Source organism: Brachyistius frenatus, unplaced genomic scaffold (genome assembly GCF_029030835.1).
Source record: "Brachyistius frenatus isolate BFR_SWC_R1_liver_20210118 unplaced genomic scaffold, ASM2903083v1 Contig_201, whole genome shotgun sequence".
Classification (NCBI taxonomy): domain Eukaryota; kingdom Metazoa; phylum Chordata; class Actinopteri; family Embiotocidae; genus Brachyistius; species Brachyistius frenatus.
In genome coordinates, this window is record NW_027210800.1 from 153862 (window position 1) to 214809 (window position 60948).

Consider the following 60948-nt stretch of genomic DNA (forward strand, 5'->3'; position numbering starts at 1 on the left):
TTGGACTTTTTATTGTAATTTTTGCCTGTTTTTGTTTTTTGTTTGGCAGTTTTTTCCAATTGCCGTCTCCCTCAGCGGAAAGTAATTCCAGCAAATGGCCGTAACTTCCTTTTCGACACTGTCAAGGAAAATATTCAGTGTTTTAAAGCTCTGGTTTTTCCACCTCACAGATACAGCACCTTTTGGTCGAGTAACTTTGGTTTTATCTCAGGAAGTAGCTTTTGAACAGGCTGACTCCATTTTTATATCGTGATTTTTAAAATGATCCTCCCATGGCAATCTTCAAAATTCATGCTCAGGTGATCATATTGGACATAATAATCAGAATGAGGGGGAGCACTGCATAACTAGATGGCTCAGCTCGGCCTTGGTGCTTGGGGACTCTCTGGCTTTCCAAAATGCTCGGTGCGTGAGTCGCTTTAAGAGTTTCTACAGATGTGTGAGATATATAATCCGCTGCTGGCTTTGGGCATCATGTCACTTCCCTCCTATCAAAACACCCCGCGCACCTCAACACCGTTCAGCCAACAGTCAAACCTGATCCTAACCAGAGGAGAGCATACCGATCTCCCCTGACCGTTTTCACACATTTTCATCCGGGCTGAGATCACTCGGACCGTGCAGCTCTGCAGACACGCAGGAGGCCGTGGGTAAAAACACTCCCCGGTAGATTTCCGTCATGCTGCTGAGCGGACGATGTGGGAAATCTACATTCTTAAAGGAAATGTGTAAGTTTAGATAAAAAACACTTTGTCAACAACTCAGCTCCGTCTGTAAGTTTTCCATGTTTTAAAGAAGTTAAGAGTCATTGGTTGCAAGAACAAATAAAAGGGAAGAATAATGTTTTCAACAGATTTTCATGTGGACAGTTAAAGCTTGCAGATGTTCTCTGCTCCTTTTCTTTTTTTCCTGTTTGGCTGTCTATCCCTATTTGTGTGTGTATTAAAGACGTGTGTGCGTCTGAGTGTATCGAACATGTGTGTCTGAATGGGGAGTTCAGGGAGCATGATGGGAAATGAAGCAGTGATTTGTCAGCTTTCCTGTTCATCCTTACTCACAGATTTAACAGATAATGCTCAGCAGAACTTCTTCCATTAGTTGAGCATACTTGTGGTGATTCAGGCGGTGAGATGTTACGTTGTTCTGCTCACAGATTCAGACACAAACATAACAACCAGTAATGAACAGAGAGAAAGACGGCTGCTGCTCTGAGACTTGATATCTGCTGCCCACCGAATAAGTCAACATACTGCAGGAATGGAAGACATTTCTACTTCATACCAAAGACAGCTTGAAATATTTTTCAGTGATCGTAAACTCCAGATTCATTTTTTTATTTGAAGAAGTTCACCACTGAACACAACTTCAGTGTTTTTTTGGTCCTTTGGAATTTGAATAAATTAGACACACATTTCATCTGAGCGTTTCTTTAAGAATAAATTACAACATACTGAGTAACAATGAATCTTTGAGCTTTTCCTGAAACATTATAAGGATTAACCCTCCCGGGGGCCTCGGGCCATTAAGGAAGGCCCCTACTGAGGTCTCACACTAATGTTTCCACGAGCCCATTATGTGCTGAGTCCCAGACTCCAGTAGTTTACCTGGAGGTCATTCAGTAATTGAAGCAAAATTCATTCCTACTTAGCAAATGCTAAAAATATCAGATGGTAACCATAACGACAGCTAAGCATCAGCTATTAGCATGTCATTGAGAGCATGTTGCCATGTTGGTGTTAACCTTTAGGTCAAAGCACCGCCGGGCCTTATTACAACCTCACAAAGCTGCTAGAACGGTTGTTGACTTTTTGTCTCCTTAATTGTGCTTTTGTGTTGCAGCTCGGGGCCTCCGGGTGCCCACAGATCCGGGAGCTGTTGGTAACCCAGCTTCAGTGATTTTAATTTGAACAGGCGGATTCCACAGAACTTCATGAAAAGTTGTATTTAACCTGTCGTCAGTTCCTGGGAAAAAAAAAAAAAACAGTAAATGACATTAAAATGGTTTTCATTTGCAGCAATAGCTTGTCCTACCAAACTTTAACAGCTACCACTGAGAGGAATTCTGCAATTAAAACCCCGGTGGTATTTTAGGCAGTAAGTCTGACACGCAACACCCTCAAAAGAAAGAGGGGAGTTGTTTTCATCTCTACTCTGCAGATGTGGCCGGTATAAAACCCATCTTTTAATTTGTTTTCCAGTCGTGTGCCCGATAACATCTTTTACAGCCTCTGCAGGAGGTTCGAAGTAATGCATACACACTTAGAGAAAGGTTGAGAAGTGCAGTAGAGGTGCTTCCAGAGAGGGGATTCCCTCCATCTTAATGCCGACATGTGTTACCGTTTCACAACCTCTGGAAGTCCTGGCGCCGAGCCCAGATACCACTGAAAGGTCACAGACAGTCAACGCCAAGATGGAGGAATGTGAAGGCAGCCAGTCTTACTGCTCATTTCTTTGCATGTCAGCGATTTCTGCGACGTAGTTTGATAAAAGTCTGGTGGCAAGCTGGAAGGGGGGACGTTTTACTGTGAGGGAACATGTCGCTGGTTGAGAGTGCAGATCAGGACACGTGCAGTGATGTCATGTTTGAAGTGGACTGTGCCGGTGTAACATGTCCGCTCTCTGGCAGGTGCACTCTGTGGATGGTCGTGAAAATAAACAGAACTCCAAATTAAAGCCTGAAATGTAATTATTGTTTTTTGGCCTTGCTTTTAATTTTCAGATGCTTATCGTGCGGTGGGCTTTCCAGCGAAACCTTCCGTTTGTTTTTCCTTCAGCTGCGCTTGACGCTTTTATTTTTGGCATCCGTTGCCAGAAACGTCCCTTGGCTTTCTCTGATTGCTGGCTGTCAATCATTTTGTGAGCGTAACGGCTTGTCCACATGAGGATGTGGAGCCACCACAACAAAGGCCGCTGTGCAGCCGAGACGCATGAGGGAAGGAGCTGGGAGTCACCGAGACATGATTTCTGTGATGTTTGCTGATTACAGTGTAAAGAACTCGTGTACAACAACTTGGCCCGCACAGTTGATTACAAGTCCTCCACCTTATCTTTTATTCTCTTAAACTTAAAAATATGCAAGCGCAATTTAAGCAGAAATATTTCTACAAACTGAGGGCAACATCTCTTTACAGGAGAGAAATAAGAATTTATCGAATTTTAAGCTTTTTTGCAGCAACAACCATCTTTGAAGCGTTAACGTCACAACTACTACATTGTGTTTTTTGGTTTCTGTCTGATTTTACTCACTCACAGCACAGATATACAGCAGTACAAAAACAGCAAAGCTTCACAAAGTCAAGCCAAATTTATTTCATTTATATATCACTGAAAATATATTATTTCAAATCATTTGAATCTGAACCAACATGGATGTAAACTGAAACTTGACTTGTTGGCAGTAATGCTCGGTACAAGTTCCAGGTTCTATAGGTGGAAGATATATCTTTGACAAAGCCCAAACAAGAAAGACAACACAACATGACCAATATATTCACATCATATATGTAAAAAAAAAAAATCCTTGGACACTAATCTTGACAGGTTTTGGACATTACAGTCTCTCTGGCATCAGATCATCACTGTCAGCTGCAGTCAAGCAATGGCATGAAAGAAATGGTCCTTTAACACAAAGGAAATATAAAAATATATCAAACCCATATGCAATACAGGATATTTGTTCCAGACCTGTGATCCTTGAATAATAATGAGTAGCAACAATACAATCTTTAATAAAACAGTGTGAAATAATTTGGAAAAAATAAAAGCATGTTAAAACTTCTGTCAGGCAAAGATGATTTAAACCTCCTGCGAGTTGTTTTCTGGTTTAAAGAGATGAAATTTAAAGCTGCATTCTAAATGAAGCTCAACTTTACTGCCAATTTGTGACATTTTGTTTGGTGAAACACGTGCTTCATATCATTTTATGAAAAAGTGAACTAAACTATGCAGATCTGCAGATTTCACATCTGTGTTTTAGTTTACCAAAAGAAATCCATAACTGTAGACATACTGGATGATTTGCCACCCATCTACTCATGCGCTGCACAAGTCAACTTTTATTTATTGCTCCAAAGAGGATCCTGGAAATGGCATAAAGCAACAGGCAGGTCATAGTTTGGTCCTTTCACTAGATTTTGTAGATTCTGTCAAGTGGAAAATTCTGCAGAGATGTACTGTCACTCAAACAAAGTATGATAGCAGCTGGTAACGACTGTTGCTTCATCTATGAAACGCTGGTAATTATAGCAGCGCAGGACCGCCTCTCGTGATCTATCGCCCAGACAGATCTGGAGGTGAGAAGTCTTATGTTAAAAAGTCATGAGGGCCCAAGAAATGAAAACGATTTTTCCTCACTATGACAGGGTTCATTACTATCCAAACAACTCTCACATAATATTTGTCCAACACAAGCCGCCATAAATTATTTTAGATGGCACTGTTATGTCATCAAAACTCCCTTATTTTCTGTCTGGTCTGGAATAACTCGATGACTGTGATGCAATGACACTAAGATAGGCTCCAACCTTCTGGCTGTATAACGCTTTCAGCAGCACACTTGGTACCGTTTTTTTTTTTTTTTCCAGGCAACACAGATCTTTCTTTAAGATAATGTGTCGTTCTTCTTTAGAGCCCAGCCAACAGCTTTCCTCATCTGATGCACATCACAGACCAAGTAATGGCAGATTTGAGGAAAAATAAAGACTTCCCTTGCACTGATATGTTTTCTTAGCCGTCACGGAGAATTATAAAATAACCTTTACTTGTAGTTTAAGTGGGAAATTAGCTAAGTTACACTGAATGGATATTAAACTTTCTTCTTCAAAGGATAAGGCTGGCGTAATTCTGTGTTTGTCTTACTGTCACTTAATCTCACAAAAAGACCAAAAACAACAACGTACTAATTCGTCTCAGTTCTCTGACTTTCCAACCCTGTCGCTGCCACGAGCCAATTCGTTCCCACTGAAGACAGAAAGCTTTGAAAACAGGGCACAAATATACTGACTCATTTCAAAAGGGATTCACTATAATAAGTAATTGTACATTTGAAGTAACTGAGCAAATATTATTCAAACTGGAATAATTAATAACGAATGTATTTGCGAGTGATTGTTTTCATCCGCAGATTAATACACATTTGGCATTAAAGTGAATTTTTACAGCACAGTGAGGTTGAGTGTCAGGTTTACTTAAAGTAAACTGCATACATTGAGTGTAATGAAAATGTAACTGATTGACGTGTTAATAGATTTTGTACAACAATGGAGGTCTATGGTATCGGCAAATGCAATATATGAGGCTTCGGCTGAACACAGTCCTTCAAAAGACACCAACTGCTGTAGATAACAATAATATGGAAGTACTTACTGTACCTCTCCAGTCAAGGACTTGCATTCAAACAAAAGAGCACAGCAGCACACACTTCCATTGAGAAGTTCTTCCAGGTATTAATGACTCCATAAATCTACGTTGTGCAGTCAGTGTGACCGCTCTGCCATGAAGATTCATGGCTGGACTTGGTGTTTGCTTTTCTTTGGTATAGTTATAGATTGATTAATGGGTTACCCACTGGCTTTAAAAGGGCCACTAAATTTCAGCTTTAAAATTATAACAGGAAGTAGGATGGCAGAGGAGTTTTTCTATCCTGGTGACAACACGCAACCAATATAAAGACCTTTATAAAGATAATATATATGTATATATTTAATATAATATTAGAAGAACCTTAAAATGCAAAGTCACTATTACAGAAGTGTTGACTACCGACTACAAATACAAAGCCGGCATGAGCCAATATGGTCTTAGTCAATAAATCTGGTCAGTCTAATGAGTGGCCGTTTTTGAAATCATGTAATGAAAAAACAATCATAAAATTTAAAGGCTTTCATGTCTGCTAAGCTGCCGCTTATTGACGTGTGTTTGACAGCCGAGTCGGACAGCAGCTCTACTGTGTTTGTGGTCCGGAAGTTAACAGGAGGTCAGGCAATATTTTGGTGGCCTAAGTTTAATTAGTGTACTTAATTATGACATCTGTCTTGTTGGCACACTAACTTCAGCCCATTTATGGATTAGTCGTGATGTTTTTGGTTTCTGATAGCTGTATTTCAAAAGTGTGAAAGGCAACAAGCTTAGACTCCTTGTTTGGACTTTCCACGAGGGTTTGCATGGATAAAGGCTCCAGTTCAAACCAATAGGTGTCACGCTTCGTCTATTTTCAGATACAGTCCGTGTCATCGCTCTTCTGTTTTTAAGGGAAATGTGACACCAAAGCTTTTTCAATTCATCTTGTTAAAAGGACAAAAAACACTTTAGGACGGGGATGAACTTACATCTGGGTCAGTGCAGGAACAATAAAGAATGAATAATTGATTATTCCATGAGTTGCATGAGAAGAGCATCTGGAGTTTTTTAAGGTTTGTTCTATCTAGAAAGTCTCCGTGGGCTGAATTAAAACACTGCCAAAGTTCACATATAGTACAATCTTTCAACAGTGTGATTTCAGGAACCAACAACTTACTAAATGTACCTTTTGTTTAATTTATCCAGCAAAAGTAATATTTCAAAAGGCCAATAATTCAATAAAAAGCCATGTTGCGTTAAATGGATGGTTCTGCATCTGTTCCCGTGTTGCAGACCTCCATGGTTATTATTTCAGCACGACAATAGACAGAAAGGTCGAGTACCTGCACTTCCTGAACGGAATTCACTGAATGGACAAGATGATGTGGACCTCAGTCCAGATGGGTTTTAAACAGTTGCATCTGGACTGTTAAAAATACAGCGTACACTACATCCTTACAGCTGCAGCAAACAGAGGAAAGGAGACATGTAACATCGATTACTGGAGCGTTTGTTCGCTAGATAAATGGAACTAATTACTCACAATTACAATATCACATTGTCAGTAATAAAATGACAGACCCAGTGTTGTGAAAACTGCCAATAATGAACAAAAAATTATCCTATTTTCATGAGCTGACCATCATTCATTTTCTACAGAAGGCAGTTTAGATTTGATGGAATATAATCTCCCCTCTTGTCAGTGTAATTAGATGCAGACGAAAACGTCTATTCTTGAGCATTTTTCAGCCAAGTCTGCATTTTAAAATTTTCCGAGTATAATGACAACTGACGGTCACAATATCTTGGCAGAAGCAAAACACTGGAGGACGGCAAAGTTTGTGTTTCCTCCTTTATGATTAACAACAACCTGCTCTGAATTTATAACGGAGGAACGGGCTCACAAGCTGAGGTCAGACAGAAGCAGAGCTGCAATGTGGGAAAGCTCAGATGCTGTGAAACCCGCTGGATTTATGATAAACATGTTATGCATTAATGCAAGATGCCTGTTGTTGTTTCTGTGTTTCACTGACAAACATGCAAAGAACCAAAGATCACATCAGGAAGTGACCGATAGTCTGGAAATAGAAGCAGCTGAAACAACAGGATTGTGCCGACTGGGCAGGTGGTCGACCGCATGTGCAGTCAAGTGATTTTGCACTGTTGACATCAGCGTAGATAAGAAGAGTCCCGATCCAAACAGCCCACCAACGAGGCTGAAGTGGAACCATGTTTCTCACATAATCCCATCCAACATCCGCTGGCTGTATTTTGTTTTGGTGACCATCAACTGTAGACACCTGAGACGGCATGTTTGTGGAGATGTTGTGTTTTCTTTGCCGTGATGTCACGAGTGCTCGCAGTGTAAATGGTTCCTGTGAGGAATGTGGTGTCGAGCTTATCGTGTAACGCGATCAGGAAACCGCATTTTATTACGAAAGACAAAACAAACACACGGTGCGCAAAACAAAAGTGGTTCTTGGGCAGAAATTTGTTTGGGGAATATTAATACCCGCCGACTGCCAGGTGTAACTGTTGAGTCGCTATTTTTTCGAAGTTATGTTGCAGCTTGTGATGCTGGAAGGATCTCCTGCGAATATCATTCTTCAACTCAGCAGGCTCCGGTCCTCAGTAATCACTAGCTCGTGTCAAACTAAAAACTTCAAAAGGACTTAACTAAAACTTATTTTTTGTCATTTTTACAAATAGCTTTTGCAACCTAATCTGTTGTTTCCATTCTGGTTACCAGGAAATGTTCAAAGCAATATTTGTCTTTTCTGCCTCAACTGATCTGACTTGAAATGTTTAAAGAACGTCGCATTTTATTTGATTAAAAATAATACCAAGTGGATTACTCACTGCTGCTCCCGTAACAGTAGATTCACGTTGTTTACTCTACATGTCAAAGAGGAAGACGTGATGTCGGGCAGAGTATTTAAATCCTTTGTGTTAATTGGCAAAGCAGGCTGCAGAGGAGATTGAAGCGTTTTGACATGCTGGATTTAGTGAATGCTGAACACGCTGAAATAGTTTTTATAAAGTTACACGTGTCTTTAAAATTTCACTCATGATGGTTTTTGTGCAAAAAGTTCTGAATTTTCTCTGATCTGGGTTTTAAAACAAGAAACAGGCTTGTTTCTTTGTTCAGAAATCCCTTAACAGCTGTAAATATCTGAAAGTAAATTAGGGGTGAAAAGCAGCAGAGAAATCTGAGCTGACAATTAATGTATCATCTTCCCACAAAGACTCTCAAATGACTCTTTTCCTTGAAACCCAAATAGTTTGTGTCACACAATAAAAGATGTACAAATGCTTCACATCTGGTCTCCAAAATGGCCTCTTCCCGCCGGGGTTTGTGCTGCGTCTACCAAGAATAAAGAAGGAACCAATGAGTCATTTAGAAGGACATCAGTTTCATAAGTTGCTTACTTAAGGTTAAAGGTTGTATTTGAAATTCAAAACACATTCATCCTTAAAATGAAGATTGCATTTAATCACATATTAAGGATGTCATGGCACACGTACAAGTGCTCATCACATGATTGATTTGGTCTGCCGTTGAAACCTCTCCTGTTCCTCATGGATGGAAGATGAGTTAGACGACAACAGCTCCAAACATTTGGTGTGTTTCAGCCTCGGAGATTAGAAATCAAACCTCTCAATATCTCGGATTACAACATGGCAGTCGTATCATCAGATGAGTGATTGTGCTTCATCCACTCGTTTTGCTTTTATTCCTGCAGCTGACTTTTAGCCACTCGCGTTCCCAGATGTGACCAATTAGAATAAATACTGTTTATTGTTCTTAAGTGATCAGCTGAATTTGTTTGTCAATATAGCAAATCAGCTTTCAGAATGTTTTATTTGCAGTAAACAAGGTCTCTCCATGCCATTGTCCTCAGCTGTGATGGATTACGATATTCATTAAAACCTCACTGATAAATGACAACAAGCTTCAGTCATTAAAAGGCCTGCCAGAGACAGCTATATATCTTATCGTTGAGAAACAGTGATTGTAATTGAATAACACAAGACCTTTGACTCTTGTTCACAATGAACCACCACCACAATATCTAGTTTATCTTAAGTTATTAATCCTGTTTGATGTGCAGCAGTATTTCTGAAGACCTTGAGAAACACTTTCCTATAATGGGAGCGCTGCGGGTATCCGCCCATCCAGTCACAACGTTAGCTGCATTGTGTTACAAGAACAAGACATCTTATCATTTAAAGAAGCCAACGAGATGGAAAGCTGAAAGTCAGTGAATCATAAATCTTAAACATGACGCACCCTAAGCCCTGACTGATGATGTTTAAATGAACAAGGGGAGCACTGCGGACGGTTGTTGATGAATCCCACTTTAAGAGCTGATGGCGTCACTAGATTGTGTTTAAAAGTCTGTTTAAAATCAGCAGCATGAATCTTACTGACATCAAAGGACATCATGTTGATACAAGACTATGTTTCTAAAATCCTGTCAAACAAACTGCCAGTGAAGTGATTTCTACTCGAGTCTGAATGGAGGGAGTTCGACTCCCACCGCTGCTCTACGGTTGGAGGATCAAACCTCGAGTCAGTCCGGGTCGTTTGGAGATGGTTCATCATTTGACTTTCGCTGCTTACACTGATAAGGCGCAGAGCAAGTAGCACATTATTGGTTTATATCAAAGCGTTCTTTCTAAAACAGAAAAAAAAGAACCATCACAGCACCGACACCTCAAACAGCAAAGAAGTGAACCCGAGAAGTAAAATAAGCTGCAAGATGCTGTAAACGCTCGGTGGAGTGACACGATAAGTATTTGTGGTTCTGGCGATGCATGTAGTGATGAGAAGCATTCACAACAGGAAATTAATGATTATAGCTGCTGTAAAGAATAATATTGATCCAAGTAATTGATTTATCAGTTAACTCATTTTAAAAGTCAGTTCTGAGAGTAGAGCTTTAATAATTTTGGTAATTATGTGAAAACCTCCCTTAATCATTAAACTACAGATAACGACCGGCGCACACAGCATCTATTGTTCTATTAAACACTTAATTATCTTTAAATAGAGCGAGCAGCTAAATTTAGACCTTGAGGTTCGCCTTGGCATTATAAAGTGACCCCAAATAAAACATTTGATTGTGACTGTGAAACTCCAGGCGATGCATGATTTTGTGAAAATGAGCTCTGCTTTTATGTGGGGAGGTGCTGTCCTATAGGAAGAAGGCGAAGGAGCAGCTGGACCCGCCGTGTCCAGAGGAACGGAAAATCTCTTTCGACAAGCCAAACCTCATGTATGGCCCGGATCCCCCGACTCCAGCGAGAGGCTCTCTTTCTTCGATACTGAGGATCAGCTTACGTCTGCTCGAGCCAAAACGCAATTCTGATGAATGAACATGCAAAAAAAAAAGGGATCCAAGATCAGTCTAAAAGGAACTACTTCTCTCGATTCTATAAATTGACAGAACATAAAGGGTGTTATTTTGGACCCGGCCGACTGCAGGCAACATGGATTCTGGTCCGCTGCCCTTCAAGCATCTGCAACAGTTAACAAAATTGCTAGGCAGACAGAGAGGCATACATGGTGCAAATTTCAGGGTTTGTCTTTTCTCCGTGGATGCGGGTTCCATTAAAACTTCTTCCACTGCCACAACTAAGAGCCGGGTGGCCACAGATCCCCTTTGGTTTGGTTGCTTCTATGGATTGATGTCCCCCATATAGAAGCCAGTAAAGAGTGAACATAGAGAGAGGGGGGGGGGGGGTTCCCTTTGCTCATTATTACAGAGTTTGGTAAATACAACATTGTTGAACTGGTGTTTGGTTTCTGCTATTATAACTCGACATTGGAAGAGCGTTGTGGCTTCAAAGAGTTTCACGTGACTAAACAGCAGGCTGACCTTGGAAATGGTACAAAAACCCGTTTTAACTTGGGTTTGACATGTTTCAGGAAAATCATCCGGTACAAACGGTTCCTTTTTTCCTCAGTACACTTCTGGAAAATGTTAAAACATCAGACATTGGAATATTTAATTACCTTTTAACCGCCTATTTGCTCCTTTTCTCTGCCTCAGGATTGTTTAATTCGACTTTTATCATCTTGTTTACCACCCAAAGACCAGTGAAAAGAATCAGAGCACTGTAATGATAGTATCAGAAGTAAACTCAATGGATTGGCTGCTGCAGCTGCATACAAGCATGAACTAATCCATCAGTTTCCATTCATGTTCAGCCATGCTATCTTGAAACTTGATGACATGCCTCTGGCGTACCCTGTTCTCAAAGAGATGGACAATTAAGAGCCATTGGAGCTCATTAACTAATCACGGGACTATTTGGGGGAGGGGTTTAACCCAGCTCAAGTCACAGTGAGCCTGTAGGTATGTTGGGAATCCGGCTTGAAGGATATCACTCTCCTCTGGCAGATTTAAACAGGTCTGCATCCCAAAGTTTGTCAAATTAATGGCTCTACTGGAATGTTTTCAGAAATATTAATGCAAATCATGGAAGTATGTATGAGGTAGAGAGGAAGGCATCCCTGTGGTATGTTCATGTACGAGCATCTGTAATTGTAGGTCTGAAGCGCTGTCTGTGCATGAATGCGTGAGTGTATCCTACAACCTCCAGATGCCCCAGATGTGCTTCAGAGTCACAAAGCTTTGTGCAGCCTGCGGTTTTGGGGTGTGTATTGATGAAGATGAGAGACACTCGAGTGTCCACCCACATTTTCACAACATGGAGAGCAGTGGCCATGAATTTACAGAAAGAAACCCTCGCAGACGAGAGGATTAGGAAAATGTTTGATGGGGGGGGGGGGGGGGAACGACGCATAGTTACGACAAAAAAAATGATAAAAGGCACATTTTTCCATTTTAACTTGAGACATACTGTTGGACAACAATGGATCACTGCATGGCAGCAACAGCAGATCAAAAGATTATGTGCGACTGGAACTTTTTGCATATAAACAGTCCAAAATGCTCCTCACTGGGGGTACAAATAAGGGTGGAAATGATTCATCCAAATGCCAGGTGATCACATCTGGAAGCAAGTCTGCTCCAGAACAACAGTCTTTCTGAATTAAGCCGCAATCATCATTTAGGATGTAATGGTTTCATAATGCACAAAAAAAAGTCTGTGAGCATTTGTGTGAACTTTGTGTCAGCAGTTAACTATTGAAGAGGCGTTCCCTGGTGTTTCAATGATCTATCATTTGGATAACCGTCCTCATCCAGTTTGCAGGCAGTGCACAGTGGAGGAGAGTTAAAACCAGGAAACCTTATTCTCTTTCATACTTCTCTTTTTCCAGAGTTTAATTTCTGCTGTAATAAAATTAACACCTTAAATGGTCTATTGTTATCTCCAGTGTGGTATTTATATATGTCACCAGCCAGGAATTTAGTTGCATTTCATTGTAATTTTTACAATGGCGTTTTAAAAGGGGGTACGCAGCAGTTGGTAGAAGAGCCCTGAATACACTTTGTTTTATCGTGTCTAATAAAATGCAGTCAAGTTGAATTCAAACTAAACTAATGACATAACTGCCTCAGAAATGTTGGGAAGACTGAATCAGTCGCTGCTGGGAGTGTTTACAACCCGGTATTTCCAGGAACACTCAGATTTTAACAGGAATAAATTGGTAAAAACAAAATAAAAAAAAAAAATGTTTAAAAAAAAAAAAAAAGAAGCTGCTCTCATTCATCTCTGTCTGTGTGCATCCTTTGAATTTTTTAATAAGTTGAACTGTTTCAGCTTTAAAAACAGTAGAAAAGCATCTGACTAGAGGACAAGACCGTAGTGAACTTGTTGTTCAGTCGGAGGAATGAGCATCTTTCATCTCCAAAGACATGTTTAGTTAGATTTATGTTCATCTGCTCTCAAGAAGAGGCGTCAAAGTCTGTGTGCGTCTGTGTCCTTTCAATCACCACATACCATTAAATTTTAAATAATTTGGGATTGTGAGAAGGGTGAGTCTGCTGGACGGCCTCTTCTTCCAACCCACCTCCAGACTGGAACACAGCCTTTCTCTTCTCACCCGTTTTCTGTAGTTACATAGAGATGATATTCAGACATATGCTGATTAAACTAGAAAAATGTAAAGAACACCAACATTTTGTTTGCACGTTTCAAACAGGCAGCAGAACAGAAAGATGTCTGCCGTCTGTAAGGAACCAGTTTCAGAGACATGATATTTTATCATACTATCTTCCGGGATATTTTTTTTACCCACTGCCACTCAGTAAAGGTGCTGCAGATGAACAGTGACACCTGCTGGCTAAATGTTCACCCCCCCCCTACAACCCCACTCCCACAGGACTCAGCATGTGCCCTCCTGTTCTAAATTTCACATTTCTGGTCACACAACTGTACTCATGAGGGTTTTGATGCACATTAACCCTGTAGTAGGATTGTGCAACAAGATGCATAAGGAGAGCTTTTTAAGTACAAGACGAGTAACAGATTTGTGGACGTGAAGTATGAACGTGAGAAACAAATTTCCCTTAAGTGATAACACAGGAAGTGCTTTCTTTGTTCACAAATCACCGCATGTCAGCAGTCGTCCTCGCCCACTAACATTTTGGGTGAAATTAAAAAGCAGAATATTTTAGTGATATCTGCCACACCTCCATTTGCATGCTTTTATTTACAGATTTCATCCAAATGTTGGGATGAAAGACATTTATCAAACAGGATTAAACCTACAACTGACTGTTAGTCAATGAAACGTGATCAAATGTTGAGTTAGTGTTGTATTTCTGCTCCATGAATGCGTCCTCACTACGACTGGCCTGGCTGCCTGCCTGTCTTTCCTCATGACATCAGCCCTCACCACTCTGGATCCCGTTACCATGATTCTGGTCCTCCCCTCCTCACCTCTCCATCTCTCTGGGCTCAGCTGCTACTGCTACCACGCTCTTTACTTCATGCCTCCCCGGGCAGTCACTTTGACCCATGACCCCTTTTAAGGTTTAAGAAGACAAGAATAACAGAACGAGCCCTGTTGAGCACTGCGTTAGTGACTGTGGCTTCCTGTTCTGCTTCTCGGTGTAAGTGAAACCCAACAGATGGGAAGCAGTCAGACAAAGTCGCTGTTCTTTTGGCCGGCTCCACTGCACACATAGTGGCTCCTTAAAATACTAAAGAGAGAATGAATTTGTGTTTCCTGAAGCACTTCGCGTCAAGTGTGAGGTTTATGCTGCAAGTAATACTTGACAAATTGCACTTCTGCACTGGCCTGTGATTCTCCAACCCATATACATAGTTTTGCATAATTTGATCTTCAACTCCAGTTCTCTCTCTGCTCTCAGCACATTCAACATCTGTGTGTTGAACATAAGAGCCTCCATAAAGTGCCTCCGAGCAGTTCCTCTGTCTGACTTGACCAGAAGTTTCAGTGAGTTTATTGACATCCTGCCTGAAGAAAGAAGAAAAGACTTAGCAGCTACAATCTCTGCATGATGGCAGACAGACTGCAGACAGCCTCTGGTTACAGCTTACAAGTAATCCTCCACAGCTGAAAGTATGGCGAACACACATTCTGACTCACTGATGCTGATTTCTTTTCTGTTTGCAAATCTATAACAAATTGGTTTGACTTCAGACGTGACTGTTGAACTTCAAGAGCTTTGTTGAAGCTGTACTGTGCTCCAGTTCCAGGTCCGGACACTCGTATCAGTTTTTGGATACTGATAAACTGAAATCTACAATCAAAATCAAAAATATAGATACAACTCAGACAAAAAGTGATAAAAATGCTTCCAAAACTCTAATATTAAAACACAGTGCATTTCATGAGAAACTCCAGATGTCTGATAGAGAGAACAGACCTTCATTGTCCAACCAGAGATGGTGATTTGTCCTCAGAGCCACATTATTAAATTACATGACTAAAAACAGAAAACAACAGTACAATTCAATAATTCACAAAATGTGTAACAATATATAAACCAGACAGCCTGTTTACTGCTTTTTATTTCTCCATATCTGCCTGTCTGCACTTAGTGCTACAGTTTCTGAATCATAAACAGATGTGAAAAAACGAAGTTAATTTTTGTCCACTATTGTCAGTGAAGCACGAGACCTACAGCAGAGCTCCAAAACAAAGCCCCGATTACTTGTGAGTGCCTGTGGCTCAGATAGTTCAGTTGCCCACCAATTACAATGTTAGTGGTTCAATTATTGGATCATCTTGTCCAAGGAAGTGTCCTTGGACAACACACTGGACACAGAGTGGGTCTGGATGGGAGAAGGAACAAGGTTTGAAAACTGCTGCGGTAAAAAGGTATACAGATTAGTGTAATTCATTCATGACTGTCTGTAGTGGCCTTCATGACTCCGACAGTACCATGCCATCCTGAACACATTTCCTCTTCTAAGACTTCAGACCTTGCAGCCAGGTAACTTGGCGAACTCCGAATGTAACAAAAAGTACAGAGCAGCAACTTTAAAGAAGGTTAAAAAAATAAAAAAATAAAATGATGAGCCCTTTTCTAATGGGAAGTTATGTAATCTTGAGTTTTGGGGTCACGTCAATGGTTGAGACTCCCAGAAGTCTCCAGGAAGACCTCCTACAGGGAGAGATGGTACATAACTGGACAGTTTATGGAACTATAAAACAACTTCTGTGCCAGCTTGAACTACTGTGATGCTTCAGGTTTCCACCAATGTTCTTATCTCTTGGTAAAAAAAAGAGACTTTACCAAACTATTCCTTTAACAATGACCAAGGACCACTGGGAGAGCATCGATGCCGAGTGGATCTTCCTCCCCAGTGATGGTCACGAAGAAATGGGGCACTGGGTGAAGTGTCTGTGGGACAAATTCCTGGGGCATTTTTTTTTTTTTCAAACATTTCAACATTCACTGCTTCAGGCCACAAATAACCCATAAAATGCTTTTTATGATCTCATGATGGCGACTTCAGCTTTATTCCAGTGAGGTAGTTCTACACTGACTGGCCACAGTCAAATGAGGTCATGGCTTTAAGTAATGATCAGACCCTTTTCAGGCGACACCATTTCCTGCTGGAAGGTGATTATGTCTACACACAAAGTCACTGGTGTCCCTCCATAACATCAGTCTCACACCCCCACCGAGTCCTGCAGCACGTTTTCAGTTCACCACGACTGAGAAATGAAGCTGAAAATACAAAAGTGGAGGAGAGGTCTTGATGAGGGCAACACCAGGTAACTCGATCTCCCCAGTCGAGAGCAAAAAACGTGATGTGATATATATTTCAGTATGTGTGCATGAATCACCACCTGCAGCAACACACACCTCTCACCCGTCTCTCCAGCAGTCAATAAAACGTCCCTGCCCGAGAAGCAGGCCTCCCCCTGCAACCAACGTGGGAAGGGGAGGAAGTGCTGAGTCGACACTCTGTTGTATTGTTTTAGTGGAGAAATGTGATGACCGGAGAGATTTGTCGCGCTGCACCGGAGTTTGAGGGCCTGTTTTTAATGAGCGGAAAATAAAGCCTGGGAGCTGAATTTGCATGAAAAGCTTGGAAAGTAATCATGGAGGCCGGCGGGCGCTGGAAAAGACCAAATCCCCGTCCTGTCTGTTCGTCGGCAGAGGCTCAAATTCCCCAGATTAACTGCTTTCAACACACGTTTTTGCACATGTACAAAGAAATGGTGACATGACTTCATTGAGTGGAATCAATTCATCACTTTGCCTCGGAAAACATACTTCGGTAATTTTATCGTTCACACTGTTGCTATCAGCACCTTCCACAGAGGTTTGCTCACCATGTGCTAAATTAAGTATGAGGTCATTCTTTAGGCAGACGGCTTGTGTCAGAAGCAAAGACTGTTAATGGGGTAGACTCCGTCGAGATGAACTGATGGCATGACTTCACTTTTTTTTCCTTCTACATTTTGCAGTGAAACGAAAATAAGACAACGGCAGCCTGTTAATCTCATTATCACATTAGAATCATTGGGCCCCATTTGGAGATAAGCAGCAGCTGTTACTCGGTAAATTTAACCCAGAAACAGTTGGACTGTTGTGTCATTGCTGAACAGTTTGGCACAGCTCAAAGGGTATGGAGCTAAACAAAATAATAAATACTTATAACATTAATAATAAAGCGATTGGACAGTGGAAAATATAAATGAAAGTTTAGTATCTCTTAATAAATTATTGAAACTCCAATTATAAAATCACATTCCTTATTTTCACAAGAGCTTTATAGTGTATAACACTTAAGTAAAGTTAATAAGTTGTAGTAGTACTTTTGGTTTATATTTCATATGTTGATGCTCCATAACTGGTGAAGGACAATCCAAATATACTTACTTCATGTTTATTTGATTTATAATATATACAAACCTCAATGAAAAACTAACATCTGTGTTTATGGGCAGATGGTAAACTACACTCAGGATTCTCTGGTCTGGAAAGTGAAAAATTAATGGACCATTTACAGATCTAGGTTTGGAGTTTGCACAACAAGTCTGGTGTATGGATTAAAAATATTGTTATCCCCAACAACATGCAACATTTGATGTTTAAAACCTGATATCAGACAATATTTCCTGTTGTGTAAAGGATTTTGTTCTATTGACAGTAAAACCAAACCTGCCAGCGATGATCAGAAAACTCTGAACTGAACAAGGTTCAAAATCAATTAAATCACAAACTTTTGGTTTGGAGCAAGTCTGGAATTTAATATAATTTAGTGTATTGAGATGTGTACCAGGTACTTCTGTCATGCCATCACATCCTGCCGCTTTATGCTCTGCTACATAACTACATAAACAGTGGAGGGAATTGTCAAGTTTTAGATCTACACTCTTATCTGTACTAAACTAACCCACTGATTAAAATGTTTAATTGCAAAAGGCAGAAAACAAAATGAAACCATTTATCTTTATCTTGTCATTGACTTCATTTATCTGTCCACCCACCTACATTCCAGGAAGTGAGTTGTTGTTTTCCAAGCATACTTGAAGGAAAGTAATTTACACAATGTTCAAGTGTGCCATTTATCTTTGACGCTAACTTCTTTGTTTAGTCTGGCTTCTAGAACACAAATAATAAAATTAGCTTTTTATTCCCCTGTAAAAATCAATGCAAGATCATCCTCAAGCTTTTTATTTTGTCAAAGATTTTATTTGGCGAGTTTAGTCTGCAGACTTGGTCGATGCCGATAGCTTTGTCACCTTGATTCCCAGAAGAGATGTTAATTTGTCCGCAGTGAAAATGACATCATTTTTACTGTGGAAACATTGGAAATGCATCATGACACTTTTATACCAAAAATCATGTTTTCTTGGCTTTTATGCTGAGACAAAGTTCTCACTTTTACAATCTGCAGCATGACCACATTGAACGTGTCATTACCTACTTGAAGTCCAAAGGCTTATTATCACCGTCCTGTTGGACGACTTCGTGAGTAATTGTGATTTTTCTACTTCTTTGAGTTATCAAGGTTCATCCAACAGTTACACAGTCCTGCTCTTTTAATGAAACGGGTCAGTTAACGTAATTTGCTGGTGAAATATGTTAAAACGCATACAAATCTCAAACAATAACATCGAGGGAAGCTGCAGTGAAGTCAAGACCACAGTGAAAGCAAACAAAAATGTTTTTCTGTGAAATCAAGTCATACATGCTTGGTCAGGCCTGCACTCTGTCTGCAGCAGGTTTTTCAATCTGTTGTTGAAATCTTTACACAATTATGACATCAGCACCGACGCGTGTCATAACTCTGCGTACCGACAGGGACGGTGGAAATTTAGGACAAGAGGAAATCCTTTGAATCTGTCTGCATCTGTTTAACAGCTCAGATCCTGAGCTCAGTAGATGGATGAGTGTGTTGTTGTGATTTCAGACAGCCGAGAACTTCTAAGTGTGATGGAACCAGCAGAGACGACCACTACAGGCTGTTTATTATCTAGATAAATAAATGAGAACCATCAGGAGTGAAAACCCTTCATACATGAACACTTTCTATACAAAGAATTCATCTTTCTTCAGGCATTACTACATTCAGAGAAGACTGATCTGAAAACCGTTCCTCTTGGCAAGCCTCGTTCATTCAGAACAAGTCATCTTATATCATGAAATCTCAGGACAATAAAACTTGAAAAGATCTTTCTGTTCTGTTCTGCGGGGTCACGGTGGCCCTCACGTCAGCCCTCTGGGGCCGCCGGCATTCACAGCAACTCGCTGCTCAAACGGCAGAACGACCTTGCTTAGAAGGACGTTCACGTGGGTTCTCCCAGAAAAGCAAGCGTTGGATGTCTAACGGTAATATGGGCCACGTTTAACTCTTCATAGATGGTGAATATTGTATAAAAAAGTACTACAGAATGGTAATTTGACAGGTTCACTGGGAAATGTTTGTAGAATATTTTGCCCCCGACACGTGAAATCTCTGCTACTGAGGACCAATTGAAATGAAAGTCGTCCGATCGCTTTCTTTGCACATTAAAACCCATGTTTCACTTTTACTGCTCGTCAGTAGGCGGAGAAGCTGACAGTCCGACTCCCCAAGGACAACACACAAATCACCCCCCCCCCGCTCCCCACACACAAAAAACACACACTTGCCGGCATCCCCCCCTCCCAGCTGTATCCTCCGTGACCAGCGCACCAGTATGCGAGCTCTGTGGTTTAAAGTGGAAAAATGGCTCTAAATCAGAGAACCACAAGTCACAAGCAGGCTCCAGTTCAGTTCCAACATTCACCCCGAGGACGCACGTGCAGGCACACGTACGCATACCCACCTCCAACAGAGCTTTCTGGTTTATGTTCTCATCCATGCTTGTCGCTAGAGAGGGAAAGAAAGCCCAGTGAAATATTTGAGGGAGTGAGGCTATCCAATTAAGCAATTACAAGCTTTGGGGCCCAGACTTTCCATGACCTAATGCCAGCAGCTTCTGGTGTTCACCATGGAGGCTCCGCAGCGTCTCCTGGAAAGAGGCCTAAGACGGGGAAGACGGTGGTTTCTGATACAGATGGATGTGCACCCCCCTGTTCCCCCAGGACTCGGTGGTCCAGGCTTACATCAAACATCAGAGGAAGTCTAGACAATAGAAAGGCTCCTGCTATGGAGAAATAGTGCTCAATCAATTTTCACTATCTTTTGGGCTCTCTCCCTCACATCCTCAAATCGACCTTCTTTTCCCTTTTCTTCTGCAGCAGTAATCTACCGTCTCCAAGAAACTCCAGAGGTTACCTGGATCAAACCAGGCGGGGCTTTAAGTTTCTCCGGGCTGGAGTACAATCTGTTTAGGGAGGATCAACTAAAACTTGGCATGACCGGCTTTTACAGCACCCACCTTCTCTGCACAGGCTGCAGCCTGCTTTGACATTAAGCTTAAAGCAACGATATTTCATGCCAGACTATGTAAAGGAAGAAGAAAGATAACGCCTGCTGCTGGTCACCTCTGCTCGATAGCTTTTGCATTATGTTTGCTCCTGAAGCTCAGAAGGAGCGCCTGCAGAATCTATTTAGGTCAAAGCTATTACATTTCAACGCTTGTTCCCTGTCTCAGCAACTTCAGGGGTTCAGAGTACCTTGACTCCATTTGTCTCCATCCAGTAGATTTTTCTGCCTCATGTATGATACATAGTTTAGAGGAAACAAGGAGGACAATGATACAACACAGAAAAGAAACTGGAAACTTTTTTTCAAGCATGAAGTATTCAAGAGGTTAGCTGAGCATGCATGCTCTTTTTTCTTCTTTAAGGAGACAAGACACCGCGGTGACGTTTTTTAAGAGAAGCTCCAACAATGATCAACGGGATAAGAAAACGTTGAGAGAATAGTTTGACCTGAGCATTTGTTTTGGCTTTGAAACTTTAAGAACAACCGACACAACGTAGATACAAACTACAGGATTTTTTTGCCCTCCGAGTTTAGACATTAACAACAATAACCAAAGTCCTAAAATAATCTGTGCAATGTTGTAGCTATGGCCTCAGTTTCACTGGTCAAACTGGGAAAACGCAAGTTGCATCATTACCTTAACGGCAACCACAAAAGCATAAACCAACAACACTAAAACACACACAGGCTTTACACGTGACACAACGGCAAGAGGAAGCATCATTAGATTTTTTTTTTTTTTAGATTTTATACACTTTATTAATCCCCGAGGGGAAATTTCTTCACTACAGCAGGGGGGCTCTCAGGGGGGAGATGCTGCAGCAGGCTGCCACTAGTGCGGCGCCAGGTAACCTGACCTGAGGTGCATGTTTTTGGATGATGGGAGGAAGCCGGAGAACCCGGAGAGAACCCACGCAAGCACAGGGAGAACATGCAAACTCCGCACAGAAAGGCCCAGGACCGGATTCGAACCCGGAACCTTTTTTTGCTGTGAGGTGACAGTGCTAACCACTGCACCACCGTGCCGCCCTTAAAGGTTTTACGTTTGCTTGGTATAAAAACAGAAAAGGTAAGTTTTGCCCCAGAAGTCAGAAAGTTTGTTTTTCTGATGAGCAGGAGACGTGGTTCCATTACAAACAATTAGTCTTTATTATGACAAAATTAATATTCAACACAGTGGGTCAATAAAATATAAATTCAAGCAGTAACTACTCATAAAAGATAGAGTTATTTAAAGAGAAGTTCAAGGCTGCAGCTTACCAGTGGAGAGGTGGACCGTTAAAGGTGAGGATCCCAACAAGAGGAAGGACCCCAATCACACACACATGAGGGTTGAGAACCAGGGGTGCACCTAACCACACAGCACACGAAGGGAGGCACCAACACCAGGAGGCACCAACCCACCACCTGAGGCCCTGCAGCTCCTACAGAGACAGGAAACACAATTAATGAGGCTCCACTTCACAGAAAGAAAGAAGAAAAGACACCAAGAAGACCGTCCAGCACACACTCTGCTGTTAAAGGGTGAACTGCAGGTCTGCAACTTAATATAAACCACAAAATAAAATACACAGAGCAATATTAACTCAATTAAACAAAATATTCTGTGACAGAAAAGTGTTTTCTTAATCAGCCAAATAAACTTCCAATCAGAACAAAGAACAAACTGAAAGGAAATAAACCTGTTAAATCAGGAACAAAAGAGAAAACAAACCAAACAATTGACATCAGCTGATCATCCAGGTGGGAAGATCAGATCCTCAGTTTACTTCAACAAAGTGACCACGAGGCCGAAACCTCCCTGGTCAGAGTTCACAGGTCAAACGGATCAAGTTGAAAGGAGTTTTCTACATTAAACAAACAGCACAATGAAACCGGATGAAGCACGCAGCATGTCGCTGCTACCGGCAGCTACGGACACAAAACACGGTTAACCAACACAAGAATATCATAAAACCAGAGGAGACCAACGACGGAGAGATCATATACAAAACCACAGAAAGACCATTTAACAAAAGCAACTCACGACTGACAAACAATATGCAGCGCTCGTGCTTACCTGCAACAGTGGCGGAAGTCAGGTAGACCGGAAGTGGGACATGACGTCAGGGGAGAGGGGAGGGACTCCTCACCGGTATTTATATGGTGCCGGCTCAGTGATTGGCTCGTTAAGGGATCAAACAAAGGTCCAATGGGAGAAGCTCCTTTGTGCTACATCAGTTCTGATAAGTGGAGTTTTATGGCATCTTCAGCTCAATTTGACTGAATCAACTCCAGTCCCAATAAACTCAGCTGGTACAAACAGGTGATGTAAGACCACCGGGGCTGCTGGGAGATGGGAATGTTCCCATTTGGGAAGACATGAAAGTAGTATTGATCCTTTCAACTAACTTTGCAAGAAAGTGGAAAAGCATATTTCCCAAAATGTCAAACTATTCCATTAAATGTATGTTTTACTTTCCTTCCAATAAATAAATTACATTATAAACATAACACTACCTTTTCTATGATAAATCATTTATATTGACAGACAAATTTATAATGCATCACACAAGAAATCATCACCTGCTGTAATTTGCCACGATACTAAAATCCCGTCATGGATACCTTGTGCCCAAGCACTGGACTGTAATGATTTCCATCTCACTTATTCCAAGTGAAATATTCTTTCAATGTGTTCGTGTGTGTGTGTGTGTGTGTGTGTGTGTGTGTGTGTGTGTGTGTGTGTGTGTGTGTGTGTGTGTGTGTGTGTGTGTGTGTATCTATATACAGTTTCCATGAATCAAATGTGTATGCATGAGTGTGCTGGACTGGATGTGTTTCCAGGTACATGGGCAGCCACACAAAACCGGCTCTGGAGAAGGTCCACAGCAGCAGATGACTGACTGGCCTCATGTGGACTTCAGATGTTTTGAAGCTGCTAGAAAAGGAAAATTCCACAGAGTACAAACAATAATTCAACAGCAGCAGACGGTGGACGGTGTATAGTACGGTATGGGCAGATCAGAAGGAGTCAATAGGGAACAGGTACAACATGGGTGACGGTGTAAGCGAAGACTTCAGCAGCTTTACATGTGGAGGATGAGGGCAAAGAGAGATCAGAGTCCTGTGGTAAACTCTAGACCATCCGTCCTGGGACAGAGAGATAGATGGTGTTGGTATACGTGCAGGGTCTCCCAATCAACACGGCAGGGCTTCAGATTGAGAGTTTTAGCACAGCATGCATGTCGGCACGGTGACAATAATATCATCAAGATGTCCACAAAGAAAGATTTGCTGAGCCCATTTCTTTATTTTTTTCAATGTAGAAAACTGTTTTCTGCCCTTTTTTTTTTTTTTTTAATCAACCAGCATGTGCATCAGATGAAGATATTGTAACACTTATAGCAACCTGATGTTCACTGCAGTCGATCATACATACGCAGCAAAACTGATTAAACAGATTAAAAGATTATTGTTCTGGACAGTTGGCCTCTGTTTAGTTTCCTTCCAGTCGGTCCCATCCTGACATTCCTGGTCTGTCTGTCACAGCGAGACCTCAGCTCGTCTCCAGGCACCACAACATGGACACCAGGGGATTTACAGTTAGGACTCAAACATCAGGAGCAGACTGGCTGTGTTTCCCTGAGGTGTTTGATGTGTCAGCAGTGTGCAGAGGGGTGGAGTGCTTGTTCACTCACTCAGACAGTACATGTCCATACAGATGCTGTCTGGGGAAATATAAAATAGATGTCCTGAAGCACACCTTGATAGAATTAAATAATGAGATTTGGCAATTGCTATATGACTGATTGTATGACTACAGCGTTTACCCAGCAGAGATTTCCAAATAGTGTCTCACATTGAATTACCAGTAAAACAATGGAATACACATTATCCTCACAGTAGCTATCAGATATTACTAAAACAGCATATTTGGCACTCATGTTCAGCCCGAATCGGTTTATTGTCAAAAATAAATACATTTTTAAGAGGAAATAAGAGGAGAGATGAGAAAAGTTATGTGAAAGTCATTACAAGCTCCATTAAGATTGTACAGGAAGAACTGGATGCACTTTTTTGTTCACATTGCCAAAGGTTGTCTCATAATGTGTTTTGGAGAAACGTCCTTTCTTTCTGCTGCTCCTTGATGTCCACATAAGTAAAGTTGCAGTTCATCCTCTCAGGCCAAAGTCCAGGCTGTAAAGTTTACAAGCGGTTCACTGTGAACGTAGAAAACTCCAGCTCGAAGAAAACGTAGGTAAATTCATTTTAAGCCATCTGAACACCTTCAAATATATCTGCATGCTCTTTATGATCTGGATTTATGGCCTGCTGACAGTATCACACGTCTGAATGCCACTCCTGAGTGTAGACCTAGTAAAATGTACATGCAAGTACATCTATGCTCATTAATGGTAATGGGGTGGCAACATGTTATACCTGGAAAAGTCAGCATTGGTTATCTTGCCTGTCTTCCCAGGGTGCATATAACTGTGTCACTCACCATTTTATAGTAGACCTTCATGCTTCTGAGTTTTATACCATCTGCCCTCCTGTAAAACTCCTTAAACTGTGACAGGAAATATTTAGACAACAAGATCAGCTCTGTTTAAATCACAAGCCAGATGGGACCATACCGAGCTGTGGACAGAGAAAGAATAAAGAGACTGTTGCACAGTAGCATTTGGACTTTCTCAATATGAAATTGTAAGAATGTTTTCCTTCGTATTGGCCAACCAAGTCTGCAAAAGATACTTCAGTTTTAAATGATTTATTTTCTGGGGTGTTTTTTTTTGTCATAAAGAACAATAGCAATTTGGTTTAACATTCGTTTGAAAAAAGTGCAGCAGAAGTCTTGATATCCTGGATGCTGCATTTCCCAGAATGCAATTTTAAACATCTTGTTTGCCTGGTAAATGGCAGCTTTTCCATAATGATTTTTTAGTGTTGGGTCCCAGGCTAAGGGGAAATGATCATTGATGACCTCACCAATATAGTTTATTTCAAGACTTTAGAAAGCTCTTCAGAAGAAATTATACATTTCACTTCACGAGTCAAGTGCACAGCAAAAAAAAAGGATTGTGGCTTTTGGGAAAAAATAAAAAAAATACTCTCGATTATGTGGTGGAAGAAGTATTCAGATGATTTGTCAACATTTCCATCTGAAATGTAGTAAAATAGATGGAAACAGTTAAAGACTATAATCAATATATTTATAATAACAATATTTCAAATGAAAAAATGAAAATAATGTGGCAATGTGAAAGTGGCCAATCACAGGGATGCAGCTACAGAAAATCATCACCTAAATCTGCAGCTGATTTATGACACTTTATGGTGAATTTCAACTCTTTGTTTAACTTTCAGGCCTTCAACTTCAATGTTTTGAATCATCCTCACAGCTCTCATAGCAGCTGGCCAGAAAATCTATTATTGCAGGTTAAAGTACAGTACAAGTACCTCAAAACTATAAAGTTTCACATAAATATTCTGAAATCAGTGGTTTACAATACAATGTGGGGTTGCATCATTTGATAAAACGTATTTAATCGAAGATAACAAAACACAGAAGCTCAGATCTGATTCAGGACCTCAGCGGTGACTCAAAGACTTCCAGCAGAATTCACATCCACCGTCTCAAGTGCTCATTATCATCGAGCCATACGTCATTGGCATAACAGAGCGGGAGTGTTTATTTTCTCAGCTCCCTCCATTCATCAATCCTGTGATCCCTGCTACTGCGTGAACCCTCCAGTCACATACGTTTATCATGAGTAACGCACAGCCTGCGTGTTTCCTCTTATAGCCAACTAATCAAAGCATTTGATCGCACATATCCAGACGACTCCAACAGTGTTTGGGTCCTAATCAGACTGCAGGACTTCCCGCTCTGTCTGTGGTTTGGACACATAATGATCCCATGTCAGTCAAATATATCTGTGCAAACACACGTGCTGCTTTCATAACGCTTTCACACACATAAACAATCTCACTTTGATTTTGTCTCCTCTTCTTGTCTGTCCAGCTCTGCCGAATGTCCGCATACACACTCAGAGGAGCAGCGGTGTAAACCTGCGTCACCTGTTTCTGATTACTCTAATTGGCCAGTGAGGCTGAGGCGATGTGTGACAGCTGAATCTGGGGGAGCAAAACTGACCCGGGTGAAAAATGAGTGGAAAAAGGCGAGTACCTCAGGGAGAGGTCGTACCAGCAGGAGTCAGGTTTTCTTTTGCCTGTGTGTATGAGACTGGGCAAGTTTAGTCTGTCCTTTATTGTGAATTGTTCATTCTCTTAATCTCTCTAACACACACACACACACACACACACACACACACACACACACACACACACACACACACACACACACACACACACACACACACACACACACACACACACACACACACACACACACACACACACACACACACACACACACACACACACACACAGATTTGAATAGAACCCCAGACTGACTAACAGAGTGATGCTAAGGAGTGTCAGGCTGGATAAATGGAGCACAGAGGGGATGAGTCATGAAGCCATCGTGAGCCAGACTGAATCTATCCATCATACTCCAGGAGCTTTTCCCAACGATGCCCTTTCACCACCATGAAAACAGCTTCATCCTGAAAGGCGCTGAAGAGGTCATTCATTCACACAAGGAAATATACAGCGTCAGCTATACATGTAGCGGTGAAAGAAAGCCAACAGAATCAAGTGGATGTTTAGATATTTCACAGGATAAGTTCATTTTATCCCACGAGTGGCATATTAGGATTCATCACCTGTGCATCATGAATATCTGTGCAAAATGTCACGGCAATCCTTCCAGTACATTTTAGTTTGGACCATACTTGTCGACCGACTGACTAACAGACCGACACTGTCATCCCCAAATCAGCACCAGCTATGATGGCTTAAACCAGTAAGCTCATTCATACATCTTGTGCACGGCCACCAGTGACAGCTTTGCAGTGTGTGGGGAAGAACGCCATATTTAAATTGACATCGTTTACATAGACTTGGATGGAGGAGACCTTTTTCCTTCACAATAAATCTGCGTGATGCTGTTTTTGTTCTCAGCTGTCTACCATCCTGTCAGTTGTACTTGACATTTTTTATGTCAAATTTTAAACGAGTATCTATGACTGCGATGTCCAAGTTCCAGAAGAAAGACATGCAGGACCATGATTGTGGATCAGGCCTGTGGTTGTATGTGTCACTGGGCTTTTAGCAGCTCTTACTTGTTCGAAGTAACCCGAACCCTCGCGACGCAGACACAAACACATGAAGCTGAACGCCAAGAGACGGTGACTCACCTCAGCTTTCACCTGTACATGTACACACACACCCAAACCTGATGTTTGGTAGTGACGAAGCACGAACCAGACTGTGGTATCATGTCTACCTGAGAGGATCATACCATAGTAATAAGGTCACGGCTGAGTGGACCTTCCTCTGTCTGGGATGCATTCGTCTGCCTGCTCGGGGTCACATGAGGGTTGTGTAAATATAGCTTCGTTCTGGGTGGGATGGAAGCTCAAAGGGATTTTCCATGACTCGCCCCGGTGAATGGAGCGCGCGTTGCCAAACAAAAGCATCATGCTCCTCCTAAACGACACAGGCAGTCGTTTAGGTAGCATCACCGGGGAGTTGGAAGTTTTCCCTCCGATTCATCTTTGTTGTTTCTGCCACCCCCGATTTCTGTTATGACACTGAGAGCAGTAGGTTTCCATATGATGTGGTTGTTTGTTGTTATGGTGATTCTTTCCTCCTGATGTCATCTGGAGCAGGGCCACGGGGAGCAAGTTTCTTTCTGTTTTTGGAATTAATGTTTTTGTAAAACATCAGACTTACCAGAAGCAAATCCTACACCGAATACCTGCGGTCACGAAAGCAGTCGTTATAATGCAATATATTATTATAATATCATAATAATTCATTTAATAGTCATTACCATGTATACAAAGGCACTGCACTTAAATAAGCATTGCTGTCATCTAACTTTGCTTTTTGATGAATGTTTTTGAATCAACATATTTGATACATGACAGATTTCTATCAGCTATGCGATTCAACCCAATTCAAAAGATCAATATACAAAACTTGCTGTCAATGTGAATTGCATATTTGAACCAAACATGTACTCCATCTTGCCTTCTGTCACAGCGATTCCAACAACAATATTGCATGTCTCTCTAATGGCTCCCGTCAGATGAAGCTCATAAATAATCATCTCCTTCACTTTGTTTACCCCATCTGCGTCTCCTTGGTGACAGGCGTGTTGCCAACATTATTCCTCTCATAGACATCTTGACAGAAGTGAATATTAATAAATATCATCAGACTCAATTGAGCTGATTTATGAGTTTAGACCTCAGTGATGCGACCAAACCACAAGCTCCACAAACTTTCTGAAGGAATAGAAAGGAGCTTCACTTGGGCAGAAATGTCATTTTATTCTTTTTTAATCTCATGTTGATCTTCACAACAAGATGACAAAGTGGTGAAAGAGAGATGCTCTGTAGAGCCATATGTCTTCTCATCTCTCCACATCTTTTAAGAAATGCTTTCTTCAACTCATCTTAAACTCTTAATACTTTAACTGCACTTAACCTAAGCTGTCAGCCATCAGGACCCGTCTACGCCCTTCATTGATTGTCTGTTTTTATAACCTGACCCACAACAAGGCGTTGCTTAGTAAAGGTCACTTGTTATGACCTTTAGTTCTTTGGGGCTTTACCACTCGGATACATCTCCAGATCCACGTCACCGATAAGAAGCACACATTCATTACAGGCAACAGATAATATATCTGCATACACGTTGAAACTGAACAATAATGCTGTGCAGGAGAAAGAAGAAATGACTGTGACTCTGCCCAAATGCTCTGAGGATATTATCCCTCATGTCATCCTAACATGAAAAGCACTTGTATTTATTAGTAACAGCCAAATTATTATTAAATCAAAAACATGTCAAATGTGTAGGCCAGCAGTTTTTATGGGCTTCAGGTTTCGCCTTCGCTTCAGCACCATAATGATACCAAGATTGCCATCTAGTGTTTGTGAGTTTAGTACTGCAGCTTTGGAGCTTTTTGTGGACACTGTGTAGAAAAAGTTCGGGGGCTCTGTGATGATAATTGGAAAAGTTAAAGGCTAAACCCTGTAAAATACAGTTGTGCATTTACATTTAGAGCAACATGCTTATAGAAGGTAACGGCTTCAAACAATAACATATGTGAACACCGTGGGGAGTCGCAGGGAGATAAAGCACAAGCTAGTGAAGTCATATATGGTCATGTCTGGGGATATTCCAGCATATTCACAGTGACTTCTCTGTATCTACAGAAGCTGGAATCACAAATAGTCTTTTTCATGTAATCGCATGTTCTGTATTACGATTAAAAACTCCTTCATAGAGAGATTTTGAAACAGAATGAATGAGCTTTACTTCATTTTAAAGTAAGATCTAAATCAAGGGAAGCAATTCTGGGATCTTCTCGTATGCTCTAAACCTTTATATATTTAACAAATGCCAAAAGTTGGAGGTCCAGATGAATTAGCATTTTGTGTAACATGTAATATTCTCTGTTCCATGTCTGCTTTTACTTACAAACAAAAAGGTTTTATTGTCCCTAGAAGGAAACTGCTTTGCCAATGAGCCCCATAAAACATCCGAACCATAAAAAACAAACATGCTTTTCCATTAAAATACCAAAGTTGTGGCTGGCCTCCAAAGAGGTTAGAGGTCATGTTCAGTTGGAGTACAAATCCCCTGCAACTAGTGGGGATTAACTATGTTGGACACGTTTAACTTTGGCAAAACGTTTATTTGTCTTGAGGATTTTGTGGCTTCAAGAAAAGTAAGTGACTAATGTTCTCATTTACAGCAGGTACAACAGAAACCAAATAAAAAATGAGCATCGTAGCGCTCATCGTCATGTTGGTCTGTGGTTCAAAGGGAAATTCTGCCTGTATGAAATTATTGATTAGTGGAAGAAAAAAATGGAATAACGTTCTGGTGAACATGATGTAAAACACTTATGTTGTACTCCAATAAATTCGCCACACAATGAGCAAAGTCTTGTACAATAACATTCATATTTCATGAGAACCTCTGTGATGTCAAACATTATTCCTCTCTGGGGAGGACTTTCATGTGTGCGTATTCTGCATACTTCTGCAGGTCAGTCTGCATTCCTCTGACGGGGCAACGCAGGCTTGATCTCACTCCAAACTATCTGCAAGGGCCGATTCCCCCTTCATGTTATATTAGCACAATAACTCTGGTTCACTCATGCAGGATTATTGTATATCAACAGGAGTGAAAACACATCAAACGCAAGTCATTTTTCACAAAGTGCAGAACTGGATTAATCCTTTATTTAGCCTTTATATAACTATAGGCAACTTCACAGGCAATTGTTTGTGTTTTCTGCCAAAATTCTCACGTGGAACTGACTATATTTCTCTCTGGAGTTCTTTATTTCATACTTTATCCTGGTCAACACATGGAGTCTTATGAACAATGGCAGCTTTAAAGAATTAAGAGGAAATATATATTTATTTGTTTTATAATGAATCAAACCAAAGAAAATAGGCCGGTTGCATGAATGAAATTTAACAGAAACAATATTTGCAAAGAAGACAGTCATTTTAGACTCTTGTCAAAAACAATACAAAACTAAATTTGAAACAGTAGATGGCAAAAGTGTACAGCATGAAAACAGTCCACTAAATATTTCAATCATTTCTCAAGAAATATTGACCTGTGAAAAAAATGAAACATGTGTCCAGTGCACATTAATGTGTGTTTATAGTTACTAAAACAATGTCTCTCAATATATATGCATTGCTTTAAATTCCATCTAATCACAGTATAATAAGAAGAGCAGCGACTCCAAGAAATAGGCAACTTAAGCTGTAGGTGGCGCTGCTAATGGAGTGAGATTTGAAAGGGGAGGACATTGTGATGGTGATTCCTGGCCAACAGTCATCACAGTCGACACCACAGAAGAAGCACGAGTCCAAGTTGCGAAGAACATCCGAGTTGTATGTGCTCGTTGCTTTTCTCGCTGAAAATGATCAAATGAAATTATGACCACTGGTTTCTGTCACTCTGTGTTTATCACTGTGAAATTAGCAGCATCACAGCCGTAACAGCAAACTGCAGGTTCAGGTTTTTAACCAGATGCAGACGTTACAATGAAGCTACAGCAAAATTGTTTGCAATTGTACTCACTCGGTTCATAGTAGTCGTAAACCTGCACCACAGCATCCTGTACATGGGCCACTCTGTAAACTCTCATCAGGGGAAGTGTGATGCAAACCTCTGACTTCGTAAGCTGCAAAGAATCCCAGAAAAATAGTAAGTGATGAAAAACTGCTGTCTGTGTACACAACATACAGTTTAACAGTTATCTATTGTTTAGTATATGGTGAGCATGGTGTATATGAATCTATTGAAGTCACTGTTACTGTTAACTTAGGGCCTTCAAATGTAGACTGAAGATGTAGTACCTGTAGAAGATGAGTGAAGGTCAATAACATGACATGTTTTTGAACCTGGACTGTGAATTATACTCGAGGTTTGCAGCTTGCAGGTGGTTTGGTTGTTTTTTGTTTTGTTTTTTTTCTTTTAAACTATCATAGTGAACACACATATTTAGTCCATAGGGTTTCTGTGGGATTCCAATGACCTGACTACTGTTAAAATTACACACAAACTACACATTGCGGGTTTAGGGAGCTGATGTCGACCATTTTCAAACAGCTGTAACTGTTTTACAACCTGACCACGAAACACTCACTGCATCCAGGTACAGGATGATTTTCTCGGGCGTTGTGTCCATCTTCCTGATGAAGTCTGGTGGAGCAGCAGCTCCGAGGGAGAGAGAGAAACCGCTGAGCATGCCCACATCCACTATGACCATACCTGTTTGAGGTATCACCTGATTGTCCTTTAATCTTAAGCGGAAAAAGGAACAGGTCAAAGGATTTCACAGCATAACCTAAAAAATATATATTTCTTTTTATATAAATACTTAAAATGATATTAACTTCACATGCACTTGGTTTCAGTACTTACCTGGTGCATATCGACAACATCATGTGATTGTGGTCGTCCTCATCAGTCATCTTGACATTCAATGAGAAGGCCTCCTCCTCCTCCTCCTCCTCCTCCTCCTCCTCCTCCTCCTCCTCCTCCTCCAACTGGAGGTTTGGTGGAAACGTTTTGCTCTCCAGGTTGTAAAACACATTCAACTGGATGATTCATGGAAGTGGTCAAACATTTAAAAAACCTTACGTTTTAGAGATAAAAGGCATTTTCTTCAGGCTTGAGAAATCTCTCTATTCCATCAAGCCAAAAACAAACTCAATATTTGCATTTATTTATTTGTCACATAAGATAATCAAATTACACAAATGAAAACATTCCTGCTGAGTCAGGTGTAGTTATGGTTTTGCAAATCCCACGCAAGTAATTGATGCAATGTCATATAATCACAGAAATACAGATTAAACACAGTAAAGAAGGGACTTCGTTAAACTGTACCTGAAACGTGGCGAATCCTTTTCCTTCTATGTATATATTTAGATGTAGATCTTTGTTAGCATTAATCTGAGAAACAAGAATGTAAAAGTAGGAAATAAAGACATTTCAGCTTTGCAGGTTTTAACTTTGTGGGCAAGGTCATACAGTAAGTACAACACCTATAATTGATCTAATTTAATCATTAATAAATGCATTACAACAAGTGTGAGATTGCAGCTAAGTTTATCCTCATACTACCTCTTGGCTTTGATACATCTGATAGTTGGTGGAGTTGATTTGAAACTGTGACTCAAACGAGGACGTTGGGGAAGATATATTCATTCGGAGGTTGATGGCTTTGGCACCGCTGAATGCAGAAAAGAAAGACAGAACCTGGAGGGCGAGTATCGTGTCCTGAGGAAGAAATATGTCAAATATGTGCATTTGGATGATATCACCATATTCAGTGTTCAGGATTTGGATTAGAACTACAGCATCTTTTTGCATGAAGGTACCACAGCTGGTTTGAGGTAAGATAGTTAGCTAATTTACAGTGAATTAACATCCTTCTCACATTTTTTCAGTGTCTTTAGGACTGAACCAAACAGTTGTAACTTTATTTCCAGCTGCATAGTTACGAATCAGTTTCTCAAGTAACAAAATGTAAAAAAAAAAAAAAGAAGGTATTTTAGCATCACCTGTGTCGTCCCATAGCCCCCCAGATGGTTCCTCTGCATGCTTAACCACTTCATAAGCTCAAAGGCATTAATGAAGTCGCCATGCCTGATTAGAACCAGCAGCACATAAGAGGCCATCTCGATCTGTGCTGAGTGTGGCTGCCGGTCATGTGACCTCAGGCCAGCAGAGGATCTCCACATCATGACTCCATCTTAGGAAACAAATGACAATGTGAACAATCAGTAAGCATGTGCAGATATTGCTGGTTCAGCAGCATTACGATGCACTGAAACAACTCGACACCGAACTGAGATTTGACAAAAGGATATTAATTTGAAGCATGACATGTGACCATCAAACCTCAGCATATTGAATATCTATTAAATTATAAAATAATAATCCAATTCTTATGGCTATAACAACATAATAATTTCAAAAAATCCACCCAAACTTGCTCAGGATGTTACCACAATTGCAGTTACATGTCTCCTTTGTTTAACCCCCCCCAGCATAAAGCCTTTGAAATCACCTCTGTAGTCAGCTCTCCTCCTGAGCTCAGCGAGGGCTGTGCCGGCCACGGGACTGTTGGCCAGAGTCAAAGCATAAGCCACCAGACACAGGCTGTAGTTACTGATCACACTGCTGGACACTGTGTTCTCCAGGTACGTCTGGGCCAGAGACACATTATCTGGGTACATTCCCTTCACACAAGAACAGGACAAAAGATCATTACTGTTTTATAGGACAGCAATTAAGATATAATGTTCTGAAAAGCTAAAGGTTCATTTTCAGTGTTGACACAACCACTAAATGGTATTTAGGTCTGTTGTAAAAAATAATCAAAGCTTCTGAAATACATACGTTCCACCAATTCACCGCAAGGTCCCTGTCCTCCAGGAGTGCCACCAGTACGTAAGCAGTGAGTGCCACCGGGCCGTCATTGAGCCCCCCCTGCATCTCTGTGTGGATCACCCTGCCCACCTCAGGGAACTCCCCACGGGGCCCCTGCTGCTTCAAGAGCCAAGTCATGGCTCTGACCAGGACGCTGCGGTCTATCTGCATGAAGGTCCGAGCCTGGAGGAAGGAACGCAGCACAAAGGCTGTCAGCCTAAAGATCACAGAGAGAGAGAGGAAGGGAGAGTGGCCGTCAGAGGAATTCAATTCATACTGAAGATTTATGGACGTGTGTCACATTGGTGACCTACCATGTGCTACCAGAGTGGTCGCTGTCTCCAAACGCACTGAAGGAACCATCCTCTCGTTGGTAGGACAGCTGTTTATGATATCCTTACAGCAGAAAATACATCACAAAGCCACAATAACAATGCAGCAACACAGAATTTATATCGATCCACACATTCCTAAATAGAATGTTTTTTTTTTTTTTTTTACAAAAACTTACATACAAAATAGCACTCAGAATAATCCTGATATAATGAACATGTGACTCGGGGGTGTTGTAAAGGCAGCTTACCTTCCATCATGTAGCCCAGAGCCCTGCTACTGATCTCTTTGTTGTCCTGGTCTGAGATTTCCAGGTACTGGAGAACATAAACACTTGGAACAAAGTGGATCATGTTCTGCTCCCCACATCCAAGAGGCAACTGAACCAGTGAATCCAAGTTGTTGATGGACAAAGCCAAGCTGTCACCTGCGTAAAACAATACATGAGGGAAGCAGGAAAGATTTAAGTGTTGCACAACATAATTACATAATAAAACCCTCAAATGTATGCTTCATCAAACAGCAGTTCAATTGTGGAAACTTTTGACCTTTACATGAAAGAGAAGAACCTTTTTCGCAATGGCCACTTGCGAAAACTAGCGGTTTAAATTACAAGGAATGGAAGAATGCTGAAGAAACTATAAACAAACACAAAGTTACAGCGCTGCAGGCACAAAGCCTTTATCCTGCAATATTTCCTTAATGTTTAATAAAGCTGACTATCACAACAAGCACAGAAACCACAATCTTGGCTCCAACCGAGGACAATCTTCAAGCTTGCCTCTCTAGCATGACCATCGCCAAACATCCTTCAACCTGAATGGAGCAAAGCCAAACAGCTTGACAGCTGTTCAAAATCTGCTCGCCATAAACATTCCTGTTTGATGTCCATCCTTTTCATTTCACAACTTTTTGTACCTTAAATGCTTTCAAGAGTTTGATACGCATATATCCGAGCTCACAAAGGAAAAACACAAAGGAAAATGAATGCAAAGGCATATTAACACATGCCTAATTGACTAAAAGTCAACAAAAACTCCACGAAGATGGAACTGCCAATGGCACAACAGGGAAGATGAATAGTAGACGTACCAACCAATGCCATCTGGGCCCTCTGGCTGCCTGGTACCACATCTGGTGGGAAGGAGAAGGACACGGATCTGGAATAGTTGTACATCTCTGGTTCCAGCTCCAGGAACAGAGTCTGTGAGGAGGACTGTTCAACTCCCTCAGGCTTCATGAACATGGAGATAATTCACTGTTATCATGGGATTAACTGTACACCATGAAGCAAGCTGTATTTTGTTTATTGCATCCTTATGTATAAATGCACATCAAGATCTTCCTAACAAGCCTGCTAAGTCCAACAAGTTAGAGTTCATATTCTGTCGTTCCTTACCTTCACCATTATGCTCCGAACAAGGTTGTCTGAGGCGTCTGCAGACACGGCGTCCACAGCTATTTCCATCTCACCCAGAGTCAGAGGCCTTATAGGAAACAGGGCTGAAGCAGACGCATGACTCCCTAAAAAGAGTTTTTGGCCGTTTAGAACCAACGCATCCCTTCGACCGGTCAAAACAAACTCAAAGGCCTCACTCTGTGCTAGCAGCACGATGACCTTCAGAGAGAAACACGTTGGAAAGAAGAACAATCCTTTAAAACAATGAATGTAACATATTCTGTGACAGATGTTTATTATTGGAGGACATCAGTGAATCATCTGTCAGACCTCTGAGATCTGAATCTAAAGAGGGAAGGTAAGACTTCTCCAACAGGTCAATTTATTTAAAGGAGCCATTTTAGGAAAAGTACACCACAAAACTGTGTCCCACATACGTCTACGTCCTGCCCTAAATGGCTGACGATGTTCACTTCCAGCACGATCTCCTCCCCTCTGATGAGATACGGTGGGACGGCCAGAGACAAGGAGAAACCTTTGGATACAGTCAGCTGTCAATGAGAGGACGTGGATATTAGGGAAGAGAACTTATCAGTGTCTACTTTTCATGACTGTAAAACAAGCACAACATCCTCTTTGCAAAAGGAAGACAACAACATTTTTGGGAAATATCTGAAATTTAAGAAACATCGCTGGCTTACAGAGGAACATCGAGTGTTTTGTTACCTCGCTCGGTACAGGCGTGAAGCCCAAACCCGAGTTCTCTGACATCACCACCGCTAAGGCGCCCAAAGAAGTGACACCATTAGGCACTGTTATTTTCCCGCTGGTCCACGTCATATTACTGACAGAAAAGGAAAAAAACCCAAAAAAAAGCAGGTTTTGCATTAAATATTCAGTGAACTGAAATTGATATTTGAATCTCCAATCCACTCCCAGTACGTTTCGCCCTCACCTGACGTTGGCATCGAGCCACAGTAAGGGTTCAGAGGTATCCATCCAGTGGCTCCAGTACTTCTGCACAGGTAGGATATCTTCTTCTGGAAGATTTCCCAAAAGAGAAGAGATCAGATTGTTGATCTGAAGAATGTATTAGTACTGAAATTGGGAGATCAAGTCAATATGTTAATGGCCATAAGATGGACTCTCGATTAGAGAACCAGTTTTACCATTTTTAGGTCCATCAAGCTTCTTTTTCTCATATGATCCCACATTTGTCAGCATCCTCAGATTACATTCCTGTAGTATGAAAGAAACAAAAAAACAGAATAATGGTGAATCTCTTATTGTAGCAGTACATGAGGCCCATTATCAGATGATGTTTTGTTAGAGGGATCGGTGATTAAATAGAGGCCAGGTGTATCGCTGGTGACGCAAGGTGGAAAACAGTCTCAGCTCTGCCGATGCCTTAGGTGATCTCCGATTTTAAATGATCTGCTCTACCACACACACAATACAATAAAGGCTTCCAGAGCGTCGGAGGAGACAAAAGGTGGTGAAGCTTTGTTTCCTCCATCTTATGGTGCCGGTCCGACACCAAACACACGGGAGTTACCAGCTCTTAGAAAAAGGAGACACCTCCTAACAAAACAGACAGATATGTTACATCCAGACGAGCCGGTTTACTGGTCGCACTGTGAATCCATGTACGGTATCTAACTGGGAAATAGTGCTAACAGATACTTTACAGCAGATTGAGATGACCTCTTTGTACTGAAACTGTGAAATGGACAATGGGGAAATGAAGCAAATCTGACCGTGTATGAACAGGTGACTTTCCGATAAAGGTTCACAGAAGTTTAAATTTCACGGATTCATTTCTGCTCTTTTGTCCTCACTCAATATTTACTCAAGGCCTTGAAGAGTAGTGTAGCTTCTGGGTTCAGCTTAAATCCGAAATCCCAATTACAGCACTTCAGCTAATGACAGTGTTTTAAACTAAAAAGAAGGCGTTGACCTTTCGGATTTTGTTAATCAGTCATCATACCCGCTCCGCTTTAAATTCCGGCTCAGCCTGCGGAGCATCATCATGCATCCCAAAAACCACGATCCCAACCGGGTAGCTGGATTCAGCAGAAACCACAGTGAGCGATACCTGCTCACCTGGTGGTGCCCTGGTACTGCTCCAGTTCAGAAGTACCTGAAGAGAGCAAGCACACAGACTATCACAGTCATGGCCGGGAGGATTACTGTACGTTAGAATAATCTGATCAAATATGTAGAATAAAACAACAAATTAAAGCACTTGGTTGTATTGATGGATGCGTATGTGTGCTGTGTCGCTGGTGACTTCTCCGTCAGAGAGGATGCAGTAGACAGTGATGCAGGCTTCAGGGTACCAGGACGGCGCTGGGGTCAGAGAGAAAGAGGAGGAGCTTCTGGTCCCAGCTGCCACCACCTGACCGTTAGAGCTCACCTGCAAGCAAAAAAAAACATAGAAAGAAGCTTTAGTTATTTGCATTTAACCACAAACCTCCCTGAATATGTTGTTTAAAAAAGTTTGCATGCATTACTTGAAATATTTAACCAAACATACCACGAAGTGAAGTTGTGTTGGTTGGAAGGTGCTCTCCACATTTAGTTGAAGAGGCCATCTAACCTGAAAGTTCAAATATATCATGTAAATTATGTCCAGGCTGCATAATTAACAACATAATTGAGGTATGTTTCCTGTGTACTTCTGATTTTAGTGGTATAAAATATATGTTTGGTTACCCGTGCAGGTAAAGTGCTGACTGGGAGGATCTGAATATACGAGCCACTAGGAGAGGAGTAGTTGGTGTAAACCATCAGAGTCTCCTCACTGGATCTGAATCGGGCCTGAACGTAAACACAAGTTGAAGAAATTGTGAATCTGTGATAGCAGTCATGTGCAGATATCCTCAGTCTTTGTGTTCTTTCCAAAGATGTTTTGTTACACTTCAGTTTCCAGAACATGTGACTGACTGGTTAAATTCTCTGGGGCCATTTTTCACAACAGTAAATGGATGTATTTTTATTGCACTGAAACTACTCCTCCAACTTCCCAGGTACCGAGAATCAAAATACTCACCCGGATGAAAAGCATCTCTACTTGATCCTGTAATTTAAACTTAATGTGGACGTTCCCGTCCTCGGGCACAGAAAGCGCCAGAGTTGTAGGTTCTTCATTCATCACAGACGTTCTCTGAGTGACTTCCACCACAGCAGGGTGCATTAGATCCAACATGCTGAGTCGCTTTCTGTCATTTTGAGAGATAGTGAGCTGTGGAACACAAGCAGAGGAGTTCGTTCTCTCAGGGAAATAATAGTCTAAAATAGCCATGAAAGAATAATAATAATAATAATAATAATAATAATAATTCACTCACGTTTGTAGAGAAGTGTAACGATGGCTTTAATGTGGGTGGAAAATGGTGGAATATAATCTGGAATTTGTTCTGCATGAGATGGACTTCCACAGTTTTGTTCACTTTAAGTCCTCAAAAAACAAAAAAATATTTTGCGGTTTGATGTTGAAAAATTCTATATATTTTAGACATGAACCAAAAAAGGTTTAAAACATTTCGTACCTGTGGAACTGTCATTTACACAGACAGCAACGTGTACGACGACGTGGTCACCGCTGCTGTTTGCTGACAAAGTGTGTAAGGCCTGAAGTTGGTCCGCGCTGAAGAAAAACTGTGTTGACCCATAAGTCTGGAAGAGGAGGTTAAGATGAGGTTAAAAACAGCATTTCTGCTTCAGTTTATGTCTAAAAGTGAAGAGATGAGTAAAACCTCACCTGGTTAGTTTGCGTTAGCAGCAATGGAGAGGGTGGATTGTTTATAGCATGCTGCAGAACGACTGAAACAGTCAGTGTCCCGTGTACAGGTTGTCCACTGAGGTAACTGGAGGGAGAAACATACGAATGTGTACATGCTTAACATATAATTAGTTATGATGTCATTGATTTAAATGACTTTAACGAACTCACAGTGCCCTCACTGATCCTGAGATATCGTCTCCAATGAGGACCTGCGATGGCGTCTTGACCAGCACTTCAAAATAAGGATGCTCTGCAACAACAGTCATTAAAATTATAGCAAGATACTTTTACCATGTTCGCTATATTAATTTAATGTGGTAGCGTTTACCTTTGTGAATTAGTAGTAAACACAAAGCGTTAAAAATAGCAGACAAATTAGTTTGACCTGATGGTAGGGTTAGATGAAATGTCAGGAGATTCCCAAAGTTCCTACAGTTCATCATTGGGACTATGAATGTTTGTACCTAATTTGTTAGACATCCATCTGAATTAATGACAACCAAAAATAATAACCAGCGGTGGTAAGGAAAGAGTCTGTCCTCTGGTAACCGTGTGTCTGCACAACATTTTATGCCACAATGGATCCAGTTGTGTTAAATTATCAAGAAGGATCAGCAGAGTATTTAAAATCTATCATCTGGAGACCTTGAAAGTCTTGGTACAAAATTAAATGGCAATCCATCAAGTGGTTTTCAAGATATTTCACTCTGAACCACTGATATCAGTCTCATGGTGGTGGGATAGAATATTTATAGCGACTCCAAAATCAGCAGGATTCATCCTCTGGGTACCATGAACGTCTGTCGAAAATGTCATCCATCCAAAGAGGTGGCCTGACTGAGCGACAATGGCTCCCCTAAAGCCATGTGTAACACATAATATATTACCATAATGCTCCACAATGAAGGCTTTCTCATCAGTCACACCCTGTATGGAGAGGATGGGAGATTAAATGGGAAGATGTTTCTTGTTCCATGTGAATAGCATTCTTTGAATCAGCATGTTAAACAAAGGTAAATATGTTTAGGTTTTTCAAGCCTACATTCACTGTGGTTGCGACCGTCCACCGTCCAAGAGGAGGCTTCTGGGATAAACTGAATTCTTGCAACACAATCCCCGGATTCCCGGTGGACTCCCACCTGTCAACGACGTTCCCACTGGGATCCTGCACGTGACAAAGAAACGTCAATCAAACTTCCAACCAGACAATGCCGGACTAAAAATCTGTTGAGCTCCTCTGGCTTTGTTCTTTCACACAGAAAACAGAAACCTACCCGAACAGAGATTTCCACTCTTCCTGTGTATGGATAGTTGTCCAGCTGAACAGACACGACTCTGATTTTGACGGTGTCCTCCGGTTTGTAGCGTGATCTGCTGGTTTGGATGAAGGAGGAGACGTTCCTGAGGTTGAACTTGAGGGTGGTGGTGTTGGTGAAAATGAGACTGTCCCCCCTGTAGCCGCTCACCGTCAAGTTAAAGAGGGAATTGTGGAGTATGGAGCCAGAAATCTGGAGCAAAAATGGGATCAGAAACATACAGTACAGAGGTGGTGTTAGACTTACATTTCATTATTCTCTCTATTTCAGCAAGCGTCTGAACGGGGAAAGAAAAGGAAAGTTCACTCACAGGAGGAAGTGTGAGGACACTGGTCAAACCTTAAAAAAACAGAATGATGTTTTAGTGCAAAGTCAAAATGTCATTCAACAAATGAAGCCTAAATCTCTTGTTTAATTCGCAGTCTCACCTCCTTGAAAGTTCTCTGTTTGGGATACTTTGGTTTCACCATGTGCCACTTCAGCCATCAGCCTGCCAGGGAAGTCAGAGAAGACGGTGACGGCCAGCGGAGTCGGTGTGCCGGCACGCAGCTCCTCTGGACCCGAGATCAGAAACAAGGTCGTACTGGTATGGAGGGAAGAAAAGGGTGTTATTGATTAGTACATAAATCAGTTCTGGTGTTCTTTGTAGTCTAAAAAAATTGTTGACTGCGGTCACGACAAACTTACTTGGATGGATCCTGCGTCAAACCAGAAACGGCGAAACACACAACTTCCAAACACACGAGGGTCCAGATCCTGTTCATGTTCTCGGCGGTCGGGTTCAGATCCCAACCTGACAGCACCTGCTGCAGGTAACTAGACTGATCTGGACCTGCATGTGACAAAACTCTACCCCCCCCCCCCTAACCCCCACACACACCCACACACACACCCATTCCCAACGGGCCACACTCACCTGCTCATACACACACTGATACACACATCAGTATGCATACCCATATTATGACACATGGCATCTTTGTCACACACAATGGATAAAGTGGAGGAGGGGGTGTTCACACTCTTAATGCCTTTGCCCAGAGGGACACAGCTCCTCTGTCTTTTCAAAGTCAGATAGTTCCCAGTCGTGTCCAAAGCCCAGAGAGAGAAACTGCTGCTATCGAATCCACACGGAGAAGAAAACACAACGCAGCATCTGTGACACGAGGTCACGTGGGAGCTTCATTCTGGGAATGCTATCTGAAAATAAAGGCTGCTATTCAAATCATTTCCTATATTATAAGACTCTCCTCGGACTACTACCTGAATACAAGATCCATATTAGCACAAATCAGCAAAGCAGTAAACAGACTTGACATTTTCATTATCCAGCGACAACACAGGGTGACAGGCCAGCTGTGGGAGTTGTGTCTCAGGGACATATTATGGGATTGATCAGGCACCAAAATGCAGTCGTCCAAAAACACTCTCTATCCTAAAACAGCTTCTGCTGCTGAACTCGAGTGATTTTAAACTGAACGAGAGATGGCTTGTTTGAATTGTTTTGCACCGTATGTCAATGTGAAACCGAGGAGGTGCCACGAGGAGGTGCCACGAGGAGGTGGAAGCAAAAATAGCAGCGTGGAGGATATGAGGCGACATCATGTGAGGAACACCAACAATGCTTTGACCACTAAGAAATAATTACAATTTTCAGTGATGAGACAGGCACAATGACAGCATGTATGACCTCTTTCTTACCAGCAGGTGGCAGTAGAGTCATAGCTAACCCAGCACTTCAAATCTAAGCTCCTCCCCCTTCAACAAACGAGAGATGAGAAGACTTTATTTGGGTAAAAGCCCATAAATAGATGTTCATGTCCATGATTTCACTCAGCAGCTGTTAAATGTAAGAGCTCCTCCTCCTTACACAATAGTCACACAGCATCATTTGATCCATATTAACAGTTTATTGCTTTGGCATAATTTTTTCACACTAGTTACATATAAACATATTTTACAATGTAATATGTATTTATCCAATATTTGGCCTGTGCAACTTTGGCAACAATCTCAGGTATAAACATGTCCTAACAACACCGGTTGTGCATCAGTGAGGATGCAGCTGTGAGGTGCGATAATGTTGAAACTGGATGTCCAAGCTTGTGTAGGCTTGTATTGGCTTTTTCTTGTCACAAAGCACATCCCTGAGCACCAACTCAGGCACACGATAACATGGAGGCACTTTTATCATTTGATCAGGACACACAGGCGCTGTTATGCAAAAACAGAAACATGATCTTGGACAAATCACCGGACATTTCAGACTGGACTGCAGCCTTGTTATTGAATGACTACCGAGCCCTTACTAGACTATAGCAGTTCTGTAACTTCTGCACTGAACACTATCACATTCTAACAAAGTGCTGACCAAAGTTCATATTTACAGAGTGCTATAAGGTCCACAAAAATGTAGAATCTTTGCATGTAATAGCAAAAGGCAAAACATATTGGCAGATAAAACAGTTTGCAGTTTAAGGACTGCTCCCAGATTTCATAAAGGACATGATGTAATACTTTCTGCCTGTGAAGTACCAGTGTGGAGACATTTCCAGCAACTCTCCTTGCACATACACTTTCCCCAAAAGGATGCAAAAAAAAAAAAAAGATCCAGGTATTCTGAATTTCTAAAAGGTAGTCAATGATAATCCTCATTTTGAAAGCTACCAAATGTAACTTTTTGTATGTAAGGAATGTTAGTCCCGCCCCCCTCTCTTCCTCTTCCTCTTCCACAGTTTGTCACATTCTCAACCTGCACTACCCACGACTAGTCAATCAGTTAATACTCCAAATATGTGCAGTGCACTAATACCATTTAATTGCATGAGCCAGCATCCCTAATTTCACAATAAAAACAAATCAGAGATACCAGAGTATGCACAGCTGATCTTCCTCTGTGCTCAGATCTTTTGTTTGGTCAGGCTTTTTGCCATTGCTATTGTTATTTGTAAGAGATCCTGCACTTAAACGCCAAGCAAAAGATTATTATAATGCCAATAATGTTACAAACTATGGCTTTGAATGTCATTTCTTTCCAGACACTCATCAAAGGCAGCATTCAGGGATGCATCAATATAAACATTTGTGGTTTCCTTGGAGGAGTCCTTAAGTGTCCTCTGAGGGATCGCTGGGCTGTACCTCCATCAGTCACATCTCAAAATGGCGGTACATGCTCTCCACGTAGCTCAGGACCCTTTGCCAGTCAGGACCGCCTGCTCTCAGCATCTCCTCGATGGTCTGTTGAACAAAGATTTACAAGCTTAACGCAAACAAAAGGTACTTTGTGAGTGTTAAAGGGAAGTGAGCTGATATGTTTAAAGACACCAAGTCTTACCAGAGATTGCGCAACCCCAACAGCCTCTCCTGTTTTGAATGCCAGACTTAGATTGTCCCTCTAACCAAGACAAAAGTGAATGGAGAAGTTGAGCATCATAAATCACTTGGTCCTGTGCATTCGAGAGTCACCAGGCACAGCTCCTACCTTGTTCTCTAGACTGAGGGTGCTGTAAGGGATGTGCGAGGGGAGGTAGGTGTGGTAGACAGCACAGAACGCCAGGCCATCGGCCCAGCTGCTGCTGAAGTTGGTAATGTCAATATTCTGCATGAAAATAAAAGACATGCAAATATAGTGAGTTCCAATCTCATGATGGACTCGTGCTGTTGTTTTGGAAAAGAACTGGTTTATTACAGTTATTACTCGTGTGTTTAAGTCCTCTGTAAACTGTACTAGCTGTAGGTGACATGCAGTTGAGCTTTAAGAGAGACATGTGTTAATTACAACCAGGACCACCTTGTAGCCTTGTGTTCGGCTCTGACACCAGCGGAGCAGCGAGTTTCTCTTGGAGCCTCCATGGCGACGCAGCAGCAGGTTGAAACCATCCTGGGACCTGACAGCAAGATGCAAACACAGCAAGACGTGAAGTCAGTTATGAATCAAGCTTTTGTAAAGAGAGATTTAAAAAAAACTCTGGTCACAGTTGATTCAGCTATTGAACAGAAAACTTAATTTACACATCGACTGAAGTAAAAGAGGTGTTTTGGCTCCAATAGTGAGCTTTATAATTTCACAAGACAAATGTGCTTTTGTCAAAACAAGTAATTAGATTTAAAACGGATGCTTCAATTAGGTTGGTCTTAATGATAGAGTGGTATGTCAGTGTGTGAGTGTGTGTGTGGACTCACTTTGTGGGTGGTAACTCAGTGAGGGCTGAGTTGTACTTGTTTAGAGACTCTTCACGTTTTCCTGCAAACAAAAGCAACAATACTGCATAATCTCAGTGAGCTGTCATTACGACCTCTCAGAGCGGTAGAGTTGTGAAAGTGAACCTATAGTACAGTGAAATGGACGACTCTAAAACCAAAACAATGAGACGATGATACTTTATATTTAAAACAACCGAGTAGGTGAAGCTTTAAAGGTACACACACACTCACCGGTGTCATTGCTCGACCTGCCATCTTGCCAATCGAGACTTCTTCGATCTCTTTGGTTCCCCAAGTTCTTGAAAACAAAATTCATTCAAATTAGGTTGGGCAGCAAACCGTACTAATAAAACACATAAACATTTCCTGATCAACAGTCAAATTCTAATAACAGTCTTCTGTAAGATCCAGTATCTCACCTTGTTTGTAGGTGCCACTGTGGTGGCGGTGTTGGACTGGGAGACACCATTCTGCATGGTAGGGGACTCTGAGGACGCCGGTAATCTGGACAGGCTTCTGCAGAACAGTAATAAGAACAGACCTGATAAACCAGACCAACTGTTGTTGATGGCATCGTGTCTACCACAGCTGTTTCATGAGTTCCAGCGGTACATTGAACTGTTCAAAATGTCCTTAAGTGTCCCAGTGATGCTCTGCGGATTGAGTGTCACACATTCAGAAGAAACCACAACCACAGTCCAGACCGAAGTTGGTGACTGCTGTTTGTTTTTGCAGGCTATGCCAGAGACAAGAATGTGGAAGACAGAGAGGCTTTGTTTTGAAATATCTATCTGAACCCACTCAAGTGCCACGTACACACCAAAAAAAAGCTTTATTAGTGTGCTGCAGAAATACTATTTGTTTTTTTGTATTTCGAGATCAACTTGTTTATCTCACCTTGACCTCTCAGTAGTTAGCGCCCTCCGTGTCTCACTGGATCGCGCCTCCTCGCCACTCATGGCCTCATTGGTCACATTTCTCAGGTAACGCTGAGTCACTGCTTTACAGTCTTTCCTCACCTCCCCGCTGACAACGTTCTTCATCACTTCATTCTGACTCCTACTTTCCACCCCTTCTCGTCCCAGCCTGAACACCCCGCTCTCCCTGCCCCTCTGGGCTCCTTCTTTGCTTTCAGAGTTGCTGGGTTCACTGTTGGGCCTCTCTGGTTCCGGACATGGAGCCCGGGTTTTGTCTTGAGGCTGGCTGAGAGTCGCCAGTCTCTGCCTGCTCTCCCTCAACTCTCCTCTAAGGGTGATCAATTGCATATCAGCCTCCTTCTGCCTCTGCTGGGCAGCAGCCAGCTCCCTTCCAACATCTTTGTGGGCCGTCCGGAGAGCCGTCAGCTCTTCTTCGGCCTCAGCTCTTAGGCGGTCTGCCACCGCCACTGCCACCTGGAGGTCAGCCTGGAACTGCAGCCATTCCCCACGCTCTGTCTGGAACGGAAAAAAAAAATGGTGTTTTTATTCAAAGAACGGTGATAGCCCATCTAGTTGAGGACACTTTGCAGTTTATATTACCAGTCATCTTAGACATGTCAGACTATTACTGTTAAACATCATTCATTTCAAAGTATTTGTACGTTTGGTAAATTATTTATAATTTGACTTAAGTGCTATGAGGCTGCACATCACAGCTGAGCTCTCAGCTATACAACTGTCAGCATTCAAGCATGCTCCCATCAGAAATGATAACATACAGCAAGTATATTGTTCACAAACTTAGTTAGCAACAGACTTTGAAGGAAATGTCATTAGTTTTGCAGATAATTCGGCATAAAATAAAGCACAAATTTAGCTGCGATAACTCTTTTCGAAGAATCAAGATCATTTTTACTTCCACAAGATTAAAACTGGCATATTCAAACCCAAACTGGATCTGATTGCCAAAAGCAGATATAGCTGAAAGCTTTGCAAACAATGACTATAATCAAATGAACAATCAAATATCCATTTGGTCCTCATTAGTACACAACAAGTTGAACTGAGCTGAGCGGCAAGACTCAGCAAGCCGAGAGAATCAGAGCTGGCAAGACAAATTCTAATGAGGCATAAATGAATCACAAGCCAAAAATGTTTTAATGAAGTTTTTAAAGAAAACATAACTCTAACAAGTTTGGACACAGAAAAAAAAAAACATTTTGGGAGCCAGATTGCATTGTGAAACTGTCCTTAGTGTCACAATCACTGTGTGTGCAAACCTTTAGAAAAAAAGCAGCGTCGTTAAATATTAAATAAACCAATTCAGTTTCATATCTGTGAGGGTGAGTGATGTAGAAAAAGTTTTCAGTTTTCATTGTCGTCTCAGACGTGCACAAACACAAGTCCAGACATTAAAAGAGGCACTTAAACCAATGAAGCCAAGAGGTAAATGATACCAGACTATTAAAAAATGTTAAGCAACCATCATCATAAAAAGAGAGGCGGAGGGGGTGTTTAAAAAAAAAAGGAAAAAGAAGTAAGGAAGGACAATAAAAGAGGTTGAAATCGCACACAGACTGTGAAGCAATGCGAGCCAGAGAACTGTGATAGAGTGCTGAAAGCAAAGAGGTTGGGAAGGTTGGTAATTAGATGAAGAATGGATGGAGATGTGGAGGAGGAGGCGAAGTTGGAGCCAAGTCGCTCCCTCATCTGACCAGTGACTCAAGACCACAGCTGGACCCCATTACACACACACACACACACACACACACACACACACACACACACACACACACACACACACACACACACACACACACACACACACACACACACACACACACACACACACACACATCTCCCTTATTCTTTTACCTCAACACTAAACCACATCGCCAAGTTTTCACACACACGTCGTCCACATATTCAGGAGAAGCTGAAGCACACCGGCAACATGAGGAGCAGGATAGTGATTCCGGTTTGGAGTTCAAGAACTTCTATATTAAGTAATACCAAAACACCCACTGGGACGTGGAGGATCTCACCTTCAGAGTCTTTGTTATCTGGATGTGGACACTCCAACTGGAGCATGTCTGTTTAAAGAAACAGGAAGGGGCTCTGCTCCGTTCACGCTGAGATAAGGGTGTGGATTGTCAGACTTTGAACGCACACACTGCCTCGGCCCCTCCAGACCTGACCTAGTGCCCCACTGCATGACCAGATGTGCTATCCAGACTTCACACACACACACACACACACACACACACACACACACACACACACACACACACACACACACACACACACACACACACACACACACACACACACACACACACACACACACACACTTGTCTATACTCTTGATGCACATCTGATTTCCTGTTCATTCCTGGAAGAGGGCCGGGACACTTGGAGATTGTACACTAGTGCATGTGTGTGCTCTGTCCCAAGTTCACCTCCACGCCCAGTATTTACAGCACATCCTTGGAGAATCATCTCATATCTGTAATGGCTTCTCTCTCCAGCTTTCCACAGCATGTGGTGTGTATCCAAAAAGTGGTTTAACACACTTTTACAGGACAGTCAGCGCAGTCACACACATCTACAGAATAAAAGTGCCAAAAATCCCCACAAATCACACACATAAAAAATAAGAGTCTCATAATTACATATCTAAAACTATCAAAACAAAAAGTCACTGCCGTTCACTTTGCATTACAAATTCAACAGAGCCAACACAGTAGACGCCCTCCTCCGATCCGCCCTCTAAACCTCCACATTCAGGCTCTTTTATATCCTGGTTTGCTGAAGCAACCTAGCGAGGAGAAAGAACCTGGAGATCATTCCAGGAAATCTCCGGCAGCGTTCACCTGGAATTGATTCTACAGCAGGGCTTTGAGATCAACTAAATCTCCTGAAGGGGAACACAAATTGGACCAACCACCCACACACACCCACTACATAACCATGAATGGAGTGTTTTCAATTTTGATGGTTAAGACAAATGAAGACTGGTCGTACACATAAGCACAGACAGATGGTACATTGGATAACATCCTTAGTAGTTCGTTGCACATTGTGTCGTCATGTGTCTTTTTAGAATTCAGTTAAACAGCACATAGGAAATAGATTACGGCTGCTGGACAGACAGATAAAGACCGAGTGATGAGGACAGATGAAGGAGAGGCTTAGCGTTCAAAATAATACTCTAAGAAAAGTGGCTCCTTAAATACTTACAGAATTGGGTGGGATCAAATAAAAAATAAAAAAAGGGCTTAAGCCAGCTGGGGTCAGATGAAAAGATGTATGGAAGTGAAGGACGGAGTCGGATGGGACGAAGCGAGATAGCGGAGAGGTGAGGAGAAGACGTGAAGGAAGGGAGGGATGAGATAGAGGAGAGGTGAGGAGAAGACGTGAAGGAAGGGAGGGATGAGATAGAGGAGAGGTGAGGAGAAGACGTGAAGGAAGGGAGGGTTGAGATAGAGGAGAGGTGAGGAGAAGACGTGAAGGAAGGGAGGGATGAGATAGAGGAGAGGTGAGGAGAAGACGTGAAGGAAGGGAGGGATGAGATAGAGGAGAGGTGAGGAGAAGACGTGAAGGAAGGGAGGGATGAGATAGAGGAGAAGACGTGAAGGAAGGGAGGGATGAGATAGAGGAGAAGACGTGAAGGAAGGGAGGGATGAGATAGAGGAGAGGTGAGGAGAAGACGTGAAGGAAGGGAGGGATGAGATAAAGACCACCAGTGCAGGAGAAGTTTGAATTGTTTGAGTTGTAGAGCTCAGGGTGGAGCGGTCAGCTGTCTGATGGAGAAAGAAAAGGCAAAGAGGCACAGTGAGGGAGGGGTGGGGGGTGGGGGTGGGGGCGTCCTCTGAAGCTAAAACCTGCTGCACTCGCCAAGACTTTCAAAGCACCCGTACGTGTTTGTGAGTCTTCTGTCTCACGTGCAGCGCACACACAAAAACACATGGCCGGCCGGCCGGCCAGCCACTTCCCCCCCCCCCCCCCCCCACACACACACACACACACACACCGCCCAGCACAAAACAAAACAAGTTCTGTCTTCTGAACAGCCGATTGTGAACCCCCTCCTCCACACTCCACAAAAAGGATCCCAGGACGGCAGGGCAGACGGTGAGGGTTCATAAAGTCGGGCTTTGCGAGCTTATATCACCCGTAAACACGGGGTTGGATTGCTCCATTTCCATAACACGGCTACTTCTCAGTGCTATACCACAGTCTCTCTGAGGTTTAGCTGGCCTGTGTGAGGTTTATATTTCTATGTCCATGATAGGGATGTGGGAAAGTCAAAGAAAGAGGAGGGAGGGACTGCTGAGATTGGATATCAAGTAGAAAAGAGCTGACATCACCGATACTGTCATGTGATTCAGATTTACACTTGCAAATATAATGCAATTAAAACAAGTCTAATACATGCAAAAAAATAAATTCAAAAGAATAATAGAAGTGAGTACAGCAGTGACACAAAGGGAAGAAGAGAAGAGGAAAAGCGTCCGGGACGAGGGAGGCACACCGTGGGTCGTATTCCAGCTGCTGTAATCTGTGGCAGATCTGGAGGAAGCCGAGAGCCTCTGGCTACAATCCTCATAAGGGAGGGTCAGGAACTGGAACCAACGACTAACAGGAAATTACCAAAGAATATCACCATCCTCATAAGAGCAGGGAACGCCTGAGCAGATGGTCTGAACAATCCTTGCAGAATTTTATTTTATTCTCATCAGACTTGGGTTATTCAACTTTGGAGTTAGGACCTATTAATGGGTCAATCCAAAATAGCTGCTGGACAGCCGCTTTCTGCCGAAGCTCCGAGGGAGACATTCAAGCTTCCTTCTTTCTTATAACAATGAAAGCAACAGGTGTCCTGCTGACATACTGGATTCATGATTCCCCTTTAGAAGGAGCCACAATCATACTGTGGGCATCCGTCTTTGATTCACTCTCTCTTCTCGGACAGCAGATGATCGCAATGATTTTCCTCTTTTGGGCCTCTCAGGAGAATCGGAGGACAGGAAGATCTTCATTAGAGGAGCTGCAGCTCCCAACGGGCCGAGTGGGGCCGAAGCCAAGGCCTATTGTGATGGGGGGAGGGCATGTGGATGGGGGTGTTATCTCCTGGCTGAAAGGTCACTACGCTACGCTGACTTGTGCTCAACTTCCTGTTTACATACGTATTTATCACGCTCAGCTGTTGCAACAAAAAGTCGTTGTTTTTTTTTTTTGCTCATGTATGAAAAATAGGACTAATGAGAGGAAATGTGTTCATTTGATGAGAAAAACGAAACACAAAAACTATAATCTTTGGACGACGCATGTGTTTTATGTTAGTGTGGTCCCACATTAAGTGTTCACTAAACTCGGGGAGGATTCGGTGACCCGTCACTTATCATAATAAGTGCACGGCTAAAAATTGGAAGAGTAAACTTTCAAACACCTCTCACCTGCAAAGTACTCTTCAGACTCTTTACTTCTGTCAGCAGATGCTTCAGTATCTCTGGGGGACGGAGACATAAATGTCAGAAGACATCACACGCATAACAAACACAAAAATGACAAGGAAATAGAGTTGCCCTTCTTAAAACAGGGAAATGTGAGGCACACAATCAAATGAAAAGTTGTAGTACTCTAATAAAAACTTTGTATGACTGAAAATTATTATTATTATTATTATTATTATCACTTGCGGGGAAATATATTAAAAACTGTAATGCTATCGCTGCGACAGACTCATTTCCGTCTTGCCTGTTGTGTTCAGGGTCCCGTGCTGACCGTCAGAAAGACCCAGCGTCGTCCTGCACTCCTCCAGCAGCTTCTCCACTTCCTCGTCCTGGATGTCCTTCGCTTCGTGACTCGGCAGCAGAGACTGACTCAAACCACTGTCCCGTTCCCTCCAGCTCTGGCCCATTGAGCCCGCGACCACAGGGGAGGAACTACACTTAGAGGAGGGAATCTTTACGGGGCTGACAGCGACACTCTTCCCTTGGGAGACTGGAGTCCTCGGGGTGGAGGTAGGAGGACCCCCATTCCTCCCCACAGCAGCTTGCCTTCGGGGTGCCACGGTACTTCCTGGTTTGCTGTGCACCGGGCTAACTGCAGGAATTGTGGAGCTGTTTGAGCTGACCGGTGGATGAGGCCTCCAATCAGGAGGAGGGACGGGAGCGCCGGTACTTGTCGGGGTGCTGGGCTGCGATTTCTTCCCACTGGATGTGAAGATCGCTAGCGGAGGTGGAGATGAAACTGGGGCCGCAGGGGAAAGTTGAAATTGGGCGACGCCGGGCATGAAAGCAGCCTCATCGCTCTGTGGAGTAGTAGGTGGTGTGTGGAAACTGTCCACATGGGGTCCTAGAAACAAAATAAGAATCATTTCAGATTGATTAGAAAGAAAAATATATATTTCAATAAACAAGTGAGTTTATTTATATTGGACATTCATACCCAATTTAGTTTGAGCAAAGAATTAAGACACAGAATGAACATAAATCACATCGACTTCCTAAGGAAGCAATAAGTAAATAAATAAGTAAAAGAGCTTTTGGATTGCAGGGGAACTGGAAAGAGACACAACAAAAACACACTTTAAAAAAAGAAGGCAGAATGAAGCCAGCGGTCTGACATCTTGACACTGAAAGCATCATTCAGTGACGAGAGCAGAACAACACTGGCCTCAGTGACCAGCTGAACACCCGGCCGGGCCCCTGAAGATGAATGCTGTAATACACATTCCGCTCAGACTGCTCATCCACAACGTTGGTGAGACGCTCATTCTCCGAATTCAGGAACACCACGTACACAGAGGGACAAATGTTCCCCTTGTGGAGACGGATTCACGGCAGTGGGCCACCAGCACATTTCCACACTTGACACAATAACATTTCCACTTTTTGGGCTCAGCATTCCTCGTCCATCCCAGCATGCCACCAACAACAACCAATGGGCAAAGTGTCTCCTGCTTTTCTTTCCTCTCTGTCCTTGTTTGGACAAAAGCCTCACTGCTTTTTCTCAAGTGATGTAAGAGCAGAAGTTGAACATTTGAACATTTGAAAGTTATGCACCACCTGCTGCAAGGCCAAATCACCGAGGAAGAATGACAGGGTTGTCTAATAACGCTCTCACGCCACTCCTGCTTTTTATTTCTTCATTCCAGACCTTAATGTGCTCGTCCAACCATGGGCATGGGTGGCAGGTTGACTGAATGAGAGAGAGAGTGTGTGTGTGTGTGTGTGTGTGTGTGTGTGTGTGTGTGTGTGTGTGTGTGTGTGTGTGTGTGTGTGTGTGTCAGATAGCATTAGGCTTCCTATGATTAATCCGCTGCCCTTGTGCTGAGCTGGGGAATTCTGCCGATTCATCACAGCTGGCCCGGCGGGGCCAGAACGAATCACAGGGGGACGCGAGGAGAATGACCACTCACTGAGCAACACACAGGAGGGCTGCCAAAATTCCTGCTGCTGCTGCGCACACACACACACACACACACACACACACACACACACACACACACACACACACACACACACACACACACTTCCCGCGTGTTTCTCCTTTTGTTGCTTTCAGTTTCCTGATTACTCCTCATCCACGCCGCTTTTTGGGGATTCTAGTGTGCTGCTCTTCCTGCATCTCCTTCTCCCATCACATCCTCCTCCTCCTCCTCCTCTTCCTCCCTCTCCTCCGACTACATGAACCAAAGCTTTGAGATGTGTTGCCATTATTCTCAAAAAGCCTTAAAATGTGAGACCTGTACACACACACACACACACACACACACACACACACACACACACACACACACACACACACACACACACACACACACACACACCACGTTATCAGCCACCTGTGCAAAGTGCCAAATGTTTGAAATCCATTTTAGAATACAGAGACACAGCAAAGAAGGTTCAAAGGGGCGATTTGAACAGTCGAAAAGGAATGTGTGTGTGTGTGTGTGTGTGTGTGTGTGTGTGTGTGTGCGTGCGTGTGTGTGTGTGTGTGTGTGTGTGTTAGTGGTGACCTACCTGTGGGTCCATGGCCGTCCTTGCTGGAAAAGTTCCCCATACTGCAGTAACAGTGTTTGGGCCGGTGATGCAGCCCTGCAGCTTGTTGCTCTCTCACTCAGATCAGTGGCACTGTGGAGGTGACCTACACACACACACACACACACACACACACACACACACACACACACACAGTAAGACGTCATGCACTTGTGCACTGTTAACCAACAAAAAGAATTCAGTGACAACAGGTCTGGACACAACCGACATTGATTTCTGGTAAACTGCTGGTGGATTGAGAGTTTACAAGATCTCAAGCTGCTCGTTTCAGTGGAAAGAAAAGCAGCGTCTTCATACAGGGAGACTAAATCACCAGGACACAGTACGAAGAGTCCAACAAAGCTGTTGGCATGTCGGGTTTAAATGCATCATGAATGAGTATCAAGAGCAATGCTCCAAAATCAACCTAGAAGCAGCAAATCCGCGCTAGAGAACTTCTAAATAAACCAAACTGGTAATAAAACAGATGGATTTGATCAAACGGAACATCGTTGTTCTGGAGACGAAGAGACGAAGCAACAAAAACATTCAGCCACAAGTCGGAGTAAAGTCGAAGTGAACAGAGAAGTAACAACTACTAACCTTTCGTCCACCACGTGAACACGCAGCCTATAAATTTGTTTCAAAAAGTCAGAAAAGTGGATACAAACCGCGGGAAGAGGATGAATAAATCCGAAATCTTTCTGCGTTTGGTGAACTCTTCTTCTTCTTCTTCTTCTTCTTCTCCTCCTCCTCCTCCTCCTCCACGCTGTTGTTTCTCCAGCAGCTGCTCAACCGAGCGCACCGCCGCGCTGCGTCTTGGCCGAGGAGAGGCGACGGCACAGAGAAATGCAAATGCAGCTCCTACAGAGCAACATTTAATCCAGGCAACATTTTGCTCTCGATAAAAAGACAAAACCAGCTTTTAATCCGCACAACAAAGCAAAGACAGAAACCAAGTCCGGCCATGGATGACCGATGGCACCGATATCCGCTGGATGTGTCCGCTGGAGGGCACAGTTCGCCTGTGTTCGGATAACCTGTTGCCTCCGGGATGTACTGGCCATCTCCACTTATTTCCGGATTTATTGTGAGGCAGGTGACCCACTGACCCACTGTAGACGGCTCCGGGCTGAGCAATTCTACATTTGTACATTTGTATAGTTTAAATTCGTTCAAACTTTCCCATTTGTTTGGATTCCACCAGTGAATGTTTGAGAAGAGTACTGTTAGAGGCAGATCAATTGTATTCCTTTTTTTGTACACATATTTGATCGTTTTTAATTGTTATGTAATGTTATGTAATCTAACAAGACGTTGGAAGTTCAGTGATATTTTTGGGTCTAGTAAACTGCTGAGAAATCTTCTGATGCTTTTTTGGTTTAATTTATTCGGCCCCTGATGGTGCCAAAGCCCTATTGTTCTTCAAGGAATTATTATTCCGCGTTATTATTATTCTCCGTAAACAACTGCATTTTTGGAGGCTTTATCATGTTCAAAACTCATGAAAGTTGGTACACTAGCGCCCCCTAAACAGATGCACCGGCGGCCACATTTACCTACATGCACGAAATCCGGTGGACACGTGTATTACACCGAGATGTAAAAAAAAAAAAGTGACCCAAACTTCACTTTTGATAGTATAATTTGGACAAAATGCTACAGTAGGATTTTTTTTTTGGAAAGTGATGACAAAGGGTGGAACCGAACCCTTGACCTCCTTACTGAGAGGCAGCAGTGCGACCAAAATTGCCACAGACATTCTTTGGATAGTAGATATCGGTGTTTTCAAAGGGGTCTGCAGTCATATATAAGGGTAAGTCACAAGTGTTCGAGTTTCACACTAATACCAAACCAAAGGTCAACAACAATACTAAACTTTAAATCATGTTTTAATAATTAAGTTTGAATTTATTTGACTTCAGTCACGATTACAATTGTGCTTTTCTTTAATCCTTGTTACATCAAAACAACATGAATTACAATTGAACTAAAAACATTTATTTCTTGGTACAAAAAGAAACAATCTGAGCAGCAGCTGTGACTAAAGTGCAACAGAGCAGAGTGTTTGCCAAATGCTTTTATTTCATAAATCTACTCCAACATCTTTTCATTAAATAATAATGATCCTACTAACAAAGTGAATCTCTCCCTCAATGGGCTCAACTCAAGTTTGGAGACCTTCACCAACTGTAATGGAGGAGCACTGATGTGTGACACCTGCAGCTCGCTGACAGATGAACACTTTGCTTTCAAACATTTCCCTGCATTTTGTTTTATTCCAAACAGCAAATATGTTTTCAGATACTCCTTTTCTTCAGCGAGCTGTCCCCATCATAAACTGTACAACGCCGGCTGAAACACTGAGGAGGAGACAAGCTCTCCTTCCCTCACTTTCTGATTGAGATCAATAGGTTTCCACAGTGCTCTGTCCTCACTGTGCACCACTGCAGTAAAAAGAGAATCCATCAAAACCAGCCAGGTGCATACGCAGCCTCCAGCCCATACCCACATCGATTTCACAACTCCTGGGAGCGCAGCCCGAACACAACTGGAGAAGGAAGTTTGTTGCAGGCGTGATAGATTCTTTCAGGTTCGGACTATAGACCCGGTAAAGACCATCCGTGTTGACTACGTACGTGAATGTCGTATATTTCGTCCTGTTAGACGTACCATTTTCCCCTGCATGTATCTGTTGTTCTGAGTCCATTACTGCCCCATTAGTAAATTGTTTATAGGTGCCAGTCTGTGTCCAGAACAAGGTGAACAATTGCTCAGCGTCTGATGCCAGTTGGAGCCATTATCTCCCCTCTGCTGAGTGGATTACGACCACTTTGTTGGTGACCTGCTGCGCTGGCGTTCTGGAGAGACCGCTATCAGGGCTGTAAAAACTCCCAATACGACATAACTATCCGCATGTCCAATTTGGCAGACAGACAGAGATGGCTCTTCAGCTATATGAAAAAAATGGATGACAGGGTCTGACTGACCTCTAACTGATAAAACACTCCACCTTTCTCACCATCCTCCCTTTTCACAACTTTGCAGAATTCTGTAAACGTCCTCCACCGTATGTCCACTGCTCGCGGAGACATAAAACTCTCCCCTTAATGACTTATGTGGCAACATCCAACATAAGAGATGGTAAATAAAGACAGCGTAATCCTGTGCAACCCATAAGGCACAGCACGCATTCTCAACCACACTCAGTGTCTCGCCAAAGTCCTCGTTCGCTGCAACATCTTTGGGTGTAGACACAAATGAAAACACCGACTCTATAATCTCTAAATTCACGTGTGACAGCGGGACAAAAGGTGGACACCGCAGGGGGAATGCGACAACGGTGGGATGCACACGACCTGCTTGCCTCTCACGTTTGCCTGTTTGTCTCTTTAATACCAGATTAGGTTAATGAGTGCGTGCCAGGAGTGATTTTCCTCCAGGGATAATCCCCGCTGAGGACACAGGGTTGACCCGGAGGAATCACCAGTGTAGCCTGTCCACCTGCCTCCTGCAGTGAATCAACAATGCGAATGAGAAATCCAACGCGGTGTATTTGTGTTTACACGACTCATGTTTTGGTATCACATGTACTTAACTGTGTTTCTAAACCACAAAAGTGCCTTTCTGTTCTTCACCACTTTGACCAGATCCTCGGAGAATTCAACTTCCTGCGAACAGGAGGCACCCGCCACTGATTCAGCCACAAAGCTAACCCGTGTCTTCCACCGCTGTCTCTTGATTGACAGCCAACGTAGACCGCGCCAGAAAACGCCACGGCTTGCTGATGGAGAGCACCTGCTCCTCCTCAGAGGAAATCAGTAGAAGCTATGGGCGAGGATGGGCTGCTCAAGCACTTGCACGTGGCTCTCTGCCTGGGAAATGATGGACGGAGATGGTCACAGAGACGGGGTTGCCAACCATCTGTGTACAGAGCGGCGATGCCAAGCGTCGGTCCCTTTTCACGCCAGGACTCAAAAAAAAGACACACAATGTCTCCAAATTAAACATGTTAGCTCGTTCGAGCCGCATTCAGCGAGTCTCTGGGAAGTTCCAGCATCAGTTACGTACTCATCCAACCATACTCACTGCTTCGTGCCCTCTTTATGCATTAAACACTCTAACGTTCGTGAATAAGTGATACAATCCAGTACAATGTAGACTATATGTATTGCAGTTGTTACATAATCCAATTTACTACAAGATATAATTTAGAATTTCCTGCCAACACACAGGTTCAGTCAGATATCCACACTCGCATGTCTTCAGAGAGCACATGGGCCGCGTCGTGTGCAACGGGCCGGCATAGCTACGATCTGAAGTGTGCAAGTGTAGTCACCGGAACTCAACCTGCGATGCTGACCGATCTCCGTCTAATCTATCATCACGGGAACTTTCTGGCCCACAAATGACAGAGGTGGAATGTCCTGGTAGGCGCCGGCCCGGCGAGTCACATCCAGGACCGGGGTCCTATGTGCCACCGCGCTGGCGTCCGTGTGCGTGCCGACCCACTGCAGCACGCGGCCGGAGGGCCGGTGGTACAGAGCCAACTGCCTGGAGCTGTAGCCGCACATCCCGATGCCCACGGCCCCCAGCAGCACAGCCACACCAGGCATGGTCTTCTCAGCCGCAGGCGCCACAGGCATATTATGGTAGGCCTGGGTCTGAAAGGAGAGAAAAGTGTCCGTGATGAGTGAGGCACAATATACTCACCTCCACCCCCGCCCCATCCCACCCTCCAACCACTGCCGGGGAGATTAAAAACCCATCTTTTCTCATTTACTAAATTGTGGTGTGTCTCTTTAGACAAACAAAAAGCTCATCTATTTTGCGACATGGACAATTTCCCCTGTGGACCCTTGACAATTATAAAGCGCATAGAGTGGCAAATAATAGAAACTTCATAGTTTCTAATGAAGCTGTGTCACAGGCAGTTAAGAAGCCATTTATGTAGCTCACTCACCCGGTTCCCATTTCCACTTACAATGCAATGGACTGTCACGAGCTTGGATTTCTCCTTTGTTTGTGATAAACACGACCACTACTGAGCTAAAGTATAAACTATCCAACAATTATTGGAACAGTAGCCTGGAAATGTCTCCAAATTGTGGTTAGTGTGTATATAATAAGATAGCACTGTCTTTCATCATCTTGTCAAAACTGAATCTGTTGAGACAATAGGACTGAAAAAAAAATGGCAGCATGAGGCTTAGTGAGACAAATGTGCTGTATGAGCCGTCTCTGTCAATAAAACTCCGTGTGCCCATAAAACCGATGCCCTGCAAACACATTATAAAATATATAACATGTTTGGCTCTCAGAACTGCCAAACTTCTGCCACTTATTTGTCTTCTTAAGATGCAATAGAGACAAACTACACATCAAATTCCAGACACTTTGTGCCTTTTGTTTTTTTCATCCTGAAGGTATTAAATTAAAGACGAGTTTCCTGGTGCAGAGACAATGCAATAAAGGGCAAGCCACTGCAGGCAACTTCGAATGACTCAGCACTTTCGACCCCCACTACTCAGTAGTGCAGGCAGTGTTGGTGTCACTGTGCACCTGACGGGAAAAATCAGCTCGATTTGACAAAATAACTGAACTCCTCAGAGGACGGCTCGCACTCACCTGCAGCAGCCTGATGTAGCTGGGAGTCAGTCTCGGGAGTCTGGAAAACATTTTGGAGCCTTCCACGATGCTCTTCAATGGTCTTATTCTCCTTCTCGCTCGGTCAAGCTCCCCCCCGGACGGGAAACCCACGGTCTGAATGTGAACTCTTCAACCTGTGCTCGGCTGTCTGATGCAGGGCAGTCTGCTTAGCTCTTATAACGTCTCTGTCTTGTCTTTGCATAATTGGAAGGCTGCGGGTGGTGAGACTAAGGGGATTACAGGAGCTGGCAAACAGGGAGACTGAAGTCCGTCTGAACAGAGGGCAGGCTGGAAGTACAGGGGTTGGTGAGCCTTTGAGGTCAAAGACCTTTTAGTGGATTCATATTGAAATGACATATGCTGTTTTATAAAATTCAGTACATTAAGTAAACGGTAAATAAAACTAATAAAATCATCATGATGGTTTTTGGATTTATTGTATGCAGAATTCTACGGGATGTACAACAACACAGTTTGTTGTATTTTCTTGCATACGTTTGGGACATTGTGCCTCCTGCAGCACAATAATCTCTTCAGTCATCACATG

General features: G+C 42.5%; 3 protein-coding genes across 4 annotated transcripts; all 3 read right to left on the minus strand.

Moving 5' to 3' along the window:
* Positions 1–31290: 31290 nt before the first annotated feature.
* On the minus strand, positions 31291–42348 carry LOC138632959 (CD109 antigen-like). The gene is made up of 32 exons (XM_069718892.1): positions 42272–42348; positions 42013–42167; positions 41895–41923; positions 41543–41776; positions 41311–41433; positions 41156–41195; positions 40437–40518; positions 40245–40350; positions 40033–40159; positions 39832–39941; positions 39534–39725; positions 39197–39301; positions 39018–39080; positions 38727–38897; positions 38469–38621; positions 37642–37720; positions 37437–37521; positions 37208–37325; positions 36919–37032; positions 36482–36700; positions 36175–36316; positions 35333–35509; positions 35064–35145; positions 34735–34966; positions 34388–34559; positions 33879–34069; positions 33439–33594; positions 33202–33267; positions 32734–32909; positions 32456–32612; positions 31888–31990; positions 31291–31720 (listed from the first exon to the last, which is right to left on the minus strand). The coding sequence occupies exons 1-32, from the start codon at positions 42346–42348 to the stop codon at positions 31518–31520; spliced, it is 4239 nt and encodes a 1412-aa protein (XP_069574993.1). The 3' UTR covers positions 31291–31517.
* Positions 42349–43482: 1134 nt separating this feature from the next.
* Positions 43483–55776, minus strand: LOC138632945 (cytospin-A). 2 transcript variants are annotated; one of them, XM_069718866.1, is made up of 12 exons: positions 55424–55776; positions 54735–54858; positions 52465–53064; positions 52164–52216; positions 46685–47220; positions 46207–46303; positions 46019–46085; positions 45767–45827; positions 45375–45471; positions 45066–45182; positions 44919–44978; positions 43483–44821 (listed from the first exon to the last, which is right to left on the minus strand). In XM_069718866.1, the coding sequence occupies exons 2-12, from the start codon at positions 54772–54774 to the stop codon at positions 44732–44734; spliced, it is 1818 nt and encodes a 605-aa protein (XP_069574967.1). In that variant the 5' UTR covers positions 54775–54858; positions 55424–55776; the 3' UTR covers positions 43483–44731. The 2 variants fall into 2 exon arrangements, with proteins under 2 accessions (XP_069574967.1, XP_069574968.1); XM_069718867.1 differs by having other exon boundaries at positions 55356–55776.
* An 881-nt stretch (positions 55777–56657) lies between these two features.
* LOC138632954 (uncharacterized) lies at positions 56658–60638 on the minus strand. The gene is made up of 2 exons (XM_069718885.1): positions 60381–60638; positions 56658–59416 (listed from the first exon to the last, which is right to left on the minus strand). The coding sequence occupies exons 1-2, from the start codon at positions 60429–60431 to the stop codon at positions 59126–59128; spliced, it is 342 nt and encodes a 113-aa protein (XP_069574986.1). The 5' UTR covers positions 60432–60638; the 3' UTR covers positions 56658–59125.
* Between the last annotated feature and the right edge of the window lie 310 nt (positions 60639–60948).

Bases quoted from the DNA above. Each gene is read 5' to 3' on its own strand.
- LOC138632959 (XM_069718892.1), bottom strand. From the start codon at position 42,348: ATGAACAGGATCTGGACCCTCGTGTGTTTGGAAGTTGTGTGTTTCGCC. The intron at 37,721-38,468 runs GTATGATGACTG...TTCATACTACAG, and splicing joins CGGAATTTAAAGCGGAGCGG to GAATGTAATCTGAGGATGCT. The intron at 31,721-31,887 runs GTGAGTACAATT...GATCATTTTCAG, and splicing joins TTACGACTACTATGAACCGA to CGAGAAAAGCAACGAGCACA.
- LOC138632954 (XM_069718885.1), bottom strand. From the start codon at position 60,431: ATGTTTTCCAGACTCCCGAGACTGACTCCCAGCTACATCAGGCTGCTG. The intron at 59,417-60,380 runs GTGAGTGCGAGC...CTCTCCTTTCAG, and splicing joins GCTACATCAGGCTGCTGCAG to ACCCAGGCCTACCATAATAT.
- LOC138632945 (XM_069718866.1), bottom strand. From the start codon at position 54,774: ATGGGGAACTTTTCCAGCAAGGACGGCCATGGACCCACAG. The intron at 53,065-54,734 runs GTAGGTCACCAC...TTTTGTTTCTAG, and splicing joins GGACGGCCATGGACCCACAG to GACCCCATGTGGACAGTTTC. The intron at 45,472-45,766 runs GTGAGTCCACAC...TCTTGCTGTCAG, and splicing joins ACTGAGTTACCACCCACAAA to GTCCCAGGATGGTTTCAACC.